Source organism: Carettochelys insculpta, chromosome 9 (genome assembly GCF_033958435.1).
Source record: "Carettochelys insculpta isolate YL-2023 chromosome 9, ASM3395843v1, whole genome shotgun sequence".
NCBI classification, from domain to species: domain Eukaryota; kingdom Metazoa; phylum Chordata; order Testudines; family Carettochelyidae; genus Carettochelys; species Carettochelys insculpta.
This window is the reverse complement of record NC_134145.1, coordinates 21,462,242-21,518,101: the sequence shown is the minus strand read 5'-3', so window position 1 is coordinate 21,518,101 and position 55,860 is coordinate 21,462,242. Positions and strand designations below refer to the sequence as shown.

Genomic DNA, 55,860 nt, shown 5'->3' with positions numbered 1-55,860 from the left:
CTGCCTTATGTAGGAAATTTTACTTATGCAGGTTTGCGAGAACAAAGCCCCCACATAAGTGGGGGGTCTACTTTAAAAAAATATTTATTTGACTTGATAAAATACAAAATGAATAAAAACAGTATGTTTATAAGATACAAGCCCATACCTTCCTCCCCTTTGGAGTATCTTAAACAATGGCTGACAGAATTCTTGTAGCTTTCTAGCTGAATTAGGCAAAAAGCAGACCCTTAACATATGTACTTTGCATCATTCTCTTATTTTGGATCATCAGAATTTGCACAGGGCCTTAGTCTTGAGAACCAAAGAGTGGACTCAACGTTACATTGCTTTTCTAGTAGGAGTGTGCTAGTGCTTGAGAAAAGTGGGGGGAATGTTTCTTCTCAGGTATATTTTTAACTATGTATCTTAATTTGGTTGTGAAACACCAATTAACATTAACATGAAACATTAGGCCTGATCCCAGGCATCCCTAACTGTAAGGTTGCTGAAGCGCAGAGGACAAGTTGCGTGATGTATCACCCTGCAATTTGGATGCAGTCACCCATCCATTACTTTCTAGGTTTTTTATTTTCTTGTAATGTTCCATTCATTTATTTGATCGTGCAACATTAATAGAGTTAGGATTACCCAAAGGAGAGTAAACTGTGTCTACACTTGCATTCCTCTTTCAAAAGGTATGCAAATGAGGTACAAATTTGCATGTCTGCCACCTCATTTGCATATTATTTCAAAATAGCTTCTTTCGAAAAAAGAAAACCAGTGTAGACACTGCTCTTTTGAAAATAAATCCCCCCATCTTCAAAAGAATCCTGGTTCCCTTTTTTAATGGGAAGAAAGATTCTTTTGAAGATGGGGTTTACCTTTGAAAGAGCAGTGTCTACACTGGTTTTCTTCTTTTGAAAGAAGATATTTTGAACTAACATGCAAATGAGGCATCAGGTATGAAAATGTGCTTCGTTTGCACTTTTGAGTTACCTCATTTGCATACCTCTTTCAAAATAGGAATGCAACTGTAGACACAGCCTAAGAGAGAACAGCAAAATTAGCTGGCATGGGATTGCAGGTATTTCAGTGTTGGCATAGCAGTGGAGAGCTAACGTATTAGTTTGGGAGAAAAGAGGCTTATAACTAACTGATGGTGGCAGTAGAGTATCTCAGGAACAGACACTGCACACAGGTTTTTGTGTCTTTCAATGACAGTATGAATCTAGCCTAGATCAGAAGAAATTGGAAGTAATTGACAGCTGAAGGCTTGAAAGATGAGTTAGATGTCAGGGACCAGTTGCTTAGCGGAATGCATCCTCCTCTAAAAACTACCATGTTGAGAACCAGGATTACTGGCAGTCTCAGTGCAGGGGCAAGGGTCTAAACAGGCAAAGCGGCTAAATACACCCCTTAACTGTGTTCCATTCAGAGGCATGTTAAGGCAGTGCAGCATTGGGAAATTACCCAGAGCATTGCAATCACTGTTTCCAGTCTCCAGTGTCTTAAAGTCACCTAAGACAAGCTGAAGGCAGTTCTTACCTATTGCATTATATATTTAATCACACATGCCAGGGTTCAATATGGAAATCTGGCTCACATTCTGATGACTAGAACTGTTAAGTAAAATCCACAGTACCATTTAAGATGGGCGTTCTTATTTTAGTAAATTCCCAAGTGTAAGTAAGCATGAACACTCAAGCAGCACAGAGTGATTGATTAGCAGCACAATCACCATTGTATTACCAGAACAAACAGCAGCTCTTCAGCTTCCTCCACCCATACCCAGGTAAAGCTGAAAGCCCCTCGTCATTCCAGCTGTAGCCATCGTGTGTGGATGGGAGCCAAATTGAAAGGAATACTCAAGATACACCTTAAGTTAGTGCTGCACTGAACACAATCTCACATTCAAAAAGGCCTGACTATATAGGTATAATCCAGAGTTCCTTCTAACTTTTTTCCAGCCATGGGTGGAATAAATTTTATGTGCACCAAAGCATGTGTAGAGATGCACACCAATAGAAACACATAGTGCATGCTGTGGGTGCTCTCCTATTGAGCTGGGCAGCACCTAAATCTCTTGAGTGGAATCTATTATGGCTTGCCAACTTGTTTTTGTTCTCCAGTGGATCCAGAATCCTACCCACATGCCTGTATTTTTGGTCTTACACTGTCACCCAGGAAAAAAAATAATACATCAAGACAATGTTAGCTGTACAAATGATAACAGCTCCATGAGACTTCATATTCTAAATATAGCTATTTGCAATAGATTGATTACTGTGCATAAAAATATGCACATGACTCTATTAAGCAAAAGTAGCATGTTGTACCAAAAAGTAGCATTTAGTACACTTCTTATGTAAATAATTTTGCACTCAGTTGTCTATCAGCTGACAACTGAAGAAAGGTGATTTAAATGGTCTCTGAAATACACTCATCCCTTGCTATCTGAGCACAACTGAGTCCCAAATTTCTGCTCGTAGGCGAAAACTCATAAGTGCAACACTAAATTCCCATTAAAATGCATGTAAAAGTCTCCAATTCATTCCAAATGTTTGTAATTTGACATAAACCAGATGAGTTTAGGTACTTTTCTGATATATTTGAATAGTTTGGAACCAGAAATAGGATATAGTGTATGTATGTAGAGCAGGGATTCCCAACCTATGGGTCAGGACCCAACCATGGATCTCATTAGATTTGTTAAAGGTTGCCAGCTGGGCTGTTCCCAGCTGCATGTGGCTGTTAAAGAAGCCATTTGCAGTTTCTTAATACTGCTGCCTCAGGCAGAGATCTATCAATAGAGATAGCTGCCATCTCCAGCAGCTATCTCTATCACTAAGGATAGCAATCACCTTATGCCTAGGTGCTGAGACCTTAACACTTGAGTTAACCATTACCCCTGCATAACTCGAATTTTCCTGCAAGAGGAGGGGAGCCAGTAAACACCAGGGCTGGTCAGTTTCCTGGCTCCCAGAATGGCAGGAGCTGGGAACCAGGGGCAGGCTGGTTCCAATCTCCCCATGGCTTGCAGGACCACAAAAGTGATCAGCTCATGGCAGGTTAGTTTCATGTTCCCCCCAAGGCAGGGGAGGGAACCAGGCTAAGAGCCTTCTCCCTTCCCTCTCCCCCCCACCAGCGAGAGGGCTGTCAGACAGCTGCATGTCTGAGGGAAGGGAGGGCGAAGGCTCCAGCCCTGCTGTGGGATCTCCCTGTCCCTCAGCCAGAGGCCCTGCAGCTGGTTCATATAAGCGTGGGAAGTTCACTCCTTTAGCGAACAAAGGGTGGTATGTGTGTCCCTTGTTTTAGCGAGTACTCATAAGTAAAGTACTCATTAAACAAGGGATGAGTGTACTGTATGATGTGAAAAAATGCCAGGTTATTAACACGCTATATCACTGGATGGTGCTGTTGTTTCAGAGAAATGCAATTCTCTATTTCTTTGGCAATAAGGTAAATTTTAAATAAATAAATAAGCAGTTGGCATTTGAACTGAGCAGGAACAAAGCTTGCAGAAGGTGAGGGCTTGGGACAGGAAATGGGAATCATTATTATGGCTCATGTCATGAAGGAGGTCAGACTTCCCACTAACGTGATCAGAATGGTTATGCCTCTTAGAGTGTGTGAATTATAGTGCAGTCGTGCACTTTTCCACATTAGGTTTTCATTAGCGCATGCACAATTGTTGCAGTATTTACACAGGCCAGTAAGACTTGCTGTATCGCTGTGCAAACATGAACACAATGGCCTACATCGTGGAATTCCCTATACCAGAAAGTTTAACCAAATAGCAGAATTCAGTGCTGATAACAAACACCCTACCCCTATCAGTCTGTTGGAAATTTTAGGGACCACTGGAATTGTATTGCAAGTGGTTGAATTGAACTAATTTAAGTTATTTTCTATCTTTTGGACTTACTTCAGTTATAAACAATGAAAATAATTAAATGAATTATTTAGATCAAGAAGAGGACTAGGAAATAGGGACACGCATGTTCTGTCGTTATCCTTATTGCTTTAAGACATGTTTTCAATCCAGGGCATGTTCACAGACCTCTCTGGACTCAGTTTACTCACTTGCAAAATGGAATTAATACATCAGGACAGGTGGCTTATTGGTTAGGAGAAAAGCTAAGATTTAAGGAATCTTGGCTTCAAGTCCCTGCTCTACCACAAACTTCTTGTATTACCTGGTGCCAGTCACTTAGGCCTAGTTCCTCAAGGGTACTTAGGAACCCTTCCAATAACCCCCATGGGAGTTAGGATCTTTAATACCTGTGAGGATTTGAGAAAAGCTGTCTTATCTCACACATGGCACAGGCACAAAAAGCAGTGAGGCACTCAGATGCTAGTTACTCCGGCCATTTAAGTTAGATAAATGTCTCATGTGCAGTGAGATGTGTGTACATCTCAGCCTAATTACAAAGCTGCCTAATGATTTGGATGTGGAATTTCTATTGGTTTTAATGTGAATTGGGTGTTCAAACCTATTAGGCAGCTTTGAAAAGCCTCAGATTTCATGCTTGTGAAGCCTACTGCGCACACATGGTTGTGTTCCCTTCAGAACCACTTTTTGGTTCTTAGTCACTAGGAGACTGCTGAAATGTTTGTGTTACAAACATGTTTAATATTTTCCTAGAAAAAGTGTTAACTGCAATAGTTAAATTAGAGAAAGTGGGGGCTAATGAAACCTAAATTTATTTCGTCACTTGATAAAGCTCTGATACAGATCAGTGGTGAGACCTAATGGTAAAATATGTCAGCAAGGATGCCAGAGTTTAGCAATTCCATCATTCATATCATTTATAAGATGTCACTCTAAACCTGACAGCAGGTTTTCATTTACACAGAAGTGAAAAACTAATTAAACTTCCCTAACAGGAGCCAATAAATATTTCAGACTCACTTTGCATAAATACCCCCCATTTGTTATTTTTCTGTTACAGATTGGCACACCTGAAAAAATAGCAGGCTCCACTAACAAAATATCATCTTGTACTTTCAGTTTCTTGTAGCTAAGATTGCCAGTGCTTGGCTATAATCGAAATGGCAAACTGACTTTGGGGTGGGGGAGTTCCCCCTCTTTTCTTTTCCCCTTTTGTAGACAATAGTCTACCTAAGCATTTAAAATTGCCATACCCTAATTTTAGCTTCACACTATTCCTCCTTAACCTGATATGAAAGGAATCAGGTGCAGCAAGAATACATGGCAAAATTTTGCTTTCTAAGGAGAAAGACTACAGTTCATTTTGTTTATCATGTGGTTACCCAACTCCACGTCTTTGATGCTAAAGTTAATGACAGCTATTGGTGCTTATATGCCAATAATATTAATAGATACCTGCACAGGTGATGGCTAGTCAGGAAATAACTTGCGTTTTACTAGCAATGAGGCTATTGTACTGGGTAAAAACATGAAAGAACTTAAGTGCTGGAGGCAGTGTGATTTATAACTAAGTCAGTCTTCTATAGCATAGTTCCAAATGAAGAAGTGAAAAAAGCTCTGATGTGAATTTAAGTTGAAGATGAGCAGCAAGAATAAAATGAAGCACCTAACAACTTTATTGCTAAATGTATCTGGGCAATATTAACAGGATTTTTAAAAGTCAAGGTACCACACCACTAGCTGTTTTTTGCAGCTACAGACTAACAGCTGTTTTGCTGAGACTAAGTGGTTAAGATTTACCAAAACAAACAGTTGGGGTCTCGCTTTGTTGGCACAAATAAGAACGCACAGATAGATATACACTAGAGTCAAAATCGCTCTTAAAATCATTTAACTAGAGTATGGTTTCATCTTGCCCATGGAACGGGCTAGGGGACTTGCTCCGACCCCTCCAGCTCCGTAACGCTCCAGCCGGGGAGCGAGGCTAGAGGCTGCTCTTACCCCGCCAGCTGGGGGCGGCGGCGGAGGGGCTGCCCTGCTCCAGACGCTACCCCCAGCCCCGCTCCTCCCGCCCCATGTTTGCCCGAGTCGGCCTGCCCAGCGCTCCAGCCTGAGGCCGCAGAGCTGCGCGGGAAGGGGAAGGGGAAGGGGAAGGCGGTGCGGGGTGAACGGCCCCAGAGCTGCTAACGCCAAACCGAGTTGGGCGCCCGCGCGGGCTTTGGCTCGGTACCCGGGCCCGCTCGTGTGCGACCTGCCAGGGCGTTTGCCTGCGGCCAGAGCCCAGCTCCCACCTGGCGTTGACCCCCCCAGCCGGACAGTGCAACTTGCCCGGCACACGCTAGGGGGCGGTTCCCCTCTCCCCCGCCCCGCCCCCTCCAATCACGCCTCTAGGCCACTTCGAGACTTGATGCAAGAGCCGGCGGGGTCTACTCACTTCCCCCCTCTCCCCACCAGGAACCACAACCGGGCAGGCGCAGAATGAGCCGAGCCAACAGGGTCCGAGTCCCGGTCCCGCTTGCGGCACCGCTGCCCACCCCCAACCCGGCTCCGGCCACGCCCGCCCCGCCGTTACCTGGCGCCCGCCGCTCGGCTGAGGCCCCGGCCAGTGGAATTCCACCGGCGCCGGTTCGCTGGGCGCGAGCCGTGCCACCCGCCGGCCTCTCGGGGGAGGGCTGCGGCCCCTGCCACTGGCTGAAAGAAGCCACGGCGCCCCGCCCCCTCCGCCTTATAGCGCTGCTGCTGAGGCTAGCTGCCCACTGAGCGACCCGCCATGGGCTGGGGCAGCGCGGCTAGGCGCTCCCGCCCTGGGCCACCGCCACCGGCGGCATGACGGACCCTCAGCTGTGCGGGGGCCGCGCCAACCACAGCGCCCCGTGGGGGGTCAGCAACGACACGACGCGTCCCCCCGAGGCCTGCCGCTCGGTCTCGGTGGCGTTCCCGCTGAGCATGATGCTGACGGGCCTGGTGGGCAATGCCCTGGCCGTGCTGCTGGTGTACCGAGCCTGCCAAAAGGAGGGGAACCGCCGGAAAAAGTCCTTCCTGCTGTGCATCGGCTCCCTGGCGCTGACCGACTTCAGCGGGCAGCTCCTCACTAGCCCCGTGGTGATCGCCATGTACCTGGCCAACCGGCCCTGGCCCATGGTGGAGCCCTCGGGCAACCTGTGTGCCTTCTTTGGCTTGTGCATGACCGTCTTTGGCCTCTGCCCCCTCTTCATCGCCAGTGCCATGGCCATCGAAAGGACCCTGGCCATCCGTGCCCCGCACTGGTATGCCAGCCACATGAAAACCAGGGTGACCAAGACTGTCTTGCTAGGCATCTGGCTGGCAGTTTTCGCCTTCGCCCTCCTGCCCATCGCTGGCATAGGGCAGTACACTGTGCAGTGGCCTGGCACTTGGTGTTTCATCAGTACCGGGGACAACCACCACCTGGGCAACACCTTCTTTGCTTCAGCCTTTGCCTTTCTGGGACTTTTCTCTCTGATTATCACAATGGCATGTAACTTGGCCACCATTAAAGCCTTAATGACAAGGTGTAGGACCAAACCTGCAGCATCTCAGTCCAGCAAGCAGTGGGGGAGAATCACCATGGAAACACTCATCCAGCTGTTGGGGATCATGTGTGTTCTCTTTGCTTGTTGGTCTCCACTCTTGGTAAGTTGCCTTGTAATTTGCTGTGTAATATTGCTAACTCCAAAGCATTCACAAGAAATGAGGATGATGGTTATAGCTCAATGGGGAGGGAGGAGCAGGACAAACTTGTGGCTTCCACCACCCTAAATTGTTTTTGTGTTCACCAACTTTCAGCATGTGATGAATGGGAGATAGCAAGTGGGAAGGCATACCTCCTTAAAGGGAATTTAGTAGGAGAATATAGGTACAAGGGCATTGCTTAAGTGAGGGGTGCTAGGGACAGGAACAGATAGCCCTGTGTATGGGAAGAACCCCTACGAAAGGGCACTGAAGATTAGAGGTGGACACATACAAGGAGATTTATTGAGTAAAGCTACACAAACAACAAACAGTCCTGTAGCACCTGTTGAGACTAACAAATTTATTAGGTCACGAGGAAGGCTACTAAATCTGGGGCTGATACGTATGTGGAAGAGAACAGAGGTCCGAAGGGGCTATAAATGAGCTGGCCTGCCCCTGTAGGAGAAGGGGAAAGGGGATTAGATGTACCGGAAGACCTTAATGAGAAGCTGATTAGGCATGGAAGTGGAGTATTTTGCATACCCCACTTCAGGAAAGATATGAAGAAAGGCCAGAGGAGAGCAGCAACTGTGACTAAAGGCCTAGAAAACATCACTTACAAAGAAAGATTGGAAAAAACTGGGTTGGTTTAGTCTGAAAAAGAGAAGACTAAAGGGGAGTTGGTAACAGCAGTCCTTAAGTAATAAAAAGTTGTTTATAAAGAGAAGAGAGAAATTTTCCCTTATCCACTGAGAACAGCACAAGAAGTTATAGGCTGAAATTGCAGCAACAGAAATTTAGCTTAAACATTAGCAAAAACTTTCTATGAGCTGTTAAGAACTGAACTCATTTACCCAGAATAATTGTGGAATGTTGGTCTCGCAAGTTTTCTGAGAATAGCCTAGACAAATGTCAGGGATGGTCTACATAGTTTTGCTTCAGTGCAAGAGACTGGACTAAATCACTCAACAAGGGCCTTTCCTGTCATAGTCCTGTGATTGTATGGAATGTGGACATTTTGGGAACATTCAAGAGGGGATGGCAGAATGAAGGTTTGGGGCAAGAGAGGGAGGGCTGTTTAGGGAAATGAGAGATTTGCAAGGGAGGAAGAAAAACTGGGAACATGAAGGATGTGGTGTGCATCTCAGCGATTAGATACACTGACACAGCACTGTATTTGTCAGGCAGGTGAAAGCCTAAAAAAGAGAGCAATGAGGTTGTGAAAGCCTAAAACATCTTCCAAAGACTGGCGTTAGCATAGGGTTCAAACACCCCAGGACTTGTGGGCTGTCCCAAGGGGGGCCTGGGGCTATCCCTGTCTCCTTCTGCTGCAAAAAGTCCTGCCTTTCCCCACCACCAGTCCATCTCTTCCCCAGGCCCTGTCTCCTTACTCCCTCAGTCCCCCCTGCCCATGAAACACAGCCCCACAGGATTGTGGGGCCCAGCACAGCAGCTTTTGCCTCCCCGCACCACCACTCCCACACAGGTGGCAAGATCTGTAGCAGCCCAGCAGCCTGTTCCACCCAGCTGTGCCACCCTCTTGGCCTGGTGCACCTCACTTCTCTGTAGTGATGCTGAGGTTGGAGCACTCCTTCCTGACGCCGCTGAAAAGTCACACGTGAACTGCCAACAGGACAGCATTGTGAATGGTGCTAGAGCATCCACACATAGACCCACCAAACATATTCCAGTGTGTGTGCCTGCACGTTTCTGAAGGGAAGAAGGGTAACTAGCTATGGGTCTTACTACCAGCTTGGAGCTGCCCATTGCAGAGGTGCAGGAACTCTTTGTATAGTGGGAACCCTTGAATCAAACTACAAACCTTGCATGTAATAGAAACCACTTTGAGCTAGGTGGTGCTGTCAGAGTTGTCTTTTTCTTTATGCAGAATATGCAGCTGTGTTGGGCACCACTTGGGTGTTAATGTCCACCCATCTGCCTCTTATCCCAGTTCTATGGCTGTTAAAGCCCCGTGAGTCTTCCTCCAGAAAGGATCTAATTAGCTTAAAAATGAAAAAGCCTGTCAGACCTATTAGCAGAACACAACCTGCAAAACAACCTTCAAGTAATGAAGACATGTAACAGCTACATGTTACCCTAATTTCACTAGAGACCACCCCAGGGTTATGTTCATATGTATTTTATTAAATGTCACTGTTGGATTAAAGAAACTAGCATACAGCCACACACACACACACACCCTCCTGCATTCATAGGCTGTTTCTACACATGCCACTTTCTTTGAAAGAGGCATGCTAATAAATGGCCTGAAATATGCTAATAAGGCACAGATGCAAATTCCCCATGCCTCATTAGCATAAGGTCCTGAAAATTTTTGGGAAGAAGGGGCCTCCAGAAGAAGGACTTCCTTCTGGATGACCCCCCAGGACCCGCGCTTATAAATGGCGTTTTGAGTCCGGAAGAACATCTTCTGGACTCCAAATCATGTGACCTTATGCTAATGAGGCACAGGGAATTTGCATCTGCACCTCATTAGCGTATTTCAGGCCCTTTATTAGCATGCCACGAAAGTGACGTGTGTAGAAACAGCCATATACTTACACAGGTGAAGAGATGCATAGAGACAGCACAGGAAGCCAAGGCATAGTGGGTCCAGTGTGTCTGCCTGCAGTCATGAATCCGGGGCAGCAAGCTGATCATAGGACCCCTTGTTAGCTTGCGCCTTTGTCAGCTTGTGTAGTACTCAGGAGCAGTCAGTACCATCCTCATAGATGGTTAGAGGTCCAGGGTTTCTCCTGCCTCCACAGCCAGCCAAGAGTAACTCCTGCAGAAAGGTGATGGCAAGAAGTACTCTCTATAGCTTTGCTCCCATCTTTTTATATGTTTCACTACTCTTGTCCTCGCTCTCTGTTCCCAGGATGCTGTATGACCCTCAGTCATCAGCAGGGTCCCAGGACTCTTTATGACCATGAGTCGTCAGCTAATAGCAAATTCCACTTTTTTGGGTGGGTTCCTTTGCAGTGCTTAGCTCCTATTATTCTCTAGCCAGCAAGGTGCTACCGGCAGCTTGTTGTCCAGACAGGCTGGCTTCAGACAGAGACTGATTCCATTGCACACCCACATTCATGCTTTCCTCACTCACACAAAGGAAAGCTCACTTCAGAGAAAGCAATTTCTTTTACAAAGGAGCAGCCAGGATTTTGTAAAAACTTACAGTATCTGTAAACAATTCCTTACTAACTTACAATGCTTAATATAAACTTAGCAGCTGCTACAAAACAAAATTTACAGAAAGTTGCAGGACTTAAAACCAGTGATGTCTGAAAGTTACAGCACTTACATCTGCATTGAACTGGACTGAACAGAGACTTTTATACAACTGCATATACAGTCAGCTTCTGAATTTACCCTGTTAGGGTTTGTCTACACTGCCACTTTTCTGTATTGTAACTGTCTAGCTCATGGTGTAAAAACACACACGCACACACCCCCGAGCACAGCAAGTTAGTGCTGTAAAATGCCAGTGTAAGCAGGCACCTAGAGATGTTAGCTAGTCCCATCCTGGAGGTGGTTGATTGCATGTACTGGAAGAGCTCAACCATTACCTGTGTTCCCCATATTTTTTTTTCCATCCATGCATGGAATAAATTTTATGTGCACCATGGCAAGTGTGAATATACACCACCAATAGAAACACATGCTGCCAGTTTTGGGTGGCTGTGAGTGCTCTGCTAATCAGCTGAGCAGCACCTGAATGTCTCCTGGGTGGTCGCCCCAGCTCTCGAGCTTCCAGGGAACACTAGCCATGACCGCACTGCCGTGGCTGTACTTTAAATTTAAAATATCTACAGGGCCTTAATTTAAAACTTGCTTAAAAACACATGATGTGTGTTGCAGAAGAGTATAAAATCACCTCTCTAAAAATTGTCTCTACCAGGCACTGGTTTAATAGGTACTGAGCAAGTCCTTTAAATCCTAAGGAGGGGCCTGGACTATTCAGTGTAAATAAGACAGCATTAACAAAGAGCTAGTTCTGCCCAATTACTTTAATTTTATAAATACTAATATTTTGTAAATTAATAATAATCCAGGAAAATCTTAAAACAACCTTCCCTCAAGTTCTGAATATTACCAATTCAGAGATCAGAAACAATATTGCAAACTTAGAGGAAATTACTTCATAAATGACAGGCAGGACAAAAGTTCTACGCTTAGAGCACTTGTGTAGCCTGGAATTGCCTACACTTGCAAGCAGGCTGCCCCATTTAAATATGATTGCTTTTTTGAATATTCCTTGCTGGAACCCATCGTGTTCAGCCTTTGATACCAGCTGTTTGTGATTAACATTTTCCAATACATAGCTTTCTGCAGCTGTGCTGAAAGAGCTGAATGGTCCAACTTACCACAGAAAAGTGGACACTACTCTAATCTATCCAGCTCTGCCTCTAGTGTAAAATCACCTCCTGCAAATAAGCTAAGATAGATTTGTGATGCTGTGTATCACTCCTAGTGGACTTCTTCCAAAGTTAGCCTATATCACCATGCAGAGAAATAACAGGGCATATTCCTCTCAGTTGACTCTTTGCATCATGGGTTATGATGAATTACTTCCCTTCCTACTGCAGGTGGACAAGGAATGGGCAAGTAGGGTCAGAGAGAAGATAGAGCCTTGGCACTCACCCCACACAACTTGCAGGCCAACACAGCTGAGCTGGCACCCAGGAGACAATACACTGCATCCAGGAAAAGGCTGGTGTAGGCTATACCTTCCAAGGGTCAGAGTGGGACCTCTCAGGGTGTGTCTACACAAGGAACTAACTTCGAAGTTAGGCACTACATCAAAGTAGCCAGTGGAGAGTCTACACACATTTTCCCTTACTTTGAAGTTAAGTAGGGAGCCCAACTTCAAAGTCCTTACACCATTCCTGGGAATGGACTAGTGCCCTACGTTGAAGTAGGGTGTGTGTAGACGCTCTACTTCGAAGTTGCAACTTTGAAGTTATTTTTGTAGTGTAGACAGCCTCACAGTTTCATCTTTGCTTTGGTCCTGGGGCAGCGCAACTATCTGCTTCCTCTTTCTCATGGAAGTAAGCTGCCCATTTAGCCCAATATCTCTTCCTTATTTAATTGGCAATCCTCTTTACATAGTTTTTATGTGGGTTTAGGAACAACATTGATAAACAATCATATGAGCATCAATACTTAATGTCTGCAAAGTGCTTTGGGATCCTGGGATGAAAGCTTCTGTCTAAGTGCATGTTAGTGTCAGAGACTCATTCTTTAGTATTCAGCACTGAGATGGTGCTCTTTCAGTATCATCTTCCAGGGGCATAGGGTGAGTTTATATACACAATGGCGCAAACCCCAATGTCCTTATTCAGCCTTTGCACAAGAACATTTCCATCATTGAAGAGTTTGGTTGGGAAACTAAGTTAAAAATGTATGGCCTTATCCAAAGCTCACTGAAGCCTTTGTTAGAATTCACACTGATGTCATGAGCTTTGGCTTCAAACCTTTAGGTTCTGATTCAGGAAAGAATCTCGATTCAGGAAAGTACCAAAATACATATTTAAATTAAATATTTACCTAAATCCCATTGAAGTAAATAGGAAAGTGTGTGCTTAAATGGTTAGTGCTTTCTTGAATCAGGACTTCAATGAGGAATGCAGTTTTTTGTCCTAATATGACTAAGGCACTTTACAAAAGCATACGGCTGTGTCTACAGTTGCCCTCTTCTTCAAAGGGGGCATAGTAATCAGGGTGATGGGAGATTACTAATAGAGTGCTGTGATGCATATGCAGCTCTTCATTAGGCAAATGCTCCCCCATGGCAACTTCAAAGTGCCGGCATGTAGCCCAAAGTGGGAGTAAGGCACTTTGAAGTAGCACAGGCACTTCAAAGTACCCACGGCTATGTGGCATGCCGGCACTTCGAAGTTGCCATGCGGGAGAATTTGCCTAATGAAGAGCTGCATATGCATCATAGCACTTCGTTAGTAATCTCCCATCACCCTGATTACTCTGCCCCCTTTGAAGTTGGGAACAAGTGTAGACATTGCCTAAAAGTTATATTTAAAGATTTAATATGTACCCCAATATTTGCAGTATATCCTCATTAGCCTGCACTCCACAAATCTGCACCTTTTCTAAATCATACCCAAACAAACCATATTATCTCACCAGCAATGGATGAGCCAATGTTACAGTGAGCCCTCAAAGGACAAAGATGTCTTTATGTTCACAGGATTTAATGCAGCCCATTAGCACATAACAGCAAATTAGAGCTGAATAGCAATTGCTAAAATAAACAAAAGAGGTACACCATCACCCATGGTCACTGCTTCCTTGTTGAATATTTCCATTCAGCTGTGATCTCCATTGCAGATGTGGTTCTGCTGTACAAGGCTGTATAGGACCTGAAGGTAGACAGCTATGCAGGATCCTCCTGGCTTTGGCTTAAGCTGTGTTCATCTTCCTCCAGGAACATACGCTATTGTTCCTTCAATGGCAGGAGTTCCTTTAGCTGTTCCCAAAGCCTATTTGAACAGATTTTTTCGAGTTAAATTGTAAGATGTAAATGCTTCAGAAACAACCACTTCTCCCTTATGAGCAGTCAAGGATGTCATTTTTGCTGCCATGAAACAGGCTAGGGCAGTGATGGGCAACATAGACTAGTTAGTGAGGGGGCCACAAGATTGTCATAACCAAGACAGTCTCCTGAAATAGGGTACTTTTGCTAACTGTGCTTGGGTACCTAAAATTTGCCGTGTGCGCCTGCTGAATTGTAGCAGTACTTTGATTGGATGCAGAGGAGACGCACAACTCTCAGTCAATGTTGTATACAGTCAGCATGTACCTTACTTCATGTGCCCATGTTTTGCTTGAATGTCATTGTAATAATAGCGGTAGTTAAAAAAACCTGCACTGCAGAAAGCAGCTGGATCTGTCAAACCTGTTCATGGACAATGGTAAACAAAATATCTTCACAGGCTACACATATAACCCCCATGGGCCACATGCAGCCCATGGGCTTCAGGATGCCCACCACTAGCCTACAATAAAAACAGCAGGCTATAAAATATTGGTGTCTTAACTCTGCCACTTCACCTGCTCTAACCAGATGCAATTCTTGTCCCTTTGAAGTCAAGAAGTGGGGAGCTTTCCCACTGACCTCTGTAGTTCAGGATTTCATTCCCTGTATAGACAATAATATTTACACTTAGTCTTAATTATTTGAGGGTCAATAAACTAGTTGATTCTTAACCTGACTAGTGATAGGGTCATAAACTGCAAATTTAGTCATGTGCATAAGTGCTTCTGGTATCTTGCCCATAATGAGCATTTATACAGCCAGAATCTCTTCTAGTTACCCAGATACCATATTTTACCTTTCCGTACCAATACCGTGAAAACCTTATTATGTGTACTTAGTAGCTCATTTTTCTTGCTATTTTATTACTTTTCCTAGTATAATACTAAAGCTATAAATGACAACAGCAGCTTAGTTTCTGAAACATAGGAATTGTCTGACATTAAAGACTGGGAAACTAAGTCGAAGACTACATTTAATGGGTTCTTCATTGTTCACTAGCACAGTACATTGAATACACAGCTAAAGCAATTTCAAACTAATTCCATTTTGTTTTGTAACTTTTTTTCCTCCTATTGTGTAGATAGTGCTTAAATGTGCTAGGTGTCTTCCAAATGCAGAGGAACACACAATCCTCTCTTTAAAAGGAGCTCACAAGTCCTGTAATACATACACACACAGTTTCATGGAGGGATAGATTTTCTAAGCAAAATGAATTTTCCTCTGACACACATACTCTCTACTACAGTATAGAAATGATTCCTGCTAATTTATTTTAAATAACATTCTTGCAGATTAAAAGCAGAAAGGCAAAACTGTTTGACAGCGTGGATACCCTCCAGTTAATGCATCTATGCCAAGAGAAGGTCACTTACCAATGAGGAGAGAATTTAATGGGATAGTCACAGCAGAAGTTAGACCATCTGAGGCTTTTAAAATACCATTAATTTTTTTTTTATGAGAAAATATTCAAGGAGCTGTAGAAAGAAGGCACAGAGATCCTCTAGCATTCAGTGCTGACCTTTTTATATCAAAATGTTAACTGTCAACCAGCCTGACCTTTACAAATCAAAAGCAGGGACAGCTGAAGACGTACTGGGAAGCAGTCCTTTGAATTTGTTTTATCTTATATTTTCTGCCTGTCTGGTTCATTCTGGGGATCATAAAAGTCCCAATGAGCTGTGTTTGTTTCTTTATGAAATGGCATCACTTCAAAATTTGTCATGAATTTTCCAGTGGCCCAGTTCTATAAACCTTCCCTCCAGTGTGTAGCCCTTATGCCAACATGTATCCCTCTTGGATTCATAGTCCCAAAGTTTAGAGCGGGCACTATTGAACAATTTGTTGCTTACTATAATAATTAAAAAGAATAATTCTAGAATAATTTAAAAGATTAGCACACACTAAGAACAATGGACCTGATTCTGATCTCACTTCTCTCAGTACAAATTGTGAATAATTCTGTTGTAGTCAGTAGCATGTTATCATAAAACCATCATAAAGGAAATCAGAATCCAATCCAACACAGCCCATAAGTAGGAAATGAAAATTATATTTTCCCCTTGATATTTCTGTTTAATTCCACTTGAGTTTCTTCTATGTATACCAAAGAGAGAATACCCTTTTATTTTATCATCCATCTTCTCCTAGCGTAGATGGCTTGAATTTGGTGCATAGTTTTAGTACTTAGTCATCATTAAAGAACAGATTTTAATTTTTAAATATCTGTTGGAATGTCTTTGTCATGATTACATTTATAGTTAGTATGTACAATACTTCATAATACAAAGCAATTAATCCTTTATGACTAATTCAAAAATACTGAGACTTTTTTCAGGCCAGAAGGGACTCTTATGATGATTTAGTCAGACATCCTGCATAAACATAGAACAAAAGGAGCTTTCATTGAAATTCCCAGTTATATTACTGATTTTTATCTATAATTGTATTAAAACAGCTTTTCTGAACATTTTATAAAAATTTTCCAACATAAAGTCAGTTATTCCCGGAATCATTTGTTTGTATGCTGTAGAGACGTTGGTAAAGTGGGATTTGTATTCCACAGCTTAATGATTTCTCTTGAGTAAACTACAGGTTAATGAATTTTGCAAACTTTCATTATTAATTCAGTAATAACCCTTTATATGGATGATGCTATATTTTAGGCCTGCTGCTTGGAAATAGGGTTAAGGTTGGCAGCTTTCTGGATTGCAGACAATTGTACATGCTAGTCCTGCTCTGTGATCTTATGGCCCACTCCCACTGGCTCCATTGCCTCTCCTTCTATCGCTCCCCCTCCCTTGCTCGCTCTCTCTCATTGTCATCAGCCTGAAGCAGGAGGTTGGATGTGGGAGTGGATATGGGCCAGTGTTCCCTCTAATTTTTTTTCCATCCTTGAGCAGAATGCATTTTATGTCCCCCAAAGCATGTGTGGAAGTGCACCACCAATAGAAACACATGCTGCCCATTTTGGGTGCTCTGCTAATCAGCTGGGTGGCACCTGAATCTCTATTTTATGCCACTTTTTTAAAAATGGATTATCATAGGCAGAAATCTTAATTCATGCATGCTGCAATCAGTAAATTGTCCATGAGAGGGGATATCGTAACCTTAGAGTGGACTAGAAGTTTACTTCAATGTCCTCCTCCACTGCCAAAAAAAAATATTTCATAGGAAAGCACCTGGAGACCTAGAATGTAGTCACTAAGGATTTTCAGTAAGGTTTGCACAGGGTCAATCTTCCCACATTCAAATCCAAAAGGATCAAGGAGGATTGAAGTTTATTTCTTAATTATCCACCCTATAAAGATAAAGAAACTTAACAATTCCTACAAATTAACATGGCTATTTTATAATCCACATACATTATCTTCAGTTATACATAAACCTTAATAAAAGAAACAAATAAATCTTAAACAGGTCAGTCCCCACAGACAATAGTGAGCTGTAACTTGGAGTTCCCAAAAGCTAAGATTGAGTTTACCTGAATCTCAGTTACAGTGTTTGCTCAGCAAAATGTACAGTCTCAGGAGTCAAAAGCACTGTAACAACTTCCATTCACTTTCTTGTTGAAATCTCTAGCTGCTGCAATCGCTCACTTAGCTGGTCAGCTAACCAGTTAACCAACTATTCAGTTAAGTATATAGATTTAAAAAACCTTGGAACAAGAGAAATACAAACTGAACATACTAAAATATAAGTGGTTCTTTCCCCTTCATTATATTTAAATAAGAGAAAATTTGGTTTAAAAAAAAACATACTAACTGAGGCAATATAAAGCAGTTTGGCTAAAATCAAACATTCCAAGTATACAATTAAATTAAACAATAGTTTTCCCTTTCTGTAATCAACATAGCCAAGCCTTCCCAGTTGGAAGGTTAACAGTATCATTAGCCTGCTACAAAATGCTTCACGATTATGAAAAAACAGACTGCTTTCTGTTCCTGTGACTCAGCTTCTCCTACCCTGATGGTCTTTTGCAAAACTTCTGCCCTTGTACTCTACACAACTATGTGTGGGTAACTGTCCCAGGTAGTGGTACATAGGCCACTTCAGAGAGAAAGAATGTGTCCTCTACAGCCTAGGCTGAGAGCCAGCTGGCCTTTAGCTCAAGCTATAGAGTCAACTGCACTAAGCTCCCAGAGTTGCCAACCCACAGAAATTTCACTTACGTACAAAATGGGAAAAATTTACAATTTTTTTTTTAGAAACATAATTTTTATACTATATTAAGACTATATAAATGGCCAAAAGTGAAAAAATAATCATTAACATTCATACATAACAAGAACAATGTTGTTTAACACACTTTCATTTAGTTAAAACAAAAAGCAGTCAAGTAGCACTTCAAAGTCTAGCAAAATAGTTTATTAGGTGAGCTTTCGTGGGACAGACCCACTTCTTCAGACCATAGCCAGACCAGAACAGACTCAGAATTTAAGGCACAGAGAACCAAAAACAGTGAGCAAGGAGGACAAATCAGAAAAAGATAATCAAGGTGAGCAAATCAGAGAGTGGAGGGGTGGGCGGGGGAGATCAAGAATTAGATTGAGCCAAGTATGCAGACGAGCCCCTATCGTAATTCTTGATTTCCCGCCCCCCCCCCTCCACTCTCTGACTTGCTCACCTTGATTATCTTTTTCTGATAAAGCAGTTGTAGGCAAGTTGTAAGATAATTGGTGAGGGAAGGAAGGGTTACAGTACTGCTACCCTTGCTTCTGCATTGCTCTTGGCAGCAGTGCTGTGTCCAGAGCTGGGTAGCTGGAAAGCAGTAGCAACTGATCAAGAGACTAGCCCTGAAGGCAAAGCTGCCACCAGTAGCAGCACAGAAGGAAGGATGGCTTGGGATGGTATTACCTCCCTTCCTTCTGCACTGCTGCCTGCAGAACTGGGCTCTCAGTAAATAGCCACCACGCTCCAGGTGCCCAGCTCTGAAGGCAGCAGTGTGGAAGTGTACGGGTGGCATGGTCTGGTATTGCCATCCTTACTTCTATGCTGGTTTTCATGGGGTGCTGCTTTCAGAGCTACATGCATGGCCAATAGCTGCCACTCATCTCTGAAGGAAGCTGACCAGTAATGGTGGCAATATTGTAACCCCCCCACACACACACAAATAATCTTCCCACAACACTCCTAGTCCCCCCCGCCCCCACAACTCCTTTTTGGCCAGGACTCTCAATTTGTGAAACACTGGTCTCCGCTATGAAATCTGTGTAGTATACAATGAAACTCTTACAAAAGACCAGATTTCACAGGTGGAGATAAAATTTCATGGGCCATGATGTGTCTTTTGTGGCTGTGAGTTTGGTAGGTCCCTACAGGGGACATTACTCCTGTGACCCTCTTCCTTTGCTGCACCCCATCTGCTCTGTCCTACTCTTTACTTTAAGTCACTTATTGTTTACAGCTCGGATTGAATATCTTCAGAGTCCAGCACGTGGGGGGTGGCATTTTGACTGGCTTATTAGGCACTGTCATAATACAGCTAATGAGACGTAAATATATTGTATGTACATTACAGCAAATGGAAACCAAATGATATTTAACATTACTAGCATTCAGATGTTTTCTTAAGGATCAGTCTGTATTTCAAGCTCTGGAAATTTTCAGGAACTGGAATACTGGAGAGCATTCCTGGCTTCCAGAGGTGTCACTTAACTATTTTTTAGCCAACCATCCTCCCAGCTTGAAACTTTTAATTATTTGCAAGGATTCTTTAGGCAAAACCATGATCTTGCTCTTAGGGAAGCCATTGGGGCATGGGGAGAAGAGGATGGCATCAGTGCAGGTGGGTCAGTTTTTAGGCAGGAAAAGCTGGAAAAACAGCAGGGGAGGAGAATTGTGTCTCAGTGGAGTGGCCTCCACCAACCCTTACATGGCTTTCTTGCAGGATTAAGTAGCATGTTTTCTAGTCCTTCCCATTCCTCTGTCCTGTGCGTTATGCTCCGGAAGTCCCCATAGAGATGGAAGAAGACCTCTGAGAGGAAAGAGGGAGTTGCTGCATCAATTGCTTCTTCCCACACACACTCCCCCTGCCCCTATGTCCATTGCCACCAATCCTTTTGCAGGGAGGGAATCAGTTCTGCTGTCAGGAATTCCTCTGCAGTCGTGAAGGAGGGGGGTTGGGTTTGTCCTGTAATGTCCATCACTAGCCTAAAACTTCACATACAATAGCTACTTCTCACCTTTTAAAACAAGGATCATAACCTTCCAGTAAATTGTTCGGGCTTATTTCCACACCCAGTTACAGAGATGTACTCCCATTAAACCCCACAGGAATCACACTTATGTAACTGAGGCTAAATTGCAGACTTTCTCAGCCTATCAGACCCCAAGACAGTGCTCTGTTTGCTTTGCTTTGGGCAAGGACTCTACCTGGAAGGAACCCAAGGCAAGTTGCCTGGGGATGGTCACCCAGGCCATTTAGGCTGTCAAAGGCTTACCATTAGCCTGGTTAAGACCACAGGGGCCAGTGTATTACTGGGCCCATAAGAATGCATTTTCTAGGGCAGATGGCTATGATTTCTGTAGAGGTTAAATGTCTCATTGCTGTAGGACAAGTCACTGGCCTCTGAAAATGCAAGCGTATTTGTCTTAAAGAGCTAACAAAGGCACATTGTCCTGATAATAACAGCTACTTAAACCATCAAAACAAAAAGCAGTCAAGTAGCACTTTAAAGACTAGCAAAATGGTTTATTAGGTGAGCTTTTGTGGGACAGACCCACTTCTTCAGACCATAGCCAGACCAGAACAGACTCAATATTTAAGGCACAGAGAACCAGAAACAGTGAGCAAGGAGGAAAAATCAGAAAAAGATAATCAAGGTGAGCAAATCAGAGAGTGGAGGGGTGGGGGGGGGAGATCAAGAATTAGACTGAGCCAAGTATGCAGACGAGCCCCTATCGTGATTCTTGATCTTCCCCCTGACCCCTCCACTCTCTGATTTGCTCACCTTGATTATCTTTTTCTGATTTGTCCTCCTTGCTCACTGTTTTTGGTTCTCTGTGTCTTAAATATTGAGTCTGTTCTGGTCTGGCTATGGTCTGAAGAAATGGGTCTGTCCCACGAAAGCTCACCTAAAACTATTTTGCTAGTCTTTAAACTGCTACTTGACTGCTTTTTGTTTTGATAGTGTATCGACTAGCATGGCTTACTCTCTGTTAGCTACTTAAACCAGTTGTCCATGAACCACAGAAGCAAAGAACACTGCAGTGCATTGACAAAATAGAAGCAGTTGTCCCTCTGTCCACCATCTGTGTCCCTAAAATGTCAGTCCTTGAGCAGGAGGGCAGTCTATTAGTACAGGAAGGCAACAGACACCTTTACAAGCTCACTCATTTCTTTAATTGTTTTTCCAAAGAGTATCTGGGGTCAGTTGGCTTACTCCCTTACCCGGCTGCAGATTTATCCCTGCAGCATTCCCTCCCTCTGCTGAAAAATCACAAGCATAAAATGTTACATTCAAAATATGACTGTGTGTATTTGATTTCAGTCTGACTGGGGGAAAAGTGGGAGTATTTTTACTAGGTCAAACAACAGAATACAAGATTTCTGACTAATTTAAACAAACTTGAATCCACTATGTTGATACAGAGTGGAGTCTATAGTCTGGAGCCACAGCTTCATAAAATTATTATGGAAACTGTAACTCCAATTACACCTGTGTTTCTGTACAACTCGAGAATGACTTCCTCTCTTCTATCTCTTAACTTAAATCAACAGCAGGATGAAAGCACTCTATCTTGATTACTGTTATTCAGTAGACAGAGTAAAATAAATACAAGATTAGCAAAAAAACAAGGATCAATATTTATGCTCAACAGAAAAGTTAGGTTAAGTGGTGTATTTCGTCCCTGATGTTTGTGCCTGTTTCCTTTAGGATGTTGTGTACACACAAAGGGAGAGTTGATGCAAGAGAAGTAAAATCCCATTTAATTGGTTAACCAATTAAATGTAGTGTTTAACCTGTTAATCTATTAAGCAGGTAAGGGGGAAATGGCTAGGGAGGCCATGGTCAGGGGAGCTCTATCCTGCCCTGCTGGCAGCAAGTTGGGGACCAGGGCTTCTGTGGCTCAGCTGAAACATCCCTGCTCACTTCACCAGGTTGAGGGCATTCCAGTACAGCCGGAACCAAAGCATCTCCAGTCATGTCATGAACAGGAGCGCTCCAGATGAGGTGGAGCAGTCCCAGTTCATGGCAGCCTTCCCAGCTGCTCACATGGCTGGGTCTGCCACACATGGGACTACTCCAGTCCGGCTGCAGTGCCCCAACCTACAACAGCCCTGCAGGGCTGGAGCACCCCCTGCCCCCCCCCCACCTGCCTGTGGAGGGCTGCTCCAGCCCATATTGGTTAACCATAACTGGTAAGGCTCATCCATTTAGGATGAGTCTTACCAGTCAACAGGTTACACTTTAACATCCCTACTAGAGATTTGCTTCAGAAATGCAGTCCTCCTCCTGCACCCCCACATATATCAAGAGAACATAAGGGAGCCATTCCAATGAAGCATTCATAGGACTGGATGCAAGCTTTCAGTTATTAAATTGGCTATAATAAAGTTTTCTGCTGTTGAATCTCTATCATGATTGAATCATTTTGAGAGTGGAATACTCAAGAAATATAGAGTTGTGTCTCTGATATAGGCTTGCATATTTTCCATACTCTGTTGGATCTGATTATGCTCCTCTTAAAGTCAAGTTATGTCTGCTTCCCCTTGTGAGATACATTGGACATGAACTCTGGGGAAATTTCACATCTGCAATAATTTGTGAAATATTTCTCATCTGACTCCCTTGAGCATGAATTGCAATATCAAAGTCCAAAGTTTACCAAAAGTAAGGAATGTCCAGGGCAGGTGTTTGACTCATTGTAGAGATGGGGGGCCCAACTTTTGCAATTTTGGGATGTTGGAATTGATTCGGGATGCTTCTCTGTGTGCATCATACCTCTGCACTAGCTCCAGCTCCCAGGCTGCACAAGTCCAATGGTTCCACAGCCCTGGGCTGGGATTCTTCTAATGAGGGGCTCCATCGTGTAAGGATAGGGAAAGAGTCATACAAATTAGAATGTAGCCTCAAGCTGCAGTAAGTTTTGGCAGTTTCCCTGCAGGGCTTCTCAGGAGGATGAATTATTGTCCCTTTTCTGGTCTCTACTCCTGCCTCCATTTTTGTTCCCTAGATACACAGTAGATCCTCTGTAAATTCCAGGACTGGGACACAGGGTGCCATGGAAGAAGCCTCTTTTACACAGGGCTAACCATGCATAAAATGCAGAGTTCCATGTAGAACTCAAACACATATTTCAGTACTCTCCATGCTGGGCAACAGCCTGAGAGTTAGGAAATCTAGATTCGACTCTCGTCTTTGCCCTGATCTGTGTCAATTTGCTACACTTGATTATTATCTGATTTGCAGTAGAGCCTAGGGCATACAATTACGGAACTATCTGAGCTAGATGCCATAAAAAATATGTGAAAAAGACAATCCATGCTCCACGGACCTTATATCATCTGTGTCTCTGTCACCAGTTCTCCCAGTGCCTTTCTGACCTATTTGGAATGCACATTTCTTCAGGGCAAAGATTAAAGCAGACACAAAGTGTCAAGTATCCTAGTTTTTAATTATAAATACAGTAGACCTCCCCAGCTTAAGCGGAGGTTGTGCTCTTGCACAATCCTGCACAAGTCAAATTTCACATTAGTCAGGGGAGTCGGGAAACTGACCAGTGCAGCAGCGCTGGACAGTTTCCTGTCTCCTGTGAGCAGTGCAGGGCTGGAAACCAGCTGGGAAACTGATCAGCACTGTGAGGGCGGGGGGAGGCGGAGCTGGAGCCTGGCTGTCATCTCCCTGCTGCTCACAGGAGACAGTGCGCTGATCAGTTTCCCAGCTCCAGTCAGTGGCAGCAGCCAAGAGTCAGGCTGCCATCCCAACAGGTACTGTGAAATCACTCCTGTCAGGAGCATCAGCCAGACTCTTGTCGTCCTTGCAGGAGCAGCAGCACTGGTCAGTTTCTCCATTCCTGTGAGTGGCAGAGGGCTGGTGCCTGGCTCCCTGCTACCCACCACTCTCAGAAGCCAGGAAACTGACCAGCGCTGCTGCTTGGTCACAGAGCCATTAAGTTTCCAGAGCATCAGTGATGGCCCTCATTCACATAATTAGAATTATAAACACATCCACACTTCATACTTCTAACTTCACCTGGAAGAATGATAAATGCACAAAAGTAGGATGTACATGTTCAGCAGAGTGTAAATTTAAAATTGATGTTTTATTTGAGGTATTTTGTCTACAGCATTTTTAGTTATGCATATTCATATTCATAAGTTTTCATAGAGCATGTGGGACATGATGTTATTGCAGACCACTTCTTATTTACAATGTCACCTGAAAGAGCAGGCACTTTCTGGCTATTTGTTTCGCATTTGCAAGGTATTTATGTGCCTCATATCCTACATGTTTGCATGTCCCATCATGCTTTGGCCACCATTCCAGGGAAGACAAATTTTGGCACTGATATGCTTGTTTAAAAACAATTCATCAATTAAGTTTTTGAAGTAACTCCTTGGAGAGAAATTCTATGTACCCTGATCCGTTTTACCCATCTTCTGCCATATATTTCGTATTATCGCAGTCTCAGAAGATGACCCTGCATATGTTTATTTTCAGAATACTTTCACAGCAGATTTGACAAAGCACAAAGAGGGTACCAGTGTCAGACTCCTAAAGATAGCTAGAAGAGCACTAGGTCGAAGGCGTAAGAATCTGACGTGCCTTCCAAAATCTTAGAGGGAGGAGTTGTGAAGTACTCTTGCAGAAGTATTAAAAGAGCAGCACTCCAGTGCAAACACCACAGAACCCAAACCATCAGAAAAGAAAATCTGCTGCTGCTGGTGACCTGTTTCAGATGATGAAAATGAGCATTGGTCTGCACTGCTTAGGACTCGTTACCAACCAGAATCAGTCATCAGCATGGATATGTACAAGTTCTCTAGAATAGCATTGGAAGCATGAAGGGGCATATGAATGCTTAGTGCATCTGTCATGTAAATATCTTGCAATGTTGGCTACAACAATGTCTCTTCTCACTTTCAGGTGGCTTTGTAAATAAGAAGTAGGCAGCATTATTTCCTGCAAATGTAAACAAAGTTGTTTTGCTCAGCCTATTGCTTAGACAAGAAGTAGGACTAAGTGGCCTTGTTGGCTCCAAAGTTTTTTACATATTTTTTGTACATAAATCAACATTTGTAAGTTCAACTTTCATCATAAACATTACAGTACTTATGGTGGGAGAATCAAAAATATACAGTTCTTTACAACACATTTTTAATCAAAACAAAATATAAACTGAGCACTGTTGTAATTAAAATCAATATAGTTGGAAAAAGTAGAAAACATCAAATATTTAAATAAATGGAATTCTATTATAGTTTAACAGTGGGAATTAATCACAAAATTCATCTTTATTGCTTGACAGCACCAATTAGGACATGAACAAATCACAACACAGAGAGCATCTTGGGTTTGTTTGGGGTTTGTTTGTTTGTTTGTTTGTTTTTGTGGGGGGGAGGAGTTGTAATTAGTGGATATATCCTAGGAAAACAATAGATGTAGGTTAAGCAGCAAACTAGGAAGCTGGAGTCTGTTTCCAGCTCTGCTTCTTCCTGTCTAACCTTGGACAAATGAACTAAACTCCTTTTTTGTCTTCATTTCCTTTCAATAACGTGAGGTGAATAATGCTCCTGTATTAGAGATCTATTTCATTAATGCCTATTAAAGTACTTTGAGATTCTTAAATGCGAAGGGCTGTTGAAGTGCTAAGCATCATTTTCATTGATTGAATTATTACATTAGTGTTCTGTTGATAAGTCTTTTTAAAACTGCACGCCTTGTAGCAATGTATAAACCAACAGGGAGAATTGATTTGCTGAGTTCAGGCATCTATCTGTGCCAAACATCTCACTAAGCAAGAGCAAATAATATACAGATCTTTTCTAACATCTCTAAGGACTAAAGAGGTTACTGACACATCTTGATGATGGTTCTGTTTGTATTTCAAATTGCCAGCTGCTAAATTAAGTACGAGGACTGCCTGGAGTACAGATTTTCTGGGGGAGAGAATGTCTGAAGGCTGCTTTCTACAAACTAATGGCTATTTTACCTAGGGTAGATAGTGGTAACATATCAACGGTTAAACTTTCAGAGTTGTATTAGCCAAAGACATGGCCACTCTGGCCCATTTTGTGGGGTTGCTGCTGTAATATATGGAATATATCGATCATGGAGGCACTCATATGAAGTATGTTTAAAATGTCCACAATTTTACAATTTGCCCACCTTTTCTCAACTTTACAAACTGAACCACTTAGTGGTCAAATAGCCATGCTCATGCTTTGTACCATATTGATCAAATTACATTGAAGTTGCTTCTCTCAGTATGAACTATCCAGCTAGGTTTAGCAACATAAGTAAGAATAGAGGTGGCATAATGAGCTCTCTTAAATTGATTTCCGAAGCTCTGCAACTTCCTAGTCTAGAGCAGTCCATCTCCCACGAGTAGAACTTTATTTAGAATTCTGCTGCCTCTCAAAGGTAGGAATAACGAGCTCCTGGCTAATGTAAGTGCCAGATCTATTAAATCAAACCAGTGGAGGGCATCTCTTGCCCCCCCGCCCCCCCCAATTACTTGAACCACATCCTCTTAAACCATGAGTAACTAACAAGCAGCCCATGGACCAGATGCAGTTTGCCAGGATTAGCCCCTGGTGAGCTGCCGGCACTTCATTTACCTTTGCGTCCACAGATATGGCCACTTGCAGCTCTTGTTGGCTGTGGATCGCTGTTCCTAGCCAAAGAGAGCTGTGGAAAGTGGTGCTCTGGTCTGCACTGCTTCAGCTCCCATTGGCTGGGAACAACGATCCACAGCCAACAAGAGCTGAAAGTGTCTATACCTGTTGACATGCAGGTAAGTAAAGTGCCTGTGGCCTGCCAGAGCTAACGTTGGTGCATCATCTCTGGCTTGTTGCCTACTCCTGCACTACACACACAAACGCACATACTATGGTATATAAATTGCCTTTTGAATGAAGTTCAGTGGGGAACATTATTATTTTCCATGATTCTGATTTGATTTGGAGGAGGTAGCAGGAGGAGATGGAAAGATTCTTATCTGATAGGTCCCCCTCTCATAACACATTTCTACCCAAAGAAGTATGGATGTGCTTTACTTTTCATGATGCATGGTTTTTCTCCCCTTTTCTTAGATTATGATGTTGAAAATGATCTTCAGTTGCATGTCAGTTGAACACTGCAAGACATCTTGCAAGACAGTCCAAAGCGCACACCTGCAGAAAGAATGCAATTTCTTCTTGACCGCTGTCCGCTTGGCCTCACTAAATCAGATCTTGGACCCCTGGGTTTATTTGCTCTTAAGAAAAATCCTCCTCCGAAAGTTTTGTCAGGTAGCAAATGCTGTTTCCTGTTGTCCTAATAATGGATGGAAAGGCCAACCTATCACGTTAGCAGATGAAATCATACAGACAGAAGCATGAAAGAAAGTTGATATACCTTGCGTGCAAACTACTTTTGCAAGTAGGCCTAAGCCTTACTGTGAATTTGGGCATCTGTGTCATGCTGGTATTTCTGCATAATTAACTGCAGCATGGTAGTTCTTCTGAATGGACTTAGAATGCCAGATAATTATATATCCTGTGTGCCAACAATAAACAAACGAAGGAGTACATCTATTAACAGCTACCTAAAATTCTGGTATCTTCATGATTTATAGCAGAAGCCATTCAAGCTAAAAAAAATGACTTTTTCCTTTTATATACATCATACTTTGGGGGGATTTCTTTCTCTGAAGGAGAAGAATCAATTTTTATGTCGGGTAACATGTGAGACACAGATTCAACAGCTTAAGTTATTGACAGGATCCAGCCCTGTACTCAATTTTGACTCTAAGCTTATCTGCTAGATCCAGGTATTATTCCTACCCTCTTTGGTGGGAAAATGCAAGAGGCTTGATGGGAAAAAATAATAGGAGTCTGTTCCTTTCTTTAGATGTCAATGATTTGGAAGAAGTGCCAGGGTCATTGTGTATAGGAACAGTGTTCACTTTCAAGTGTTCAAAAGCAGCAGGAGCAGGCCAGGCCTTAGTGCAAGACAAACAAGGTGCTTGTCTTGGGGTCCTATGCCTTCAGGGCCCCAGGCTCAAGCCTGTTAGGCCCGCTGTCAGTGTGCTACTTAGGCCTTGCCTACAGGCCAGCCTTAGTTGTCAGCATGCCACCTTGGGCCCTGCAAAATCTTTGATCGGACTCAGTAGAGTATGTGGGCCTATCATGGTAATTACTAATTTTTAGAGAATGGGACAATACACTTGCATGCTGCATAAGAGAGAGGGCTTTGGGGGACAACAGAAATGTACACTTAAAAAAAAAAACCTTCACAAAGTGAAGCATTTTTTCACGCTATGGGGCAAGGTAGTCAAGCTTAACTATTCAAGTAGATATCCCTTTCCTATTAATTAACTTCCTAAAATTTACATAGCGCAAAAAGTCACCTGACACTTTCAAAGAGCAGCTTTATTCCTGAAGGCCATGATTCTGGGAACAGAAAGACCTTTCAGCTATCCTCTGACAGAGGGTACAGCCCACTTCATTACTCGAGCACTCCGGGGATGGGTCACTCATTAAGCAGATTTTTTTTTCTGCCCTAAACGACATCTCTTAAACATGCCAGCTTTTATTATCAGTCCCCATTGACAGAAAAGATTTCAGTTTGAGGATCGCATTAGTCAGATCCTTCCTTGATTAGTTTTCAAGTTGGAATGTAAGGACTCCCATTTCTGCCAAATTGTTTGGACCTCTTTTACTAACTCCTTTTTTTTTTTTTTGGGTCCAGTTTTTCACTGGTCCATAACCTCTGTTCCATTTAATGATCTCCTTTCTGAATTAAATCACAGTGAAACTGTTTGCAAGAATGTACATGCTAAATTCAGACCTGGGGATACATTTCTTATATCTGAATTCAGCCATTGAATTTTTATCAGGAAGGTGGTTTATACATGGAATTGTCCAATAACTATGCTCATATATTAGAGTATGAAAAAACATCTGGCAGACAGGGCCTGTATGATGGAATAGCAATGCATAATTGAATGGGAAAAGTAGCTAATGTTCACACAATTTCTGATATCCCATTAGTTTGTGGTTTGGTAATGGGCTTGTAGGTAAGTATAATATTTGATAACTAATCTTCCCATGACTATAGGTTCACATTGAATTAGTATGAAATATGAAAATCCCAAATGGCAGCCAGAAAGCATTTGGCTAATCGCTTTTCGTGCCCTTGCGTCTAAGTTCTTGAATCATCACCATCGTGAGAGAGCCTACCAGATATCATTGTGTGGCAAAGCCCCAGAGGTGATTACTTTTAATGCAACATCTGACATCTCTATGACAATTCAAGAAATAGCATACATTGTTTTTACTTTTAATCTGTCTTCTCTGTCAGTTTCACAGTGACACAGAACATACTTATTTGCCCCACATCTGGCTAAGGGAAGAAACCAGCCAGGGCCTTCTCCAAAGCCAACTGAAGCAAATGGCCCATGGATCAGCTGCTAAGTGTGCTGTTAACTCAAGTTAACTGACTTGGTTTAAATTAGCACTGGACACAAGGCAATTAATCTTTTAACTCAGGTTGGTAAGTTGAGCTAATGCTGTAGGAGAGCTTGGTGGACTGCTCTACCCACTGAGCTGCTGGGTATAATGTGGGCAGACACACGCAGCCCTACACTTCTTCATCTTTTGCATTTTTTTCAAGAAACAGCTGATTTGACTTAGATTTCTAACCCCAGGAGAGCATTTATGGTTTGAGTCCTGTGTGGAAGAAAGCATCTCTCTGACCAGTAAGGTGCTTAAATCTTTGAGAGCTGTGACTTAGGCCACACCCCTGTCTTCATTTCCCTTTGGCTAGTTTATGCAGCTCCCTGCTAAGTATACTAGCTTCTGAGAATCCCATTTTTAGTCACCTTACTCTCCCTACATTGTGCTTCGCATGAGGCTGTGAATTCCACTGGGCAGCAGGATGCCAAAGAGTTAAGCATGACAACACTCAGTATTACAATACCTATGACGCCTTTGTGATTCTAATGTTAAGAATCTGATCCTCCTCCTCCTCCTGAAAACAATGGAAATTTGCCATTAGCTTGGGAACAGGACTCACGTTCCTGTAACTAATGGGTTTCCTATATAGTAGTTGGAGTGAGCATGGTGAGTACCTTACGATGATAAACACGATTTAAGCAACACATTGGTTGTGGTGACAGAAAACCAGAGAGAAATAATCACAAAAAATGGGTTTCCACTTTGCTACTCTCCTACCTTTTACATTCAATCTGCAAATAAGGTTTTTTTTTTATTAGACACTGTTTATGGGAATCAATCTTAATAATTTGGCTCTAAGCTAAAATGTACAGTCAATGCAGAATTTACTAAATTTTTGCAAGTTTTGTTTTGTACTTTTATACCCTGAATCAATGTGCCAGTTTTAAACTTGTTGGGTTTTTTTGTTTTGTTTTTTTTAATTATTATTTGTAAACTTGGCTAATGGTAGAGTTGTTTCTCATCTTATGCTGTAAAGGGTTACATCAGAACTGCACCAAACAGATTTGGATAGATTCTAGCTCCTCTGACACTTAGGTACCTGACCAGCAGGAGGTTAATTCAAACTACAGGTTTAACCTCTCTTGTCCGGCACTCTTGGGACCTGACTGGTGTTGGACAAGAGAATTTGCCAGATGATGGGAGGTCAATATTTTCTAGCACATTATGAACACTGCCACTGCTTAGGGGGTGCTTCGAAAACATTTAGGGGTAAATTACAGCTAAACAGCACGGAACACTGAGAGTCAGGACCTCTGACTGTAAACAAACTTCATGGGACCACCAGAAACTTCTCCACACCCATAAATTGTTGTCCCAGCTTACTAAAATCATTCTGGATTATGGAGTTTGCCGGATAAGAGTGTTCTGGATTAGAGAGATTTGACCTGTATTTTCCCTTGAAGTGAATGGTAATAAAGGTAGAGGCTAGTGAAAGAAAGGGAATTGCTTTGCTAACATTTAAAAAGGTTTTCAGCTGTTAAAATATCATTTAGACTTTGGGATAGTTCCTAAATTCTTATCACATATCCCTAGTGGAAGTGTAGCCCCATCAAATGTTTTGTGGCTTTCTGTGGCTCACTCATTTTTCCTGTTTTCATTCATAGTTTTTTTTAGGAACAGCTGTTCACCAGTTTATGTATGTGTAAAGCTAGCTAACTACTAGGAAAAATAAAAACTCTTGAATAGAGAACAAATGTGCAAAACCTGAAAAATCAGACTAATTTATTCAAGGTCTATCAAGTGCTTCAGTAACAGGGCAGAGGACTCACTAACATCTAAAGTTTTGGTTTTTTTGTTTTAAATCTCAGCCAATTTCAGAAATTCCCCTCTTGCAAAAGTTGTGTTATGTTCATCTTAATGTGCCCCTCATTCAAAAAAAAAGGCTGATGCAGGAATAGTTGTATAAATAGATTATTTACAAATTAAAGCTGCTCTTGGGATACTACTTAAAGTGAGCCACTAGGCTCACTGTTAACAATTTAGTGTCACTTGCAGCTAAAACAAAACTGACACAGCTTTAAAAGCATACCCATTCTTAAGGCATATTAGGCCATCAGTTATGCACATCTGTACATTATGTCTTAGACTGGTTAGACATGTAGAATTTGACTGGTCTCTGAAAATCTGAAACACACCCTTCAGCTTCAGTAGGTTTACATGAGTGTAACTAGATCAGAATTTGGCATTCAGTGCCTTCTAGTTAATAGAACATAATACATTAATTTAGAACTACAGCACCGTAGCCAACATTTGCAATCAGAATAAAACAAGCTCTGCTGTTGAACATTGTACAGGAGATAAAGTTGAGTACGTTGACCACATGTGCCTACACAGGCTGTGTCCTACTAGCATTTGGTTCCTTACGATAAGCTTAGCGAATGACCTGTATCAAACCAAATTATCCGTTCCTTTTTTTCAGCTGTGCCATGCACCATTTCATGCCAAAATAATGTAATGTAGAAAGCCTGTTTTTTCCATTCAAGAGATTTAGCCTCATTCAGTTTATGCACATTAGCAGTTTTTCAGAAATCTGCCCCAGTAAAGCGGGTCAAAGTGACTCAATCATAACAAAAAAGCAGTCCAGTAGCACTTTAAAAAGACTAACAAAATAATTTATTAGGTGATGAGCTTTTGTGGGACAGACCCACTTCTTCAGATCAATCATTTGACCTCAATTATTTGTGTGATTGTGCTATCAGGAACTTTTTCTGAAAAACAGCATGGTACAATAGGACCCAGTTTCTCTAGGTCTTTCATTAGTGTAGCAAGGGTGCAGAAAATGTCAAAGTGAGCAATTTTTGTCTTACTCTTACCACTTCTACTGTAGTAGCCACTGCAGAAATGTTAGCTTTTTGTTAAATGTTAACTCAGATATGCAATGTCAGATGTTAGACATTGCAGCCATATCAGACATTGCAATGTCAATGTCAGAAATGTTACTCAGATATTCAATGTCAATGTAAGAACAGCTGAATTGTAAAGATGAAGTAATTATTGAAGAGAACCACATATGAACTTTATAGTACCCAGAATAATCCCACTGTTTTGCTCTTCTGTTAATTCAGCAATTCCCTTATTTTTTAATTTAGACAAAAGGGGATCATAGCTGCCTTTGGGGGCAGTAACGTGAAGAGGACCATTTTATAAAACAAAGCGGGTGAGGTTGTTTTGATCATATTTGCTAATAGCAAAAAGATAAGCACTTTTTAACAGGCACAGCCGACATGACGTGACTGACAACAAAAACACTTTTTAAAAATAAATTCAAAGATATTTATCAAAAATGTAATGATTTCTTTTGTTCTTCCTTTTATCTGCTTCTGTGGAAAAGATAAATACCATTGTGGTGGTATTTCCAAGATCCATTTTGATAAAACGATGTACTACTTTCAGAGACACTGTAAAAACTATCATGTGCAATGGAATTCTTTTATAATTTTGTTGGCATTCAAAATATAGCCTGTGGGTGTACTGACTACAGATATTATATTGTCAATGCAAAATAAATGTTAAAAGTTCAGTGAAATAACTGGTGTGTTGTTTTTTTTTAATTGACACCTTTTGCTGTCAAAGTTTTGATACATGCAATGAAGTAGCCTTGGTCTAAGCACAGAATCTGTCCCTTTTTTGTGAGACAGATTCTGTAATCCTTATGCGCGCCAAGTAGTATATCGTTCATGCTTGCTGAGATCAATGTCACCACATGCAGAAAGAGTGCATTTGTATAGGGTGAAGCATTCAAGCAAGTTTCAGCTGACTGAGCACATGCAGGTACTCAGGAGACAAATGGAGTAGTCAGGGGCTCAATTTGTTCTACAAAAACTATGGTAAAGCATTGCTTAAAAATTAGCAAACTCCAAGAAATATTACAGGTCACATATTGACTGGAGAGATGAACAATTTTGAATGGCTTGGATCCTGCACAGGTCCAGCTGAAAATTTCTAGCCAACTTCATATAATACATCTGTTAACCTTCACTATGGATGTGATTATTTATATAATTGCAGGTTTAGTGCCAAATCTTTATGTAGAAACTCTACATGAAGTAAATGGGAGTTTTGGAGGAGCAAGGAATACTGGCCTTAAAGTGGCAGCATTTTGATGCAGGCTAACCCACATTATTATACACACATACTATACATACTTGAGTGTCTAAGAACTCCAAGAGCTAGGACTACCAAATTCGGTATGCAGCTTCCTCCTATAACTTAAAGCAAGGTAAGGGTTTGATTGTGCCAGAAAAATGGGATGTGCCTGGAATGGGATTGCTTCTCATAAACAGAAAAGAACATCACCAGGCCCATGAAAGAGGTTGGCTTGGGGGGTGAAACCACTGACCCCATCCAGGGCTGCTGCAGGGCCAAGCCTCCCACCCCTTCAGGCATTCCTTAAGGAGGGCTGAAGCACCTCCCTACAGATTCGTACAGGGACATTGCTGGGTGATCCCCTTTATCAGGGAGCAAGAAGAAAGTAAACAGTTTGCTGCATTATTCATTCTAGCTGGGGATCCCAGGGGGCAGACTAACCTGAACTGGCCCCAGCTAGGGGAGATGCACCTCTCCCTTGGTGGTGCCTGCTGAAGCTACAATGGCCATGGAGAGGCACTTCTCACCTGGCCCCAAAATGCTGCAGTGAAAGGACTGGGGTAGTCCTGCATATCAATCTTCTCATGCCTGCCCTACCCCAGAGCACTGATTTAAAGGAAGCATATACTTTTTTTTTTTTTTTTTAAATTGAGTTAAGGACTCAAGCAACAGTGGGCAAATCTTCTAGCAGCTTGTATAGATACTGTGACAGTTCAAGTATCTCATCTATGATAATCTGAGTTCCCTTTTGCTTTGTGATTAGCATTTGTGACTGTACCCTTCTGTGTGCATTAGAATTAAATTTTGTAACAGCAACTGGCCTATGGGTATGATTTATATGACACCCTGTAGAGGAGCACACTTATGGAAATGCAGCTGTGCTGCTATAGCATAGTGGCTTCCTAAGAACAGCCATGTGGGATCAGATCAAGGGTCCATCTAAGCCAGTATCCTGTCTTTCAGTAGTGGCCCATGCCAGCTGCCCCAGAGGAATAAAGAGAACAGTGAAACCTCACAGCAGCCTGGGGCTGTATTCAGGAGCTTGTATCAGAGGGGTATCCAAGTTAGTCTGTATCTTCAAAAACAATAAGTCCTGTGGCACCTTATACACTAACAGATGTTTTGGAGCATAAGCTTTCATGGGCAAAAACCCACTTTGTCAGATGCATGTGTGGGTATTCCAGAGGAGGATCTAAATTCATAGGCTCATGAAAAGGAGGGAGTCCCAGGCAAGAGGAGGGCCAGAGTTGACGAGGTTTGTTCAGTCACAGAGGATGTGGCCCATTATCAGCGGCTAATGTGGAGGTGTGAACATCAAGGGAGGAGAAACTGCTTTTGTAGTTGGCCAGCCACTGGAGTCTCTGTTAAATCCTTGGTTCATACTGTCAAATTTGCAAATAAAATTGAAGCTCTGCAGTTTCTCTTTGGAGTCTGTTTTTGAAACGCCCCTCCCCCCCCACCCCCAAACCTCAGATGGCTACTTTTAAATCTGTTAGTGTGCGCAGGGAGATTGAGGTGTTCTCCTACAGGTTTTTGTATATTACCATTCTGGAGATATGATTGTGTCCATTTATTCTTTTATGTAGACACTGTCCAGTTTGGCCAATGTATATTCAGGAGGTTGTTGTTTTCTCTACATCTGCAACTTTCTGATGCTAAGAATGAAGTGAGAGTTTAAATTTCCTTTTCAGAGGCTGTTTCCATGCTTTAACTGGCACCTGGTGCCAAATTTGTTAGTCCATGATCTGTGCCAGGGCAAACTGGTGGTAGGGATAATGTACAGGGGCTTGAAGAGCCCAGACACATTGGTTCTAAAGTCTAGAAGGCTGTCACTGCAGAAGAAGGGTATAGAGTCTTCATCTTGGTGTGTACTGGAGAGACCCAGAGAGTTGCAACTATGCTCAGCCTCTCTGGCTACATCTATACTTACCTGAAAATTGACCAGGTCAGGGTTGATCTTCTGGGGTTTGATTTCACATGCCTAGTGGGGACACACAAAATTGAACAATCAGGGCTCAACAATTGACCCCTGTACCCTTCATTATCATGAGAAATAAGGGAGGTCAACGGGAGACTTTCTCCCATTGACTTCCCTCAGTGAGGAAGGTCAGATAAGTCAACCATAGATAAGTAGATGCCAGCTACACAATTGTCATAGCTGGAAGCATGTGGAAGCCAAAGATTGGGACCCGTTACAACAAAACAGTGGTGATCTACAATGGATAATCAGTCAGGATTGGAACAACGGCTGTTTATAAATTTATGTAGCATGTCCTACCCCACCCCTCCACTCTCTGATTTGCTCACCTTGATTATCTTTTTCTGATTTGTCCTCCTTGCTTACTGTTTTTGGTTCTCTGTGCCTTAAATATTGAGTCTGTTCTGGTCTGGCTATGGTCTGAAGAAGTGGGTCTGTCCCACGAAAGCTCACCTAATAAACTATTTTGCTAGTCTTTAAAGTGCTACTTGACTGCTTTTTGTTTTGGTAGCATATCCTCTGTATGTGTGGTAATTTACAGAAATAGTCTTAAATCCTTTCATTTTACAAGTGGAAATTACTTTACAATACCGCAGTATTGTATGCATTATAGTTATGTATCTTTCCATTTAAAAAATTGATAAATGAAAAACACATAGAACTTGTTTTCACTACACAGTGGATCAATGCTGCAGCAATCAATCCACCAGCCATTTATTTGTCACATCTGCATAGGCACGATAAATCAATCTCCAAGGGCTCTCTTCCGTGGACTCCAGTACTCTACCAGGAGGAGAACAGTAGCTAGAGTCAACAGGAGAACAGCCCCTGTCAACCTTACTGCATAGAAGACACCCTGTGAAGTAAGTCGACTTCAACTACAGAAGTCATGTAGGTAGATCAGCATGGGGAGTTTAGTGTAGATAAGGCCATAGTTAATATGAATGACTAACCTATAGTGTGCATGCGTCTCTGTGTGTGTGTGTGTGTGTGTGTGAAGATGTGCTAATTTATCATTCATATTTTTTATTCTAGTGTGTGTATTCTTTTAAACCATCATCATCATCATTGGGTGTTCATTTACTAGCATCAGTTTAAGAAAAGGAGAACTATATCAGAATAAATTTTAAGCTTATTTAGTTTTTATTGACTGAGTCTAGATATGGTTCAATAATATGAATGGTGCTTTTCTAGCAGACAGAAAATATTATCTAATAGTTTTTACTACACTCCTAATGGAGTTATTTTTGTTTGATTAGTATCTATGTTACTCCACTTGTTAGGATTCTGTGGTATATTAAATACAGGAACATTTGCATTATCAGTAAGAAGACAATTATTCTCACTAGTCAAAAAAGCCAGACTGAGTAGTAATAGATTTAAAGGGTAATGGAGTCACATAGAGGGACTTACTAGAGATGCAGTCCTTCTACTCTTACTCACTTGAGAAATCTTTGGGGGGCAGAAGGGAACTATTCAGGTGAGTAAAGGCTGCAGGATCAGCATGTAAATAAATCCCTAGTGGTTCCTTCCCAACCAAATGATTTTATGGAGGATGCATACTAAACGGTAAGCAAAGTGCACAAAACTGTAGGCTCTCTGCTGCAGAGCAGACTTTCAACACTTAAAATGAGCTCACAACAATCAAGGTTTGCCTTTGTAGTGGTGCTCTGGGGCAATTAGTGTAATTCCATAACAGTGAAAATGGTCCTATGACAGACCAAAGAATTTACCCTCTGAACATCTTTTGTTGCCTCTCGTGCACGGAACGCAAAAAAGAGTGAAGCTGGAGGTGAAAGCCTCCATTTCTGAAGTTGATAACACTTCAGATAAACACTTTATATTTCTAGCACATTTTAAGTATCACGTACTTGCATCAGCAGTCAAGCAGTCCCTGGGACATAAGGCCCTGTCTGAGTTGCACAACAAAGAAAAGATATACACAATATTTTCACTGCTCCGGAGATCTCACTTAGCATAGTTCTTCCCCAGCCACTGGTGCAATAAAATTCTTACATGCTGTCTACCTGAAACAGCTGCAGACAGCATTATCCACATGCCCACCAGTGCCAAGCTTAGATGTTCAGAGAGAGAGCACAAGAATCATGCCTGGCAGGGGAGATGGCACCTATTTCTTTTCATCCCACCCTCAGAGAAACTCCTGCCCTCCAAAACAGCCCCAGTGAGGGTCTGTTTTGCACACTACAGGTTTCACCTGCCTGGCCCGGTATTTTCAGGACATGACAGATCCTGAACAAGAGAACTTGCCGAACCAGGCGAGGTCCAGGGATTCTGCCTGCAGGCAGCCCAGCTCCCAAGGCTGCTCTGGCCCCAACCTCCCACACTGGGACTCCAGCCCCTGTCCAGGCTCTCCCTGGATTCCCTGAGGCTCCAGTCCCAGCCCTAAGCTGCTGCAGGGCTGCCATGGGGCTCCTGCCTGCCTTCATGCTGCCTCAGGGCAGCCAGCAGCTTCCAGTTCTGTCTACTGGCCTGGCAGGGCAGGCAGGGAGCTCTGGCTCCCAGACCCCACTGCCCTGGGCTCTGCCTCCACTCACCCCAGATCTGCCATTGGGCAGGTGGCAGCTACAACTCTGGGCCCCATACTGCCAGGGGGCAGATGGCAGCTCCAGCTCCCAGCCCCAACGCTGCCAAACCCAGAGATCAGTAGACCCAACCTGGTGCTCTCTCAACTTGGAACAATCCATGCTCCAGCAGGACCATGGATGTTGCTGGATGAGAGTACTAGATTTGAAAGTTGTAATCTGAAGGAACATTAGTCACCTTTACCTCTCCATCTTCCAACATAGAGAAGGAAAGGATACTACATTTAAGGTGGCCACTCCAGGTCCGGACCTTTGGCTCCTAAGCAGAGAGATCCAAGGCAGACCTGCAGAATTTGTATACTTCTGGGACCATCTCTGAGACTACACAGTTCCAGCATCTGTGGTTACAGATGGAACTTGCCAAGCCCACAATTAGCATTATCACTATGCAATGACATTTCTGCCGGATCTCAGAGGTTTTCATATTTCCTCTCACACCTGCAGAAGTAAATAAATAGTGAGCAATTGGAATGTGAAAAGCTGCCAGCCAATGGGAGCCTTTCCGACTGTTCCACCAGAGAGTTTTACAGATAGCTAGAGGGGAACTTGTGTTCTGCTACCTCGAAAACAATGGATTCATTTTTCCTTGTCTACCTCATTTCTGAAGTTTGTTACAGGTGTTCATTGCAAAACAAGATCAACGTTCACACTCCTGCAGCATTCTTAAAGCAAGAGAGAAAAGTACATTGGCTACAGCTCCAGAGCATACCATTTTGACGCTAGGAAAATTAGCATAGAGCATATCCAACATTTATTTATCTGGTAGTTTCCCCTCTACGTGCAACATTACCTTTGGACCAGCTCTTTTCCCAGGATTGATTTACAGGGCATTGTTCAGCTTTTGTAGAAAATTTTTCTCAACCAATACAGAACCTGCAAATCCAAGTACCTGTGAGTGTTTTGGTGAAGGAGCACGTGGAAATGGGGAGGGGGAACCCAAACAACTTCATGAAGAGGAAGCAGTGTACTAGAAAAATCAGTCTACTTTTACCTGTAGTCTATGGAAATCTGAGAATAATAAATACCCCATGGATTTCCCATATCAGGAAAAATAAACTGAAAATTCCGTTAGCCACAATTAATATCCAAATCAGCAATTCCAGAGGGATAGTTATCCCCTCTTGCAGTCAGCTCCCTGCCAGGCAGCTGAGGAGCAGGAAGCCTAGTTTTCATTCTGGTCATTTGTTGGGTAGGGTTGCCCCATTCTTCCTGTCTGACTCCCCATGGAATTGGCTGCGGGACCATTTCACAAGCCCATAGGATCCCAGTTGATCTGCAGGAAGCCAGAACCATCCAACACTCCTTCACTTCTCCACTGGCTCTCCTACCTCTAATTTGAGCCAGGCAAATTTTTTTCAGTGAAACAGTTTTGGGGGAAAATACGCAGATTAAGGTCAACCACAAAATTCACCAACTTGCTTCACTTAAAAGATAACAAAATCCCACCCCCCCACGTAATCTCTTTGTGCCGCAGCCCAACCAGCAATCCAGATAGGACCACCCACTCCTCATCCCAATCTTATCCATGCATCACCCACCCCACCCCAGGAAATACACAACCACTTGGAGAAGGGATCTCAAACTCACAGCCCATGGCCATCTATATCCAGAGCAGTTTTGTCCTCCTATCCCCTCCCCCCACATTACACTCCTTTCCCAGAGGGACACTGCCTCAGGGATTGCCAAGGGGGCCTGGTCGGGGTGGCAGTAGGGGTCTCGGTGTCTCTCTCTCTCTCTCTCTCTCTCACACACACACACACACACTCCATCCCACTAGTGGGAGAGTTACAATGCAGGGAGAGGGGAGGGGAGGGCAATGGCAAGAGTGGGGCTTCAGGGACAGGGACAGACGCACACACCCTGAGCCATTGGGGCTGGATAGCAAAAATGCTCTGGCCATAGATGGCCCGTGAGCCATGAGTCTGAGATCCCCGCAGTGCAACCTGAAAGGTGTGGGGAAAGTAAGGAATGCTGTAGAGCACATAACTGATTTCCTCTTCCCCTCTTCAGCGTCCTCAGAGACGCAGTTTGACCCTCTGATTGATTTAATACACATGACATAGTTCAGCTGGAGGATTCTTGGGGTAAGATCTAGTTCAGCAAACCCTACCTCATGCACGTAAGTCTATTAAAATGGGACCAGTCACACAACTCCAGGAGCGAAGCATTGGACCTTATATCAGAGCCTCCTATGGCTCAGTAAAATGCACCAGTAAAGTGCAGGCTGGGTCTGTCTTAAAAAAAGCTTTGGTATTTTGGTGCTGCCAGGCAAAAGGAGCATTTCTCAGAACTAGATAAGGCAGCACAACATTTGAGTCCTGCCTCTTTCGGTTTGTTGTTATTGGATTCTGTTCCAATTTTAAAAATCCTAGATATTTTAGTAACATTATCATTTATAATTTCTTTTTAGGAATATTATGCATTTAAAGTGACTTTCTCACTCTGTCACTGAGGAAATCTTTATTCCAGAAAACAGACTGAGTCATAATTTTAATAGAAAGAGACAAGAAACAACCAGCCTCAGTTCTTCCCGGATGGCTATTACAGCATCAAGTATCCTTTATGAAATACAGGAGAGTGTTAAAATAAACAAAAACTTACATGGTCCTGCTGGAAACTCTCCTAACTGTCTAGTACACATTTTTCTAAACTAGACTGTCTCTGCTTGTACCAACAGGTACAATTGTAAAGACAAATATTTAAAAAATGGTTTAGGGAGCTATTACTGATGGAGAGCAGAACGTGTCTCTAAACACTGAGCATAAGAACAGCCATGCTGGGTCATACCAATGGTCCATCTAGACCAGTGTCCTATCTTCTGACAATGGCCAATGCCAGGTGCCCCAGAGGAATGAACAGAACAGATAATCATCAAGTGATCCCTGGAGTAGAGAAGTCAACCTTAGGACCCCTTAAAATCAAAATAATGATATTTGTAGTGAAGACAAGTATATTATAAAATTCCTAACTCCCTTAAAATCGACTTTATGCTCTCGTGTATAGGTAGCCACTGAGAAGCTGGGCTGTAGCCTTCGCCCACCACTTCAACAATGGTTCCCTCTGATCCTGAAGGTGGATACAGAGATAGTCCTTGGTCTCCGCTGCCCTTTCCCAGGCCATGAACTTTTCCCATAGCACCCCCTATGCTCCTGAAACTCCTCCTACCCCTCTTTTCCTCCTGAGCAGAGCCACTCATCAGTCACCTGTTCCCTCCCAGCTTACAGACACCACCAGGCCTGGTTCCTCTGGGACCAAATCTGGGCGAGGTTCTATGGGCTGTACCTGGACATGTCAGGAAGCCAGGTCACTGCTGGTTGGGCAGTATACCAAGGAGTCCTGGCTGATCCTATAGATGCAACCAGAGGTCCCAGTCTCCCTCCTCTTAGCCACATGAGAGCTCAAATCACATTGGCTACGTCTACACGTGCAGCCAACATCGAAATAGCTTATTTCGATGTTGTGACATCGAAATAGTCTATTTCGATGAATAACGTCTACACGTCCTCCAGGGCCGGCAACGTCGATGTTCAACTTCGACGTTGCTCAGCCCAACATCGAAATAGGCGCAGCGAGGGAACGTCTACACGTTAAAGTAGCACACATCGAAATAGGGATGCCAGGCACAGCTGCAGACAGGGTCACAGGGCGGACTCAACAGCAAGCCGCTCCCTTAAAGGGCCCCTCCCAGACACAGTTGCACTAAACAACACAAGATACACAGAGCTGACAACTGGTTGCAGACCCTGTGCCTGCAGCATAGATCCCCAGCTGCCGCAGAAGCAGCCAGAAGCCCTGGGCTAAGGGCTGCTGCCCACGGTGACCATAGAGCCCCGCAGGGGCTGGAGAGAGAGCATCTCTCAACCCCCCAGCTGATGGCCACCATGGAGGACCCAGCAATTTCGACGTTGCGGGACGCGGATCGTCTACACGGTCCCTACTTCGACGTTGAACGTCGAAGTAGGGCGCTATTCCTATCTCCTCATGAGGTTAGCGACTTCGACGTCTCGCCGCCTAATGTCGAAGTTAACTTCGAAATAGCGCCCGACGTGTGTAGACGCGACGGGCGCTATTTCGAAGTTGGTGCCGCTACTTCGAAGTAGCGTGCACGTGTAGACGCAGCTATTGGTGACAGAATCCACATGTAGCTGCCTGCCTTGGCCACAAAGTGGTCCCATAGGATTGTGCAGTGGCAGCAACTCATGGAGAGGGGAAGGGATCACTTTTCTATCTTCTCCCCACACCAGTCATTCTCAGCTGACCCTCCTTAGCCTAAACTCCCACACTAGAGAGTTGTTTATACTTTATTCCTTTCTGAAAAGGAAATAAAAGCCCTATTCCTATTGAGCCTTACTACAACACTCCCTTCCTTTCCTTGATGTAGTGAAAGTAGACGTAAAAAAAGGCCGCTAGTGGATTTCCTGATCTAGATCAAAAAAGGTTGAAGGGATGACACAGGGTGAAAAACCAATATTTTTATGATGTTAGAACAAAATATAATGGGAAATTTGGAGTGAATTTGTAAAGTCTAAATTAAATGAATTAGAACATTCAAAATGAAATCCTTGTGTCCAAACAAAACAACATGGTAAAGTCAAAACAAAATGAAAGTCTTTGATGTCTTTTCTCCCAAATCATTCTGAAAATATTAAATTGAAAATGTCATTAAAATCAGCAGTGTATTGTGAATTTTGGGGGGCACTTTCATGCCAAAACTTTCCTTTAAAATTTGCAGTCTCTCCTACCTATATCTCAACACATGCAAGCAAAAGCTATATATTTATATATCACTCAAAGCTAGGCAGTTTTGCACCAGTTTTATTAAATCACACATCTTTAAAGCATAGCTTTATTTAGGCCTATGCAACTCATGGTATAGACTAGGGGTGGGAAGATATGGCCCATGAGCTGGATCCCACCTGCCTAACACTTCAAACCAGATTGCAGGCTGCATCTGGCCCACATAGTATACCCCACTTCTGGGGTAATGGTGAGGTCCAGGGGCAACAGGCTTTTTAAATAGCCACAGGAAGCACGAAGGTGTGGCTAGGAAGCAGAGGAGTGGCAGGGGCTGAAACCTGAGACCCCAGAGCCCTTTAAATTGCTGCTATTTAAGGAGCTCCAAGCCCCCCAGCACTACCACACTGCCTAGCATCTGCTGCCTAAGGTTCCTGTGACTATTTATAAACTCCCTGGCTGCTACCCCAGCAGCAGGATATAAATAGTATGTGGGCAGCCTGCAGGCTGTATCTTATCTGCCCCTGCAATACATGAAAGATGTTGAGGTAAAAATTGTGTAGCCCCAGAGAGCTTATCAAAAGTCATGGAGTGGTCCCCTGGGAAAAATTATTGGTCACCTCTGCTGCAGGGGAAAAAGACTTATCACCCACCTGCCCACCGTCATACAATCCCACTCACAAATTTGTCCATCTCTCTCTGAAAACTAATTAAATTGGTCACCCCCAGAAGACCTATTGGCAAGCTATTCTTCAACCTGGACAGAAACTTTCTTCTAATTTCCAGCTGGAATTGTTCATGGCCAATTTGGATAATTTTTTTCTTCTTGCTAATATTATATTTTATCTTAAATAGCTATTCATCCTTTCTGGTATTTACCCCACTCCCCCCAGTGCCTTTACAGAGAGCAATCTAATGTTAGTTACACCAGTTGGTGAGTTACTGTAAGGTACTCAGATACATTAGTGATGGGGGTGGTAACAGAGGATAGAACAGAATAGATTGTTTGCAGTGATGGAAAGAAGTGGAGGAGGAGAACAAAGGTAAGTGTAGATTTGTGGCAGGATGCTGCAGAGTCTACATGAGTAGCTAATGAGCAGCTTTGGAGTTTCAGGGAAGCTCTCCTTGAACTTGAAGACTGATTAGTTGCAGTCCAAGAGTGTTTGCTGATTTCTGAGATGGTTCCTCTGACCAGAAACATGCAAGAAGTGGAAAAGTGATGTGTGGTGACATGCCTGCCCAGACAAGAAGCACCACCACCGAGACAAGAGGGGGAAGAGGAGCTTGACAACCCAGCTGACCATGCATCCTGGCATATCATTCAACAACAATACATTGCAAGGAATGCTAACTAAAGGCTTTTACTGACACAATCACCCCAATAAACATGATGTTACAGATGTGTAAGGACTTGTCTACACACAGTTTCTGCACAAAGAAATTCAATAGAAAAAATTATATCGTTAAATCGGTGACATTCCCTACTTAGTGTGGACACAGTTCTACCAGTATAAAGGGAGTTACTGACAGTGTTATAGAATATTACTGAAGCAATCCACTCCTGTGTACACTAAGCTGTTCCCATGCTAATGGATTTCCCTGAATTAATGCAACCAGTTCTTCCCTGATTTAGTTTATCTCCAGGGGAAAACTGTGTGTGTGGACAGGCCTCGAGAAACATGTGTAGCTGAAAGTTTCTGACCAGCTAATATGTAAGACAGTAACATTGAAACAGTGCTGCATGCTCGCTACCACAGAGCAGTCATTGAAATGGCTATGCCATTAAAACATTAAATAATAGCATTGGCAGTTAAATATAACCTGTTGATTTGTAAGGTGTCTGGCTCCAAAACTCACCAGCTTATGAGCGAGGTACGAGAAAAAAAATAACTTTTTGATTAATGTGGAATCTCCTGGGAAGGTCAGCCTTTTTAATGATACGATATTAGTTCGTGTTTGATGAATGTGACTTAACAAGCACAAATGCCATTAGAGAGTTTGCTCAGAACAAAGTAGTCTATTTTATCTATGTATGTTATTACGGATGACAAAATTAAGTATGCAGCTGGCATTTTAATCAACATCATTGGTATGAATGTAATCATTATACTATATGGCTTTGATATTTGCAGTCATACTGGAAAGGTGTAACAAGTGGGGTGCCACCGGGTCAGTTTTGGGACTATTTCTTTTCAGTATCTTTATCAATCATTTAGCCAATGGCATACAGAGTACACTTACAAAGTTTGTGGATGCTACCAAGCTGGGAGGAGTTGTGAGTACTTTGGAGAATAGGATTATAATTCACAATGATCTGGACAAATGGGAGAAATGGTCTGACATAAATAAGGTGAAGTTCAGTGAGGACAAATGCAAAGTACTCCACTTAGGGAGGACCAGTCAGTTTCACACATACAAAATGGGAGAGGTAGCCAGTACCCCAGGCCCTTTAAAATACCACTAGAACTCCAGGCAGCGCTAAAGGGCTGGCTGGGGTGACTAGCTTCACCCATTCTGCCCAAGGTCCTGCTGAGCCCCCAGCTGGCACAGGGATCTGGCAATTCTGTAGAGCATTCTAGAACACCAGTAGGATCAGGAAACATCCCCACCATTAGAGTGATAAGTTGCATTTCCAGCACAGTCCTTGATACACTAGTATGCTAATTCACATGTTGCAACTTTGCCCATATGTTCAGAGGTCACATGTTTGTTTTGCAGTTGATTTGATGTTATATAAAAGGATCAAGGAAAATTTCAACTCCTGACCATGCTACATAACACTCCTGAATTTATTCTGATAAATTGGTACAGTAATTTAGGATGAAATGTTCAAACCGGGGCAAGCCTGGACCGAGGCTTCGAAATCCACACCTACGCACCAATACACCTGGTTTGATTTTCAGAGGTGCTGAGTGCATGCAGCTCCCATTGACTGCCATGGAATTTGTGTGCGGATGCTCTCTGCAAAGCATGCTACCGTTGTTTTAGTGCATAACTACAGATTTAGGAGGTGAACTTTAGGCAGCCTGCTATGAACTTTTGGGTTAAGAGTTTCTAGGAACTAAACTGTTGGTTAAATAATTATTTATAATAGAATGTCAATCTCTCCTTTTTCCTACATGTGTATCACTGGCGTAACAGTGCCCAGATACTGATCAAACCCTGAGAACAGCCAAGTACATGAAAGTATGACTGAGCACAGGACACGTGTAAAGCACTGTGCTTATGAATACAGGGGAGAATGTGATCAGCGGTCCAACGAGCACAAGGAAACTCAGACTTGCAGGAATAAACTATTATGGAGTCATGACACATAGCCAAAGCTACGTCTACACGTGAAGCCTACATCGAAGTAGCTTGTTTCGATGTAGCGACATCGAAGTAGGCTATTTCGGTGAATAACGTCTACACGTCCTCCAGGGCTGGCAACGTCAACGTTCAACATCGACGTTGAGCAGCACCACATCAAAATAGGCGCTGCAAGGGAACGTCTACACGCCAAAGTAGCACACATCGAAATAAGGGTGCCAGGAACAGCTGCAGACAGGGTCACAGGGCGGACTCAACAGCAAGCCACTCCCTTAAAGGGCCCCTCCCAGACACAGTTGCACTAAACAACACAAGATCCACAGAGCCGACAACTGGTTGCAGACCCTGTGCATGCAGCATGGATCCCCAGCTGCCGCAGCAGCAGGCAGAAGCCCTGGGCTACGGGCTGCTGCACACAGTGACCATAGAGCCCCGCAGGGGCTGGAGAGAGCGCGTCTCTCAACCCCTCAGCTGATGGCCACCATGGCGGACCCCGCTATTTCGATGTTTCAGGACGCGGATCGTCTACACGTGTCCTACTTCGACGTTCAACTTCGAAGTAGGGCGCTATTCCCATCCCCTCATGGGGTTAGCGGCTTCGACGTCTCGCCGCCTAACGTCGACGTTAACATCGAAATAGCGCCCAACACGTGTAGCCGTGACGGGCGCTATTTCTAAGTTAGTGCTGCTACTTCGAAGTAGCGTGCATGTGTAGACACGGCTCAAGTGTACCATTAGCATATGGAGGTCTATACATCACCCATATCTTCTCATACAACCATTTCTAGCCATACTCCTGCCCTTTAACTTTTTGGCACACTGTGTAAGAGAGGTCTGACATATCGGTTTGAGACTTGGTGACAGCAGGCAGGCGCATGCCAGCTTACCACTTTCCCTTCTCTCAGAGCACAGCAGCTTTGCATATCCTGCTCCTCACCATCCAGGCAGCTGAAGGATCAGAGCCTGGATGAAAAAAACATGCTGCCATGGGTTGAACTCCCCTGGGAGCAATGAGACAGGAATCCTCACTACCATCTCTCAGCATTACACCTGCTGCTGCTTTACATTTTATTCAGATTATTTCCCCTAATGTCCTTTATTTGGATAGTGACCCTTCTGATTCATGTACAGCTCAGGCCTTCTGGAAGCTGTGGGATTCATCCCTGCATGTACCAGTACTGCCTGTGGGCTGTCCTCTCTTCCCACACATCATCCTGTTTGTGAGTTGTGTGGGGAGAAGATGGGTGGTTGTAATTTTTTTTAAAACGTGCTGTGGTTATTTTGGAATTAGTTCGGAGTGGAAAACCTATGTATTTTATTAGCTAACACTGGGGTTAATTATAGTCAGCATCTCTGTGTTTGTATTATTGTTTATATTACTGTACACCTCCAATGGCACTGACTCCAGGTCTGGAGCACCCTGGGGAGAAATTAGAAGGTGCTGAGCACCTACACCAAGTTTTCTACTCCCCCATAAGTGCCTCTCACCCATGGGCAGCCTTGCACTTACCCACTTCTCTCCCCTTCCTCCCAGTGGTTGGGGGAGGAGATGGAGGATTGGGGAAACAATGAAGTGGTGGCGGGTCCTGGAGAGTAGCAGAGCAGGTGGCCCAGCATTCCACAAGCCAGGTTAGAAGTTGGTGCCTATGGACTCCTTAATTATGGAGCAAGCTACTGGTGTGCCAGGTACCGCACAGACAGAAAAAGAAGTGGCACCAGCCTCAAACAGCCTACAGTCTAAGTATAAAACAAGAGATGATAAGTTGGTATGAAAATACCGATAGAGAAGTACAAAGAAAAGTACAATGATGTGATAGAGATACCCCTGACAGGCAAAGGTCTGTTTTCCCTTCTAAAAATACACTATCTCGGTAAAATGTTCAGAGGGGTAGCCGTGTAGGGGTAGCCATGTTAGTCTGTAACTTTAAAAAAACAGCAGTCCTGTGGCACATTAGAGTCTAATCAATTTATGCATTTTCATAAATGCCCACAAGCTCATGGCCAAATAAATTGGTTAATCTCAAAGGTGCCACAGGACTACTTATTATTTTCATAAATAGACTCAAGTTGAGTATTTACTTCCTAGGTCACCTATGCCAAAAGATAGCAAGCAGTCCTGTAGCACCTTAAAATCTAACAATATTATTTATTAGGCAATGAGCTTTCGTGAGACAGACCCACTTCTTCGGATCTGGAGCAGAACTGAGAGATAAAAAAAGAGAAAACTGAGGAACCAGCTAAATAGCAGGGAAGGAAGGAGGAAGAGAGAGAAAAAGAACCTCTGCAAAGTGTCAGTTAAGTTAAGTGGGATAATTGCATTACCTAATAAATAATAGTTAGTCTTTTTTAGCTGCTACAGGACTGCTTGCTGTGTTTTGCAAAGATACATACTAACACACATAACCCACAGAGACTATGCCAAATATGTTATCTAGCTGCCTTGTGGTGAATGAGGGTGGGGCCCAATCTGAATCTTTCCTCCTGCTTTCTTCCAGACATCCACATGCTTAGCAAAGCAGTAATTTGCCTATTGATTGTATAATATACTTCTATCCCTACAGCCCTTATTATGCCAACAGCCCCATTTATGTGAATGGAGATATTTATGAGTAAGGTCTATCAGCATTAATATTGGTTGCAAAAGAAAGGCTAAAACCTAGTGCTTGATTCCGATTTCAAAGCACAATGAACAAGGAATAATTTGTTTTAAATCAATGGAGTCACATTGATATAAAAATGATAGCAAAACAGAATCAGAACTTCTGACTTTTCTAAAGTGAAAATGCGTACTTTTGTACATCTCCCAAGTCCCATCTCTCTGGTATGGTAGAAATCCCCCATCATCATTTGGTGCTAGGTTGTCACCAATACTCACACATGAATAAATGGATTTACTTCCTTCAGTTCACATTCAGAGTACCTCAACTGGAGTCAATAGAGTGAATTTGAATTTGTAGTGGCAGGGGATGAGAATTGATTCTAAGAGTTTTACTCCAGCTTTGGACTACAGGTAGACCCCCTCTGGCCCAGGACCCTCTGGTTTGGCAATATCCAGGGCCAGCATCAGATCAAAGACAGTGGGGGTGAGCCCAGAAGGCAACCCCGGGGGAAAAGTCTGGAGGCCAGGAGCAGTGGGACCTGAATGACCAGCTCTGGTCCAGCGAACCCCCTTGGTCAGGACCAGTTAGGTCCTAAGGGTGCTGGACCAGGGAAGTCCAACCTGTGGTAGAGTTGGAATCAAAATTTGGAACAGTTTTACAGAGCCTCTATAGCACATCATAGGTTTTAAAACTCTTTTATGTGTTCGTTAACCCAGGGGAAGGGTGTTTATTTTTGAACTGCCTTCAAAGAAAACTGGCCATAGTTCAGTTTGTGGTAATGACATGTAGATCACACATCTTTCGTGTAAATGTTCTAAAGCATTCTACACACATACAGATTAAACATAGGTGTCACTTAAAGTTCTCAGCATGGACCCAACTCTGTTCCCTCTGATAAGTGGCGCAACTCCCATCGATATCTGTAGGAACAGATAGATGACCACTTACGAAACTCCCACCCCACGTCTAACCAAAGAGTATCTGGAAAAATTAGATTTAACCTGTTTTAAAATGCTGGTTTGATGGATCAACAAAATCTGAGAGAATGCTGAGGCGTGGGAAGCAAGGAGGATCCAAGTAAAAATTGTGTAATGGAATTTGGGGAAACTGCAGGAAAGCAACAGCTGAACAATTTAGAGGCCGGGGGAGCCAGAAATTCAGAGGAAACGTGGTGTATGTGGAACATGATGTTTTAGTAGATTTATGTACTTTTGTCAAAACTTCAGAGAGAATTAAAAGGTTTACTGTTGTTGGCACAAGGTCTGGATACTGCGTATGAAGCAAGCAGGAGGGTTTATTACACACACACACACACACAGTGCTGGTGGAGCATCACTTTGTTTGTTAGGCTCAGTAAACATTGCCAAACAACAGATTACATTTGATTATATTGAATGTTCATGGGTGGAGAGTGAAGCAACAGGTGGAGTGGGGGCAGGGAAGAGGCACCAAAACAGCAAGGGAAATTAGCACAATTAGCTGATAACCTAAGAAGCTTACAATAGTGGTCTCCTCCTGCAGCTTACAGAAAGCTCTTTGAAAAATCAAATATCAGTTGACAGCAATGTGTAAAGTGGTGATGTGTATGTCCACATCAGGATGTTATCTTCGCATGGATATAACCATTCAAGTTATATTTAAAGAATCAAATAAGAGGGTAATGAAGGTATTTTGCTCCTGCTCCCCATGTGCTATCCTGATTTCTCACCCTACGTCTCTCTGCCTGGAATGTGGTTGCCAGGGTGACTGTCTCTGTTTTTATTCCGGCCAGGATGACCAGGAGATCTTGCGTGATCTCAAAATAAAAAAGGAATCATATAAAAAATGGAAACTAGGACAGATTACAAAGGATGAATACAGGCAAACAACACAGGAATCAGGGGCAAGGTTAGAAAGGCAAAGGCACAACATGAGCTCAAATTAGCTATGGGCATAAAGGAAAACAAGGAGACTTTTTATAAATACATTAAAAGCAAAAGGGTAGGCCCATTGCTCAGTGAGGAGGGAGAAACACTAAAGGGAAACTTAAAAATGGCAGAAATGCTTAATGACGTCTTTGTTTCGGTCCTCACTGAGAAGTGCAAAGAAATAATGTCTAACATAATGAATGCTAGTGGGAAAGGGGTAGGTTTAGAAGATAAAATAAAAAAAAGAACAAGTTAAAAATCACTTAGGAAAGTTAGATGTCTGCAAGTCACCAGAGCCTGATGAGACGCATCCTAGAATACTCAAGGAGCTGATGGAGGAGGTATCTGAGCCTTTAGCTATCATCTTTGGAAAATCATGGGAGACAGGAGAGATTTCAGAAGACTGGAAAAAGGCAAATATAGTGCCCATCTAGAAAAAGGGGAATAAGAACAAACACGGGAAACTACAGACCGGTCAGTTTAACTTCTGTGCCAGGAAAGATAATGGAACAAGTAATTAAGGAAATCATCTGCAAACACTTGGAAGGTGGTAAGCTGATAGGAAACAACCAGCATGGATTTGCAAAGAACATATCATGTCAAACCAATCTGATTGCTTTCTTTGATAGGATAACGAGCCTTCTGGATAAGAGAGAAGTGGTGGATGTGGTATACCTAGATTTTAGTAGGGCATTTGATATGGTCTCGCATGATATTTTTATCGATAAACTAGGCAAATACAACTTAGATGGGCTACTATAAGGTGGGTGCAAAACTGGCTGGATAACTGTACTCAGAGAGTAATTCTTAATGGTTCTCAATCCTGCTGGAAAGGTATAACAAGTGGGATTCTGCAGGGGTCTGTATTGGAACCAGTTCTGTTCAATATCTTCATCAATTATTTAAATATTTGCATAGAGAGTACCCTTATTAAATTTGCAGATGATACCAAGAAAGGAAGGGTTGCAACTGCTTTGGAGGATAGGGTCAAAATTCAAAATGATCTGGACAAATTGGAGAAATGGTCTGAAGTAAACAGGATGAAGTTTCATAAAGACAAATGCAAAGTGCTCCACTTAGGAAAGAAAGATCAGTTACACACATACAGAATAGGAAGCGACTGTCTAGGAAGGAGTATGGCAAAAAGGGATCTAGGGGTTATAGGGGACCACAAGTTAAATATGAGTCAAGAGTGTGATGCTGTTGCAAAAAAATCAAACATGATTCTGGAATGCATTAACAAGACATGAGAAGTCATTCTTCTGCACTACTCTGCACTGGTTAGGCCTCAGTTGGAGTATTGTGTCCAGTTCTGGGTGCCGCATTTCAAGAAAGATGTGGTAAAATTGGAAAGGGTCCAGAAAAGAGCAACAAATATGATCAAAGGTCTAGAAAACATGACCTATGAAGAAAGGCTGAAAGAATTGGGCTTGTTTAGTTTGGAAAAAAGAAGATTCAGGGGGGACATGATAGCTGTTTTCAAGTAGCTAAAAGGGAGTCATAAGGAGGAGGGAGAAAACTTATTCTTCTTGGCCTCTGACGATAGAACAAGAAGAAATGGCCCTAAACTGCAGCAAGGGAGGTTTAGGTTGGACATTAGGAAAAAGTTCCTAACTGTCAGGGTGGTCAAAAGCTGGAATAAATTGCCTAGGGAGGTTGTAGAATCTCTATCTCTGGACCTATTTAAGAACAGGTTAGATAAATGTCTATTAGGGATGGTTTAGACAGTACTTGGTCCTGCCATGAGAGCAGGGGGCTGGACTCGATGACCTCTTAAGGTTCCTTCCAGTCCTAGCATTCTACGATTCTATGATTCTCTAGAAAGTGTGGTCAACAGCTCCAGGGCAGAAAAGGAGTTTACAAGATAAAAGTTGCTCATGATAGCTAATCTAAGATCTTGCAATTCAACATGCGGTTAGCTAAAACTAATGCCCTCACTAATATGTATTGTGAGGCAGCTGCCTCCCTGCTCCATATAAAGCAAGCTCTGTGTGTAATTAATCTGCTGCCATTTGATTTGTTTTGCATATAGGAGGATTAAAAGTTAATTGGCTGCATTATATTATTTTTATTTTTGCCATGTTTTTCTAGCCTGAAGTGTGAGAGGCTAACCAACTCTTTGCTTACCACATTTTTATTTGCTGGAAAGTTGCTATGAGCTCATGACAGATCATCAGCTTTAAAACTGCAGGGTGCAAGATTGATTTACTTATTGCGACACTCATTGCTTCCAAGAATTAGGTGAAAAATCTTTCACTTTGGGGTAAATTTGTCTTGCACATGGGAGCACACAACTACCATTCAGGGGCTATCAGATTTGTGTTCATTTGTGATGGCAGCATTTGGCTCATTGCCCCAGAATTCAGCTCAGTGCAAAAGTGAAAGTGCACTGCCAATACTGTTTAAAAACCGTCGCTTGCTGCTTGGGGTTTTTTTTAGTGTGGGTGTGGGTGTGTGGTTTTGTTTTTGTTTTTTTGGATTGGTGCCTGGCAAAGGGGGGCAAGAGGAGCCAAGGGGAGAGAATTCAGGGGGTGCATAATGGGTCCACCGAGTGCCAGATTGAATCCCGGGGGCCGGGGAGGGGTAGTTGCATATTTTCATGTTGGGGTTGTTTTAGGGATTGGCTTCTTTTGGCCTTGTTTTGAAATGGTAATAGCTTCAGTTTTGGCTTATCGTGAAAGTCAGGACACTTATTTACAGTGTGAAAGTTGGCACTGTGCACCACACAACACCCCTGCTATGTACCTTATGGCCAAGCCAATATGAGCACAGCCTTCCCCCCCACCCCCCAGCTCCATGTTTCCAGTTTCCTTCCTTGTGAAAAGGAGAACATTCCTCTGCTAGAACTGCATCCTACTCTGGGCTTTTATGAATGGATGCAAGTTACTAAGTTTAATAAATAAATTGGCACGATTGCCAGTATGTGTGCCAGAGGAGTCCCTCCCAGAATAAAATAGCATGGGGAGGTGTAGGTCAGAAATAAAATGCTTTGGCAAAGCTGCAAAAGAAAGCTTGCAAGAGCCTACCCAGGCTACATCTGGTTCTTGCCTGCACGGTCTCCCTCATTCTCAGTAGCATTACACATTTACTCCCTTCTCTCAGAGGGCACTCATATCAAGCATATATTAGAGCAAGCTATAAAACTCCGATGCAGGACACGTCATGACAAAAATGGCAATGTTATCTAGTATATTGATAGGCAACATGGCTTGGAGGGGTAAAGGCTGAACCAGAAACTTCAGAGCCCAAATTGTGTCTGTGTTATTGATTCTTTGTGTAGAATTGGGAAAGTCATTCAGGGTCAAAACTCATTGCAGGCAATGGAAGTCTTTTGATTATTTCAGTGGGTTCTGGATCATGCTCGAAGAGCTTAAATCTGACCCTGTTGAAGTTAAGAACAGGTTTGCTACTGATTTCAAAGGAAGCACAAGCAGGCCCTTTTCTGCTCTTTATCTCTACTTCCATATCTACTTGACAGGATTTGAAGAGATAAGGACCCAAAATTGCTAAGTATTGAGTGCTCTCAACTTCCACTGAAGTCAGTGTTATTTGAAAGAGCTCAGAACCATGAAAAATTCAGCCCTAATTACTGAAGGTATTTTGAAAAAATATAAAAGCAAGTGGTTATGAGGCTTTAAAGCCTGCGAATAAAATGCATATAGATCATTATTAGATTTATAATACAGTGAACTGCAACTTGCAGAATACTGGAGTTTATGGATCACAAAATTGGAACTGAGAGGTAGCCGTGTTAATCCGTAATTTCGAGAACAATAAGAAGTCTTGTGGCACCTTATAGACTAACATATTTTGGAGTATAACCTTTCGTGGGCAAAGACCTGCTTTATTAGATGCATGATTGGGGGGGAGCGGTTTCAGAAGGGTACCACCCCTCTGAAACCACCATCCCCAATCATGCATCTGATGAAATGGGTCTTTGCCCACGAAAGCTTATGCACCAGAATATCTGTTAGTCTATAAGGTGCCACAAGACTTCTTGTTGTTCTCAAAATTGGATTTGATCATGTCTTTTCCATTTATAGTTGCATGGCTCTGTGCGTGAATAATCTTAGAGAGAGATGACATGAAATACCCCTAGAGTCCCTTTGCCCAGGTTCTGGCAACAGTTTTTCTTATCCCCACCTAACAGCTCTTCTTCTGAAGACCCAATCTTCTACCTTTTCCTCTTCTTACAACATCACTTGTCCTTAACAAATTAAGGCCCCCAATCCTGCAGCCATGACTGAGGTAAAAACTCCCACTGATTTCAGGTAGTATACACCAAACTGGTGGCATGTTATTTTGAGCACCTAGACATGTGCTAGATATTTTACAGCAGATATGAGCCCAACCCCCCAATCTAAACATGAGTTCCCAAGAAAGGGCAAAGAATGGCAATGCTCACAACAATATGATCATGTAGTTACTCTGTTTGTGCGTATGTCACACACCAGGGTGGTTGAGGGCTATGCTTGTTTTTATAAATGTGTGCCAGTATAAAGAAGATGCAAGAGCAAAGAGGGAATAGAGCTGACTCACTTGTGAGCATCACAGCAGAGCTGAGTTTTCAGGATTTTAAATGAGAAGAGGGTGTTAGCTTTGTGAACCAGGGCAGCGAGGCCCTTCCATGCAAAGGATGTAGCCCACGTGGGGCCCTGACAACTCCAAGGCTGGCATTATTTGCAGTGCTGAATTAGATAGGACCACCACAGTCTTAAGGGTTCTGTCGAAAAGAACCTGAGCAGCTCAGACCTCCCTTTAAATGGGGCAGAAGCAGCAAAATTCCCATGTACTGTACTTTAATGGGACTGCTGCCTACACAAGGGCTGAATAAAGACTTCAGAGAGAGGTCCACAGTTTGT

The 55,860-nt window shown here is 43.0% G+C and overlaps 1 protein-coding gene across 2 annotated transcripts; it reads left to right on the top strand.

Annotated features, from left to right (window-relative positions):
• Window positions 1-6,659: 6,659 nt before the first annotated feature.
• PTGER3 (prostaglandin E receptor 3) lies at window positions 6,660-33,294 on the top strand. Of its 2 annotated transcripts, XR_012646561.1 has the most exons (3): window positions 6,660-7,525; window positions 27,376-28,094; window positions 29,384-33,294. XR_012646561.1 is itself a non-coding variant. In XM_075002674.1 (2 exons), the coding sequence occupies exons 1-2, from the start codon at window positions 6,701-6,703 to the stop codon at window positions 27,661-27,663; spliced, it is 1,113 nt and encodes a 370-aa protein (XP_074858775.1). In that variant the 5' UTR covers window positions 6,660-6,700; the 3' UTR covers window positions 27,664-28,597. The 2 variants fall into 2 exon arrangements, 1 of the variants encoding a protein (XP_074858775.1); XM_075002674.1 differs by lacking the exon at window positions 29,384-33,294 and having other exon boundaries at window positions 27,376-28,597.
• Window positions 33,295-55,860: the final 22,566 nt, after the last annotated feature.

Excerpts from the sequence above, each read along its gene's own strand:
- PTGER3 (XM_075002674.1), top strand. The coding sequence starts at position 6,701 with ATGACGGACCCTCAGCTGTGCGGGGGCCGCGCCAACCACAGCGCCCCG. Across the intron at positions 7,526-27,375 it reads CTTGTTGGTCTCCACTCTTG|ATTATGATGTTGAAAATGAT; the intron begins GTAAGTTGCCTT and ends CCCTTTTCTTAG.